Source organism: Eleutherodactylus coqui, chromosome 2 (assembly GCF_035609145.1).
Source record: "Eleutherodactylus coqui strain aEleCoq1 chromosome 2, aEleCoq1.hap1, whole genome shotgun sequence".
NCBI lineage: Eukaryota > Metazoa > Chordata > Amphibia > Anura > Eleutherodactylidae > Eleutherodactylus > Eleutherodactylus coqui.
This window is the reverse complement of record NC_089838.1, coordinates 199,001,902-199,073,990: the sequence shown is the minus strand read 5'-3', so window position 1 is coordinate 199,073,990 and position 72,089 is coordinate 199,001,902. Positions and strand designations below refer to the sequence as shown.

Here is a 72,089-nt window from a genome sequence, read left to right as displayed (position 1 = left end):
CCCTGTAAGTTTACCGCCCAATTGCACTTATCATCAAGCCATGTTTCCATTATTCCTACTATATCGTAATTTTGATCAGACATTCTTGCTTCAAGCTCATCCACTTTACTAATCAGACTTCTTGCATTCGTTGCGATACAGTTTATACAGTTGTTGTTATTTTTTATATTCGTTATGCTACTTATGGTCCTATTAGCTGTTCTGTCAGTTCTAACTGTACTAATCCTACCTCCCGCTTGACCCCCATTATGATTACTTGGTCACTGTCTACACTGTTTTGCCTCCTTTTGCTTTTCTTCTTCTCCCCCCTGGTTCCTACTTTAAACATGCCTCCAACCTTCTAGCCGTCTTCTCCCCCAGCACAACTGTACCCTCCCCATTAAGATTCAGCCCATCCCTACAGTAGAGCCTTTAGCTGACAGCAAAATCTGCACAGTTCTCCAGGAACCCGAACCTCTCCTACCTACAGCAACTCTGGAGCCACTTGCTTACCTCCATAATTTACTGCTGCCTTTTTGTTGTGGCTCATGGTAGAGGTAGTATTTCCAAGAAGACTTCCTTGGAGGTCCTTGTCCTAAGCTCAGATCCTAGGTCCCTGAAATCGTTTTTGAGGGTCTCCCGTTGACCTCTAACTTGGTCATTGGTGCCAATGTGCACCATAACCACTGGATCCTCACTAGTCCCTCCCAGTAATATGCCAGCCCGAACGTGAGCGCCAGGAAGTCAACACACTGTTCGACGATCCTGGTTTTTGTGACAGATTGTCCTATCTGTCCCCCTTATAATTGAATGCCCCATCACTTGGACCTGTCTAGTCTGCCCTGCACTCCCCTTCACCCTATTACAGGAGCAGTCATTTTCCTGGCGTTCAGAAGGCATGTCGTGCTGCAGCAGTACTAACCCTGTAATGGCATCTCCTCATCTGCCAACTTTGCAAACTCGTTGGGGTGTGCCAGTTCAGGACTAGCCTCCCTGGTTCTCTTCCCTTTACCCCTTCTAACTGTCATCTAGCTAGCTACCTGTTAATCCTGCTCTCCCGAACTACCATCCACCCTCGCATCTACCCCAGCGAGTGCCTGCTCAGTGAGCAGCAAACTCCTTTTCATATTGTCAATGTATCTGAGTGTTGCCAGTCGCTCATTTAGATCCAGGATCTCGACTTTGAAATGTGTGATGTGCATGTATCTTGCGCAACAGTATGCAATCTCGATTGCCTGATCAAGGACCGCATACGTTGCACACTGGAGAGCATTGTCAAGCATGGAGCACATTGTAGTGGGCATTTAAAAATTTACTTACAGTAACGAAAATCAACTAGATCACACTCCTCATTTCCCTGTGCCTGTTCGCAACCACTCACGTGCCTCTGCTCGTTCGCAACCACCCACGTGCCTCTGCCCCTTCGCAACCACTTATGTTTTTATTTTTTTAAATCGCTCACGTGCACACTGCCTGCTCACTCTCAGACACTAATTCACTTCACTTACACACTCACTTCCTCTCTTACACCCCCTCACTTACTCTTTTACACACACTCACTTATACCCACTTACACACTCAGAATATACTTAGTAGCCCTTGTCAGCAGCAGTCTTCCTCCTCACAGCAACTCTTCAGCCTAGTCGGGCAGCCGATGATGTCATCCCCACGCTCAGGGTCAGCGTCGGGACCTCTCGCTAACCGGCGGTCGCACTATCTGGCTTCCTGCCATGCTGGGACCTGCCACTCTTCTCCCCGCTGGACGGATTCTTGCAGCTGGCGGTTCCAGTGGAATCCCTTTTAAGGCCTCAGGAGGCAAGACCGTTCATCTAATCACATCACAACTCTAATCAATTGCATATCTGCAAAATGTCACTGCATGCCATGTTTTGCAGCAAAATGACAAGGGGTTTGATTTTTTTTTGACAATGAGTATATATTCTCTTTAACTTTAATAGAAATGGCTAGGGGCGCAGACCACAGCATCTATCCCATTACTGCCATATTTTTGTGCACCTTTATTATTTTTTAAACAAAGCAAAGTTTGTCAAAAACAACATATGTGTGTTTGAGAATTGTGTTTCCTGCTGCCACACATATAACTGCTTCCCGACTGCTATGAGCAGGAGCAGCTATTCTGCCCCCTGCTATTTTGCAGACTCCTTTTATTGCTTCTTGAAAGAGGCTTATCATGTTGTGCGGCTGCATCATTTTGTGCAGTTGAGCAATTTACAGTTTACAGTTTCAAGTCACGTTCATAAGTAAAAGCCAAAGCTGTTTTCTTTTCCTGACTCGACCATCTAATTAGACTTAATTAAGAGAAAACCAGTATGGACCTTTTCCTGTATACCTTGCATGACTCCTGAAGCAGCCCCAGTGGAAACGGAAGGATAAGGATGTTCTGCTGTGCATAGACTTATTGTACAAAACTGCAACATAAGAGCCTGGGTTGTAGGTCAGCAGTTCTAAGCCCTTTACAGCTATTCCAAGCCATAAAAGAGCTTATATGTGGTATAAGGGCTTCGTGTCAGGCTGCTGATGGAGCAATTAGCTGTAAGAATACTTCTTTTACTGTTGTGAATTGTGATGCAAACCAAAGCCCTGCCATAACTATATGTAACCTTGAGACCAATATACAGAAAGATCACAAAGGGGTCATTCAACTAACAAGATGATGGCTTAATGACATTCTTGTACATTTAAATGTGTGTTAGAAGCATATACTAAAGTTCATGGAGATGTGCAGTGTAAAAGAAATATGATCAGTAAAAATTGTTTCACACATGTTCCATTTTTTTTGCAACTAATCTGAACTCAAGGAGCTTTAACACAGGACGGAATTGGTCACACTATACAGCTCATATGTGGATTTTGTCAATTAGTGCAGATTTTGTTGTGTTTTTAACTGCTGAATGCGTTCTATGGAACGTCTTGTGGAATTTCTTGTGTTTTTCTCTGCAGACTTAAATTGCGGCATTATATTTTGTGTATGATAGAAATCCACCACAATAATTCCGCAAAATGTCCTTAATTCCACAGCAGAAAGCTAGTTTGCTTTAGTATTGTGTTTTTGCATCACATTCTATTACATGTTTACATAGTTACATATGTCACATGTCATAGTTACTTTTGAGCATTAGTTTTCCAACCCAGTGTACAATGACCTTAAGGGACCTTTCAAATAGGATGGAATATTCTGCAACAGTTCTGTGGAATAAGCCATCCCTGAATTCTGTACCGTACTGCTAACTGTGGATTTTGATGTTGAATTGTTGCAGAATTCTGGTATTTCAAATTGTTAGCAGTGCACATTTTGGGGATGAATATTATGCAAGAGGGCGCATTTCACAACGCTGTTAGGTAATATTCAATCCTGTGTGAAAAGTCCCTAAAGGTCATTCCAAGAATTTCTGCTGACCAAGGGATTTCCGAGCTGCAGTGTATTTTCTTGCAGATACACTATAGCTGCCCATGTCAATGGCAGAAAATATACGGCCAAAGATCGTGACTTGATTGTGGCTATTCTTCTTTCATGCAATTTTTCGCCATGTATGGCTGAGATTGAAAACGCATATACAGTCGTGTGAAAGAGGCCTTAACACCTATTTACATTGGATGAATGACGGGAAAATGATGCCCGACACTCGTTCCAGCATATACTCGCTCCCGTGCAGTTACACAGGAGCGAGTATTGCTGTCTCTCTGACAAAGCGAACCAGCAGGGGGCCGGGCGGCTGGAGAAGATTTCACTCCTCGCTCTCCCCCACCCCTCTCCATTTACTTTACACAGCAGCCGTTCAGCACTGAACGGCTGCTATTTACACTCATCGCTCATTGTTCAGGATTTTATGCAGCTTAAAATCCTGAACGATGATCGTTCAGTGTAAACAGCAGCCTTCAGTGTTGAAGGGCCGCTGCTAAAGTGAATGGAGAGGGGCGAGGGAGAGCAAGGAGTGAAATCTCCTCCCGCCGCCCTGGTCCCTTGCTGGCCGCTCTGTGCGAGCCAATGATACTCGCTCCTGTGTAACAGCACGGGAGCGAGTATATGCAGGGACGAGTGTCGGGCGTTGTTTTCCCGACATTTGTCCAGTGTAAATGGGCCTTTAGTCTATATACAGTGACTATCATGGCTCAATAGGGAGGAGGAGCAGCCCTTTCCTTGTGATTAGTTTCTTGCTTTTTGCATAAGCAGAAGTCTGGTGTCTTCTTTGTACAGGGTTATTATACAAATGAGACAATATTTTTTGTCATCTGGGGTGTTTAATAGAGCAGCAAACTATACTGACTGATCCATTTTTAACAGTTTCAGCTGCTAGACACACTTTGTATTTAACATGCATTAGAAAAAGAAAACAAAGGTGTCATAAACCTTCTGGTGGCATAACTTTGCATTTGTTAAGATGCAGAACCGCTACTTCTAACTGTTTTATTATGGAAGAGTATTACTTTACTAATGCTTTTAAAGAGTTTAAAAATATTATGCTATTATAACGCCTCTTCATACATAATATTGATATGCTTTGCTGGCACTGATTTCTCAGAATCAGCCCTAGCTCAATTCCACTTGTCTAATATCACTATTTAGTTCATTGATTCCCAACCAGTTTGTGCATACATTATGTTAAAAGTAAGATAAGATGCAATCCTAGTATCTTCAGAATTCAATGTCCTATTTACACGAGACGACAGTTGGCTAAAGGACTGCAGGAGCGCTGACGTCACCGCTAGGTTGTTAGCGCTTGTGCTCAGCGCTTCACCCCCACTGATCAAAACTTCTGACATATCACTATGACATGTCAAACGTTTTAAAGAAATTTAGCTATCCATTAGGCCTTGAGACGTTTACGTGGGCGACAAAGTCGCACAATTTTCTCACGTTGTGACAATGCTACGTATCGCATGTATGTGAAGCCCATGCTTTCCTATGGGTTCCTTCACATTTGGAACATTTTGTAGCATGTGACATTGGGAGTCCAAAACCTAGCGGATTTCACAATATGCACACAACTTGTGAGGTTTTTGCAGCCCATGTTTCCCTATGGAGCCTTCCTTTCTGTTGCATCACAGAGCCAATAGTCATTAAACCAATCATTCAGTGTATTCATTGAATCGCTGTGATTGGTTCAACGAGCACTGGCTCTGATTGGCTGAGCTGAGGCCCTCAGCCAATCACAGCCAACATTTCCTGGAGGTGGAGGTGGGGAGTTTCTACTCCCCGTCCAGAAGAGATGCTGAAGACCAGTACTGGGTACCAGAGAGAAGATGCAACGCAGTCCCGGACAGCTCTTCTAGGTGAAATATGTGTATTATTTTAATTTTTTCTGCAGCTAGGGCTTATTTTCAGGGTAGGGCTTATACTTCAAGCCCCCCTGAAAATCCGTGACTTTGTAGCACCATGTGTGACTTGTTAGCACCATGAACTTGCGGTATTGCCACAACAAAACACAGCGAGATCGCATAGACCACCAATGCGATATCGCTGCGATTTTCCTGCGGCAATGCCATTTCGCCTGTGTGAAGGAGGCCTTAAACCTATGTCCATCTTTAAATTATTCAAAGGAATCATCTGGCTGCATAATATAATCTCTATATTTTCTATGCTGAGTTTGAGGATGCAGGCATTGTAGTAGGGCATTTGATTGTACATGTCCTCTCCATATGATATCTTATATGAAATATGTATAATTTTGCTCTCCCATGACTTCTAGCATCAAAATTATAGCTGGGAGTTACTTATAATATTATAGTTACAGATCCACCTATACTCTTGGAATGTATTGATGATCCCATTTCCAAGTGTGCTTTAAATACCTTACGGTTTGTTTTGATAATTATTGCCAGGATACTTGTTATAACTAACTCGTTTATTACTTCACCTCCACGATTCTTTCCTGCATACTGTATTATCTCAGGACCATTTTCATTACATTTTACCCTCATTTTCTTTTCTTTTTTCGGCTGCTTACACCAGGCTATACTTTCCCATAATTAGACTTATTCACTTGCTTTCTGTGCGTCGGGTTTATGAATGCCTCATCTGTTTTTTGTCTTGTTACCTAGGTCCCTTATCATAGCACATCAGTAGTCTCATAATTACCTATAATCTTCACACATTTTCACAAAAAAAATAGAATATTGCAATGATTATTTGTATTATGCTTTTCCACATCCAAATCATATAAATTACTTTACCTCTTGGAAATGAGCAGTACCAAACTAACATGTACGAGCGGCAGTTTTTGCTGTTACCTTTGACCCTACTTGCAGGGCCCAACCTTGTGGATGTTTATTAAATGAGGTAGGCACCAGGGGCTGACCTAAGAACTCTTAACTCCATAGGAGGCACAAAGCATAGCAGTTACAGTCCCAGTGGGAACACTATAAGCTTGATGATTACAGAGTCTACGTAAGGCACAGAGCTTGACAGTTCCAATAATGGTACAGAGCTTAGTTATTGTCTCTCAGAGCTTGTTTACAGAAAAACCCTAGCTTGGTGACTGTAGGCTACACCACAAAAAGTCTCTTTGTCAGGCATTTAGTATAAGGTTATGATTAGAGATGAGCGAGCACGCTCAGTAAGGGCAGTTACTCAAGTGAGCCTTGCTCATCTCGAATAACTGCCTTCTCTTCCGAGTGTGCTCGGGGGGGGGGGGGGCGGTGGAGGTGAGCAGCAGTGGTTAGGGGAGAGATCTCTCTCACTCCCCTCCGCTCTCCCCCACTGCCCCCCGAGCATGCTTGGAGGAGAAGGCAGTAACTCGAGATGAGTGAGGCTCGCTCAAGTAACTGCCCTTACCGAGCGTGCTCGCTCATCTCTACTTATGATCTAGTCAGTCATGACTCGGTGCTTGCATCTTTAGCATTACCTAGTTTAATGCTTGTAAACTCTTTGAAGGGTACTTGCTGTAGCTTAATGGTTACAGCCGCTGCTACTTCACAGGGCACTCACCGGAATGAAACAGAGCAAAGAGCAGCAGGCTATGCCCAACAACTTTGGACCACTCAACAGCTCTCCCAGTCCTGACTAGTCCACAGTGCAGATTTCCAGGTAATGTCCAGAACTCCCCTAATAATCCAGAAACGCTTGCTGAAGGGAACTTTCCTCAGGCTGCAACTCTGCACAAGCCCACAGTAACGCAGCTCAAGAGGCTTGAGCAGTGATTCCAGGGTCTGTGGCTCAACTTTTGGCTTTCTGGACTCACAGAACAATATGTATGGCTCTTGTACTCCAGTCAATCTTAGAATAATTGATCCTGCTGCACAATTTCTGCAACTACATCACAACAACTACTACCATGAGGCATGAGAAACAGCCCCATATATAATCACAGTGCCCTCTAAATATAAGTGTGCCTCGCACTGTGCTGCCTGAAAATGATAAAGTCCTTGATGCAGCCCATTTGGTGCTACCCTCAGCATACTCACCTGTGACCAATCATATACAACATAATATACATTAACTGCAGCTAACTGTTTAAACTCCACAATACATGCAAAATAAAGTGGTTAGCATATGGCATCCATACAGATGTTGTCCATAGTCAGCCGTCCCTAGAACCCCAGTGCTACAAGGTAACAGTGTTAGTCACTGAGCCACCAAGCTTCTTCCTCCTCCTGCTTGTTCTATGAAGGAGGAGAAAAATGAGGAGATGAAGATGACCTTATTCTCCTACATCGCCTTCTTACCTTTACTTCCTCCTCATCTTTCTTCGCCTTCTTATACTTCTTCTGCTCATTCTCCTTCATTTTCTTCTTTTTCTTTCTATCATCAGGAAAAGGAGGAAGAAGAAAGAAGGAGGAAAAACAAGTATGGTGATGCTGGGGTCCCAGGTTCAAATCTGGCCAAGGATAACTTCAGCATGGGCTTCACACTTTGTGTTTCTCTGTCTCTTCATCCAGAAAATGAAGACCAAGCATGGTGACTCAGTCATTAGCACCGCTGTCTTGCAGCACTGGAGTTTTATGTTCAGAACTGACCAATGGGAACATCTGAATGGGATTTTTATGTTCTCTGTGTTAGTTTTTACTGTTGCTCTCTTCCTTCTCTAGAATAGTACAGTCACGTTTAGTGGCTCAGTTGTTAGCACTGCTACTCTGTGGTGCTGTATTTCTGTGTACAGACCTCATCCAAGACAACATCTGCATGGGATTTTTTTGTTCTCTTTTTGTTTATTCTTGCTGATGTTCTTCTCCTTCTCTGGAGCAGAACAGACAGATGTGGTGGTTTAGTTCTTAGCACTTCTGATTTGCAGTGCTGTAAATGTGCATTCAAATCTTGCCAAGGATAACATTTGGATGAGATTTTTCTGTTCTCTTTGAGTTTATTCTTACTATTGTTCTCCTCTGGTGGCCATATTGTTAGTGCTGCTGCTTTGTAGTGCTGGAGTTGTAGATTCATGTATGACTAAAGGCCCTTTTATACACAACGATTATCGCTAAAAAATTTGCTCAGAAGCCATCTTTTGAGCAATAATCGTTGTGTGTAAATGTGCTTCCGTGCACTTTTCGTCCATCGTTGGGTTCACGTCAGCATGAAATCCATTGTTGCTGATTAGACAGACTGCCCACTGAGTTCTTCCTGGGCAGCGCTGATAACCTTCTTTAACAACTGTTAATAGCTGCTGTCCCGCTGGAGAACAATAGCAAAGTATTTGAAGAACAGACCACCTGCTGTTCTCTAAATACATACACATGAAGTACTAAAGGGTTGATTAGCCTATTAATACCTATGCAAAATGATCGCTCAAAACTGTCAGCTTCTGACAAATTTTGAGCGGTTATCTGTGTGTGTAAATGGAAATGAAGTTCAACATCTGAAAGCAGTCTTTTTAAAGTCCATGATGTGATTTGAACCTACAACCCCATCACTGAAAGAAAACAGTGTGAACAACTGAGTCACATTAATATAAGTAAAAACACACACACAAAACTTTCTAATGTCAACATTTTGATGTTCTCTTTATGTTTATTGTTCCTTTCTGGAGTAAAACACAAAGTTGTGGTGGCTCAGTTGTTAGCACTGCTGTTTTTCACTGCTGGAGTTGTAGGTTCAAAGCTGACCAAGGGCAACATCTGAATGAGTTTTTTATGTTCGCTGTGTATTTTTTTCTTGTTCTACTTCTTGTGCAGAACAGAATGGACATGTGTGATGGCTCAGTTGTTAGCACTGCTGCTTTGCAGTGTTGGTGTTATAGGTTCAAATTTGACCTAGGGCAACATCTGGATGAAGTTTTACAAATTCCATGCAGATGTTATCCTTGATGGGATTTCAACCTAGGACCCTAGCAATGAAAGGCAAGAGTGCTAACAACTGAGCCACATTCATAGAGAAAAAAATTGCTTTTATTTGTAAAACGATTTTCAGTTGACTTTTACTATAAAATGGGTCAGGATGAGCTGATCGAATTTTGCAAAAATCGGCAGTATTTTATCACTCAGCGAAATTAGAATAAGCAGCACTACTCTCAACATCCTTATAACCATGGAACTCTTCCAAATCTCTTAACTATATCTCTTAGCACGTGTACTACCTTCCACAGGGTTCAACGATCAATACAACATATTACTGTTAAGTATTGACAAAGCTGAGTCAAAATATTAAGGAAAAATGTTGAGGAAAGCTCTCCAAAGGTGTCATCTTGTTGCATGACAATGCCCCGTCACACACTGCAGGTGCCAGTATTGCAAAAATGACCTACTTAGGCTTTCAATTGATGCCCCATCCAACCTGTTCATCCAACCTGGCTCCGTCTGACTGCCATCTGTTTCCCAATCTCAAAAAACACCTAAAGGGACAACAGTTTGGAAGTGTTTTGGAGACAACTAGAGATGAGCGAACGTACTCGTCCGAGCTTGATATTCGTGCGAATATTACGGTGTTCGGGATGCTCGTTACTCGTAACGAGTACCACGCGGTGTTCCGGTTACTTTCAGTTTCCTCTCTGAGACGTTAGCGCGCTTTTCTGGCCAATTGAAAGACAGGGAAGGCATTACAACTTCCCCCTGTGACGTTCAAGCCCTATACCACCCCCCTGCTGTGAGTGGCTGGGGTGATCAGATGTCACTCGAGTATAAAAGTCGGCCCCTCCCGCGGCTCGGCTCAGATGCCGTGTGAGTTAGTGAGGGAAAGTGCTGTTCTATTGGAGTTGCTGTAGGGAGAGTGTTTGTAGTGAGTGTAGGCTTCAAGAACCCCAACGGTCTTTCTTAGGGCCACATCTACGTGTGTGCAGGCTGCTGTTATCAGTGGAAATTTTTTTTTTTTTCCTCAAAATCGGCAGTGCAGAGCATTGCACCCGGTATTAGGGACAGAAGTGGTGCTTAGGCAGGGAGAGTGTTAGGAGTGAGTGTAGCCTTCAAGAACCTCAACGGTCCTTTCTAGGGCCAAATTTAACCGTGTGCAGTACTGTGCTGGCTGCTGTTAGCAGTGTTGCATTTTTTTTTTTCTAAAAATCGTCTGTGCAGAGCATTGCACCCTCCATTGATACTACAGGGACAGAATTGTGTAGGCAGGGCCACAACACAGTTATTGTTCATTGAATATACGCAGTGGGGCCTTCCCTTTGCAAAAAAGCGAAAAAATTATATTTGGCCTGCCTGTGTCAGTCCTAAGGTCTCCGTGTACGTGTGTGCTGCGTGGAGAACGTACAAAAATCAGACGCAACCAGCTACGGTTTACTGCAGGCTTGCGCCATTGTCTTTCCTGACCGGCAAATACCTGCTCTGCCAGAGTTAATAACTCTGCTACACTAAAGTTGTGTGACACTTTTTCAGGGCCACACCACAGTTATTAAACGTATTGTTCATTGAATATACGCAGTGGGGCCTTCCCTTTGCAAAAAAGCGAAAAAATTATATTTGGCCTGCCTGTGTCAGTCCTAAGGTCTCTGTGTACGTGTGTGCTGCGTGGAGAACGTACAAAAATCAGACGCAACCAGCTACGGTTTACTGCAGGCTTGCGCCATTGTCTTTCCTGACTGGCAAATACCTGCTCTGCCCGAGTTAATAACTCTGCTACACTAAAGTTGTGTAACACTTTTTCAGGGCCACACCACAGTTATTGAACGTATTGTTCATTGAATATACGCAGTGGGGCCTTCCCTTTGCAAAAAAGCGAAAAAATTATATTTGGCCTGCCTGTGTCAGTCCTAAGGTCTCCGTGTACGTGTGTGCTGCGTGGAGAACGTACAAAAATCAGACGCAACCAGCTACGGTTTACTGCAGGCTTGCGCCATTGTCTTTCCTGACCGGCAAATACCTGCTCTGCCAGAGTTAATAACTCTGCTACACTAAAGTTGTGTGACACTTTTTCAGGGCCACACCACAGTTATTAAACGTATTGTTCATTGAATATACGCAGTGGGGCCTTCCCTTTGCAAAAAAGCGAAAAAATTATATTTGGCCTGCCTGTGTCAGTCCTAAGGTCTCCGTGTACGTGTGTGCTGTGTGGAGAACGTACAAAAATCAGACGCAACCAGCTACGGTTTACTGCAGGCTTGCGCCATTGTCTTTCCAGACTGGCAAATACCTGCTCTGCCAGAGTTAATAACTCTGCTACACTAAAGTTGTGTGACACTTTTTCAGGGCCACACCACAGTTATTAAAAGTATTGTTCATTGAATATACGCAGTGGGGCCTTCCCTTTGCAAAAAAGCGAAAAAATTATATTTGGCCTGCCTGTGTCAGTCCTAAGGTCTCCGTGTACGTGTGTGCTGCGTGGAGAACGTACAAAAATCAGACGCAACCAGCTACGGTTTACTGCAGGCTTGCGCCATTGTCTTTCCTGACTGGCAAATACCTGCTCTGCCAGAGTTAATAACGCTGCTACACTAAAGTTGTGTGACACTTTTTCAGGGCCACACCACAGTTATTAAACGTATTGTTCATTGAATATACGCAGTGGGGCCTTCCCTTTGCAAAAAAGCGAAAAAATTATATTTGACCAGCAGGCTTGCGCCAATTTATTTCCTGCCTGGGAAATCAAATCACTGGTAATACAGCATGCTGAGGGGTAGGGGTAGGCCTAGAGGACGTGGACGCGGCCGAGGACGCGGAGGGCCAAGTGAGGGTGTGGGCACAGGCCGAGCTCCTGATCCAGGTGTGTCGCAGCCGACTGCTGCGCGATTAGGAGAGAGGCACGTTTCTGGCGTCCCCACATTCATCGCCCAATTAATGGGTCCACGCGGGAGACCTTTATTAGAAAATGAGCAGTGTGAGCAGGTCCTGTCCTGGATGGCAGAAAGTGCTTCGAGCAACCTATCGTCCAGCCACAGTTCTGCGCCGTCCACTGCTGCAAATCCGAATCCTCTGTCTGCTGCTCCTCCTTCCTCCCAGCCTCCTCACTCCACTACAATGACACATGCTCAGGAGCGGGAACACTCCCAGGAACTTTTCTCGGGCCCCTGCTCAGATTGGGCAGCAGTGGTTCCTCTACCACCAGAGGAGTTTATCGTCACTGATGCCCAACCATTGGAAAGTTCCCGGGGTCCGGGGGATGAGGCTGGGGACTTCCGGCAACTGTCTCAAGACCTTTCAGTGGGTGAGGAGGACGATGACGATGAGACACAGTTGTCTTGCAGTGAGGTAGTAGTAAGGGCAGTAAGTCCGAGGGAGCAGCGCACAGAGGATTCGGAGGAAGAGCAGCAGGACGATGAGGTGACTGACCCCACCTGGTGTGCAACGCCTACACAGGACAGGTCTTCAGAGGGGGAGGCACGGGCAGCAGCAGGGCAGGTTGCAAGAGGCAGTGCGGTGGCCAGGGGTAGAGGCAGGGCCAGACCGAATAATCCACCAAGTGTTTCCCATAGCGCCCCCTCGCGCCATGCCACCCTGCAGAGGCCGAGGTGCTCTAAGGTCTGGCAGTTTTTCACCGAGACGCCTGACGACCGACGAACAGTGGTGTGCAACCTTTGTCGCGCCAAGATCAGCCGGGGAGCCACCACCAACAGCCTCACCACCACCAGCATGCGCAGACATATGATGGCCAAACACCCCACAAGGTGGGACAAAGGCCGTTCACCGCCTCCGGTTTGCACCGCTGCCTCTCCCCCTTTGCCCCAACCTGCCACTGAGATCCAACCCCCCTCTCAAGACACAGGCACGACCGTCTCATGGCCTGCACCCACACCCTCACCTCCGCTGACCTAGGCCCCATATAGCAATGTCTCGCACCGCACAGTCCAGCCGTCGCTAGCGCAACTGTTGGAGCGCAAGCGCAAGTACGCCGCCACGCACCCGCACGCTCAATCGTTAACCGTCCACATAGCCAAATTTATCAGCCTTGAGATGCTGCCGTATAGGGTTGTGGAAACGGAGTCCTTCAAAGCTATGATGGCGGCGGCGGCCCCGCGCTACTCAGTTCCCAGTCGCCACTACTTTTCCCGATGTGCCGTCCCAGCCCTGCACGACCACGTCTCCCGCACCATTGTACGCGCCCTCACCAATGCGGTTAGTGGCAAGGTCCACTTAACTACGGACACGTGGACAAGCACAGGCGGGCAGGGCCACTACATCTCCCTGATGGCACATTGGGTGAATTTAGTGGAGGCTGGGACAGAGTCAGAGCCTGGGACCGCTCACGTCCTACCCACCCCCAGAATTGCGGGCCCCAGCTCGGTGGTGGTATGTTCGGCGGTGTATGCTTCTTCCACTAAAGCACCCTCCTCCTCCTCCTCCTCAACCTCTGTCTCGCAATCTAGATGTGTCAGCAGCAGCAGGACGTCGCCAGCAGTCGGTGTCGCGCGGCGTGGCAGCACAGCGGTGGGCAAGCGTCAGCAGGCCGTGCTGAAACTACTCAGCTTAGGAGATAGGAGGCACACGGCCCACAAACTGCTGCAGGGTCTGACAGAGCAGACCGACCGTTGGCTTGCGCCGCTGAGCCTCCAACCGGGCATGGTCGTTTGTGACAACGGCCGTAACCTGGTGGCGGCTCTGCAGCTCGGCAGCCTCACGCACGTGCCATGCCTGGCCCACGTCTTTAATTTGGTGGTTCAGCGCTTTCTGAAAAGCTACCCACGCTTGTCAGACCTGCTCGTAAAGGTGCGCCGGCTCTGCGCACATTTCCGCAAGTCCCACACGGACGCTGCCACCCTGCGCACCCTGCAACATCGCTTTAATCTGCCAGTGCACCGACTGCTGTGCGACGTGCCCACATGGTGGAACTCTACGCTCCACATGTTGGCTAGGCTCTATGAGCAGCGTAGAGCTATAGTGGAATACCAACTCCAACATGGGCGGCGCAGTAGGAGTCAGCCTCCTCAATTCTTTTCAGAAGAGTGGGCCTGGTTGGCAGACATCTGCCAGGTCCTTCGAAACTTTGAGCAGTCTACCCAGGTGGTGAGCGGCGATGCTGCAATCATTAGCGTCACCATTCCTCTGCTATGCATCTTGAGAACTTCCCTGCAAACCATAAAGGCAGCCGCTTTGCGCTTGACTTCAATGGGGTTCGTTACTCGAAACGAACCCTCGAGCATCGCGATAATTTCGTCCTGAGTAACGAGCACCCGAGCATTTTGGTGCTCGCTCATCTCTAGAGACAACTAATGCTGCAAATAGGTGGTTTGACCAGCAGTTAAAAGAATTCTATTTGCAGGGACATCAAAGCTGCACTAGAGACGTCACAAGTGCATTGAGATCCTGGGGGAATATGTAGAATAGTGTGGCAGTTTCAGCTTCCTAGCTCAATTTTTTCAGGGTAAATCTCAATACCCTTCGTTACAAGCTGTACCTTGATTGGTGCAGTGTACTATGGAGATATTGTAGGATGCCTATTCTATTTGTGTAATCTGGTAGTCATTGCATTACAGTGGGCTACACAAATAGTGTAAGGTGTCGAATGTTTGCTTGACGGTTGATTAATCTGTGAATAAATCAAGAGAAAAGTGTTACTATTTCCAGTACAAGCTTTATAATTCTTATAGTTGATTTTCACCCAAAAGGTAAGAATTAAAAAAAAGTATAGCAGTACATTAGGACAGCAGCCAAAATTCAGATATTCTCTCTTTTGTCTTAAAGCGATGTCATGTTCTTTTTATTTTGTTATACAGTAATAGACATCTTTGCAAAAGTAACAATGATAATTACAGTCATATTGTTTGCTACTTTTGAATTAGCTCCCTGGAATCTGTTGATAAACGTTCACTATGTTGTTGATGTGTTAGAGCTAGGGTGCTGGCGAAAGCTGCTGCGTAGGCCCTGGACGGCGAGAGTAACAAACAGAGAAGTTCTAAGTCGTATAAGGCCCGGTATATCACTGGAGGACAAGATGACCGGACTCAGACTCACGGATTTTGGCCATGTAATGTGAGCATAGTCGCTAGAAAAATCTATAATGCTTGGACAGATCAGTGGCAAAAGAAGATCGGGCCACCAAAGAGCACGATGGCTGATACTGTCAGAGCTGATACTGGCATGGATATCACACAACTGAAAGAAGCAATGCAAAACCAAAAACATGGAGGGAGCTCACCTTTAGGGACGCCGAGGGTCGTGAACGACTAAACAGCTAAAAACAGCTTGACAAAGACTACGGAATAGTAGTCAAAACGTTGCCTATCCTTACGAACGTGAGGGAATAAAGACACATCCTTGTGATGTTTTAACCTGTCGGCACCATATTTTGCTGTCCTGCATTTCTACTTTTAAACAGCTAACAACAACATGTTCTTGATTAGGCATGCTAAGACATCAAGGATAACATCTGCATGGACTTTAAAAAAACTCCATTCAGATGGTAATTTCTAAAAAGCTAACTTAAAAGTTAGCTGCACTTTGTGTTGTTGCTTTTGCAATAATGTCCTCCACAACAAAACGGGTATTTCTTTGGAAATAAAAAACCAAGAGTAGCAACGCACAATTACTACTCTTTGGTTATTCATCTAACTGCTGAGTTTCTAATATATGGACTATGGTTACATTTTGGTTAAAAATCCTGTTTAAGAACCTCAAAGATTGCAGAGTGTGGATGTTACACAGATCTAAGAGCACATGTAACATGATAATACAACATTTTTAGAATTGTATTGCAAATATTACAATGTATTTTGTAGTTGTGTTAATTATTTCAGCCAGAATGATCAAATCTTAAGCTGGTAGGCTATACAAATTAGGGCTTGTTCACATCCGCTGATTTCCATTATAAATCTTGTGAATTTTGGCAAAATACTGGACTGCTGGCTGGAAATTGAATGGATCCCGTTATAGTCAATGTGAGTCAGTTGGGCACCATTCGGTTCCATCATAAGAACTGGAAAACAGAATTGCTTAACACTGATGTGAATGAGTCCTTAGATGTATATCAGTCGAACCAGCTGATTTAAGTGGGTCCAGCCAACCATCTAATGTGTGTGGCAACCTCCCACTCTCCCTTAATGGTAGATGCCAGGGATATAAAGATTAGCCATTGGATTGGATGGGCTGGATTTCAACTTGCCTAATCCTTTTGTTTTTGTGGAAAGCTGAGTTCAGAGGTGTCTGGCAGAGGCTTACTCCCCTCTCTGCAGTCAGAGCTACATGCATGGTCAGCCAAGCTTAGAATGCATATCTATGGGAGGTTTGGGAGAGGGAGATTTCGACTGAATAGGAGTTCATCTGGCAGCTATGTAATGTGTATGGCCAGCTTTAGTTGTTCCATCTTTGCCCAAGAGCAGTTATCGAATGGCAATACAATTATAATATTTAAGATGCTAAATACAAACAAGAACTCCTTATTGTAAAAATCTCACAGTAGGACTTTAAATTCTTATTACAGCTAGTTTGTATTTTCTTTACATTTTCTGAGATCCGTTTGGTTATGCTAAGCAAAATCTCTTTAAGCTTTTCCAAAAATGTCTAATGTAGCTTGCTGAAATTAATAGAAACCTAGAAGATGTAAACAGGAGACGAAAAAGTGCTTATGAAGCAAATCTCAAAACTTGATGTTAATCTGTTTGGAAATGCCTTGAGTCTCACCTCAGGGGCTGGAAAGACTGCTGCATGAAATGCTCGTAGCTACAAAGTCAATGGCATTGCTGCCACACAGTGCAGAGCGGAAAAGCTTGAGGAGAGATGCTATGATCACAGATGTCACCTGAAGGTAAGATGGCAGTATTTTCTTCATAGGCTACTGGCAAAGTAGAAGCACCTCTTGTATCCTGGCTATGTGGCATTTATAGCCTTAAAGAAATGCCAATCCTGGATGGTGCAGGAAGTAGGACATTTTTCTTGATATTTTCTCTTTTTATGGAATAAAACTTACAATTACAATTACAATTTGCTATACATTCTTAACATATCAAATTCAGATATGAAATAAGAGTTGAATGTTTCACTGAAGTATTATCCCCAGGCGATGTTTCTGGCACTATCAAAGGAGTCTCTTCATATGTGTGTGTTTTCACATTCAGTCCTGTGACAGCAAGACTTTAATTAGTAGGACATACCTATAAATCCACTCTTGTTGGCTACACACATTTAGAAGTAAGGAAGCACAGGTAGCTAACAATTCACTGACCAATTTATAGACAGCTTTGTATTTCCAGTACCTACTGCCAGCGGGACCATTTCTAGAAGATTTAGCTTAAGGGGCAGACATTTAAAAAGTGGCCCCACTCTTTTTGTTCACATAAACAATTTTTTCACATTATCCCTTTATGCAGAGACTGAATAACACTGCCACAAAGTAACTAAATTATACTTCCATGTTGGGTATAATAGTAACCAGATGGCTGAATATACAAATGACCATGACCACTGTACCAACGACAGGCAGGTACTAAGTATTGAATATACCACTCACGACTGAGTAACCTAGGCAGAATTTACTCATGATAAACAGGGACAGGACCAGAGGTGTAACTTGAAGCTCCTGGGCCCCAATACAAAATCTGTAACAGGACCCCAACTATAATGCTTTATTCATAGTATTGGGCTTCCTATATGGAGAAGAGAGGCCTTCTGGGCCCCCTAAGGTTCCTGGGCCCGGGTACAACTGCATCCTTTGAATCCCTTATAGTTATGCCCCTAGACAGGACCACCAGGCAGTAGAAGCTGAACATATCACTGAGGGCTTAAACAAATGGGTGTGATTTTGTCCCGTTATGTGGCCGTGATAATCATGGCCGCATAACGGGACGAAACGAGACCATTGAATTCAATGGTTTCGTTTCCTCTATAAGGATTCTCATGCAGCTATAGTATGTGCAAGAAAAGATAGGACTTCTCCTATGTTTCTTGCACGTAGTCAATACTACTTGTGAGAAAGATAGGGCAGGACCTATCTTTGCGCTTTTTTTTCAAACGTGCAAACAAAAACATCCAGAAATTCCAAGAAAGTTGGTAAAAGATGTGTCTGTGGTTATTGTGAAGCGGGAGAAGCTTGCACAGATTATTATGATTATAATTATCGTCATTAAAGAGAACCTAACATGCTGTATGATCACCATAACCTGAAGTTATGAGCAGGGTCTGTGAAATCCATGGGGCGAAAAGGGTGTTTTTCATACTTACCCAGGAAGTCTCATCTCTGCTTTCAGTGCATGCACACCCATAGAGAACAGTGTCAGTCCTCTCAATGCACTGAGCAGCGACTTTTTGGGCTGACAGGGAATGAGAAGCTTGGTAATTATAAAAAATGCACCCTGAACTGCGCTGCCCCTGTTTTATGCGCCCACAAGCTTAGTTTATGGTGCTTGTAGGATGTGAGAGTTTAACTTTAACAGTTCACAGTAAATGCGGCTTACATTATCACATTAGTGTCAAAATTGGGGATATATATCACTTATGATCTTTATGGTTTTTATTGTGTCAGTAAGGGCTTAAACAGATGAGCGTGTTTTAGTTACATTATGTGGCCATTAAAATCACGGCCGCATAATAGGATAAAACCGAATAGTTGATTTCAATGGTTTCATTTTCCCTATCAGGATTCTGAAATGTTAATACAGGAAAAGATAGGACTTTTCCCATCTTCCCACTTTTTTATTCAAACTCGCACTCTATAGCACAGAGTTTGAATAGTCAACGAAGAAAACCCTGATTAATGCGCTGATATGCTTCATAGCGACGAGTGTATTAGCGTATCCAGCCATGTGTTTTTGCCCTGCGGACATTCCGCTGGAAATCAACCCTGTCTGGACCAAGTCTTACAGTAAAAAAAAAAAAAAAATGCATGGTATTTCTTTTTTTTCATAATGGGTTCCTATAAAGGATATATGCCAGTGTTCATATATATTCACATATACTGACATATTCTTTAAAGGGGTTGTCTCGCGAAAGCAAGTGGGGTTAAGCACTTCTGTATGGCCATATTAATGCACTTTGTAATATACATCGTGCATTATATATGAGCCATACAGAAGTTATTCACTTACCTTCCCTGCGCTGGCGTCCCCGTCTCCATGGCTCCATCTAACTTCAGCGTCTAATCGCCCGATTAGACGCGCTTGCGCAGAAGGGTCTTCTGCCCTCGGCTCGGTTCGGCAGCAGCGGCGTTCTGGCTCCGCCCCCTTCTAAGCGTCATCGCGTAGCTCCGCCCCATGACGTGTGCCGATTCCAGCCTCCTGATTGGCTGGAATCGGCACACGTGACAGGGCGGAGCTACGCGATGACGCATAGAAGGGGGTGGAGCCAGAACGCCGCTGCTGCCGAGCCGAGCCGAAGGCAGAAGACCCTTCTGCGCAAGCGCGTCTAATCGGGCGATTAGACGCTGAAGTTAGACGGAGCCATGGAGACGGGGACGCCAGCGCAGGGAAGGTAAGTGAATAACTTCTGTATGGCTCATATTTAATGCTCGATGTATATTACAAAGTGCATTAATATGGCCATACAGAAGTGCTGAACCCCACTTGCTTTCACGAGACAACCCCTTTAAATAAAAGGCCTTAATGTGATCTGAACAAAGAATTATTGACAAGTACTGAAGCTGTCTGCATTTGTGATCACTAGCGGTCATGTCCTGATTATCCACTACACATTCCTAGTGCTGATTCTTGTTAACTACCCTGTCGGGAGGGATGGGGTAGGGCTATATGACCCTATTAATGCAGCTACACAGTGCATTTTTAATATACATTTGAGTTAATAAAATATTTATTGATTTTGTAATGGCCAAAACATATCAATCAAGACTTACAACATTATGATCATGTATAAAGTCAAGATTGAATCTGTAAATCAAGAGTTACATTGCCAAATGTTATTTCGTGACAAAATAATAAAATAAAATGAAGTACCAAATTCCACTTCTTCAATAATTGTAATTCCTAATAAAATAAATTTGTATAAACATAAAAAGACCATACACAAAAGTAACTGAATGTGTAAAACAAAGTAGGTGGAACACGTAAGGAAATATTGGGAGGGAGGGAGAGAAGGAGGGAGGGATAATTTAATATGCATTCGATTATTATGTGAGATCTACAGTGTATATAATTACTATTACATGTGACGACTCTTTAATATGTGACAGATATGTTACCATGAGGCATATATTGTTGTGTAATGTTATAGTGTTTCCATTAAGTTCTACATAAAGAGGCGTAACTTAGAATTACAGAGGCCTTCCATTTTTTTTTACATTTTATTATGTTGTGGCCTTCAGCAAGTAAAAAAATAATAATTTAACTTCGTCCCCATCATTTTGCACTCAATATCCCATAATGACAAAGTGAAAACAGAATGTTAGAAATCTTTGTAAATTTAAAAACAAAATGAAAAACTAACATTTTGCATTGACATAAGTATTCAGACCCTGTAATTAGTACTTAGTTGAATCACTTTTAGCAGTAATTTCAGCCTTTGCTCTTCTTGAGTATTTGATGCCACAAGGTTTGCACACCAGGATTTGGAGATTTTCTGCCATCCTTTTCTGTCAAGTTGGGTTGGGACTGTTGGTTGACAACCTCAGGTCTTCCTCAAGATGTTCAATTGGCTTCAAGTCAGGGTTCTGGCTGGGCCACTCAATGACATTCACAGAGTTGTCCCTAAGCCATTCCTGGATCTTGGGAGCTCAGCCAGAGTAACCATTGGGTTCTTAGTCACCTCTCTTACCAAGGCCCTTCTTCCACAATTACTTAGTATGGTGACCTGGCCAACCTTAGGAAAATCTTGGTTGTTCCAAGCTTCTTCCATTCAAGAATTATGGAGGCCAGCATGCTCTTTGGAATTTTCAGTGAAGCTGGAATTTTTTTGTAGTCTTCAGATCTGTGCCTCCACACAATCCTGTATCTAAGCTCTACAGCAGTTATTTTCTCCTCATAGCTTGGTTTGGGCTCTGATATGCAGCTGATATGTAAGCTTTAAGACCTTAACTTATATAGACAGGAGTGTGTCTTTTAAAGTTATGTCCAATCAACTGAATTTATCACATATGGACTCCAATTAAATGCTAAAAAAATCTCAAAGACGATCAAGATATAAATTTTAAGTGTCATACCAAGGGTCTAAATACTTATGTCAATACAAAATGTTAGTTTCTTTCATTAAAAAAAACACTCTGTTTTCACTTTGTCATTGTCGGGTACCGAGTACAGAATGATGGGGAAAAACTAAATTTTAATTAATTTGCACAAGACCACAATATAACAAAATGTAAGAAAAAAGTGAAAGGGTCTGAAGACTTTCAAAAGCATTTTATAATACTGGTATCTTCTTGCATAGCAGATGACGCTTTGGACTCCATCAAGTACCTGGGTGTGTGACTGCTACCTCTGCATCACTTACAGCTACGCCAATTTAAAGAAATGTAAATAATAGAATTTTACCACGAATCATGTACAATTCTATCTTAGCAATGCCATTCATTGCTGAGCTACTCAAATCCTTGATTACTGCATTGCAAATGTGTGTTTATTATTTTAATTACTATGTAACTTAGTATTTGATGGTATAATTGGTTCATGTACTGTATGACCTTTTTAACTTTTACTGATTGTGGCTAGACATTTTTAAACCCTGTTCGCTCTATGTGAAACTATGCTATGATTAAAGATGCCTGAAACACGTAATTGATTGCTTCCCTTCCTTTTCATCGTTTTGGATTTTACCCTTGCATGAAATAAAGATTCAAGTTTCGATTTACAGTATATCATGTGCTAGACTCCCGCTGCCTATTATCCACATGTGACCCAACACAGATAATCTTTAATTCAGGTGAGCTTTACTTGCCATTTTCTTAATCCTATCTGTATAATAAAATCGTGCCATTTGAGAATAATGTAATTCATATTCAGTGTTATGCATTGCATTGTCTGTTTCCCTTTAAATAGAGCCTCAGAGTTAAAGCAAGTCACAGTAGCTAACAGCATTATATTTTGTATAACATCAATGTGTCTGCATGGCCAGATCAACATAAATTCTTGAAGACAGTGGAAGCAGCGAGATAATTTCATGTAAAGGTAGGACGATTAGCTAGTTTGAGGAAGTGATGCAGAAGCTCCAGGCAGCACACCTAATGGGTATAGGCAGCACAACGGGCGCTATTAATTTCTTATTTCAGAGGCTTTGCAATTATCTAGAATGTCAAGCGTATAATTCTAATGTGTGAGACTTCAGAATCCATTCTTTGGCCTCCAAACAAGCTTTTCTAACTTCTTCATGGACAAAAAGCATTAAATAGCACTTTCAAACCATAGACCAGAAAGGAAATCTACAGTTTAAATTAGTGCTAGATTTAACATTTAGTAAGAAGTAATGCTTTTTCATAACCCACACTTTCTTACTTGCAATAATGCTAAGGATTAATTAATATATATTGTATCTGAAATATATAATTTATTATTTGAATATGGATTTCAAACCCTATAAAGGAATATGTTCTTACCACTCAAAAGTGATAATGGTAACTGGGCAAAGAGACAGTGGGACTAGTTCTGTATGTGGCTCCGATCACTCTGTAGTTCTGTACATAGCTCTGATAGTGGTATGCTGTCATTTCTAATGGAGCCATGACAGCCATGTGGGATATTTTAAAATTAATCATATTGATTTGATGGGGTCCGCTGCTTCCTGTTGGGGTTTCAATATTTTAACTGTACTGTAAGAATAGCACTAAAGACTGCACTACTTCAGTTCTGTAGAAGCATATTCATCAAGGCACATCCCATCACTTTGTAGCCCTTATCTGCATCACAGTAAGAGCACTTTTTACAAGGGCTGACAGTCGCCTGACTAACCGCTCAAAAAGAGCAATTGGGTGACTGTTGGCCTCAGTAAACAAGAAGCCCAACAGGGCAAGTGAGTGAGAATCCTTCACTTGTCAAAGGGGACTGAACGCCTTTCTTGAGAGATATAATATTATATGTTATAATCTCTAATTACCTCAGAAGGATTGTTGATCCTGGGATTAATCCAATTACCAGATTAGAGTCGGGAAGGATTTGTTTCCTTAAATTGGGATAATTGGCTACTACCTCAATGTTTTTTTTGCCTTCCTCTGGAACAAAATTGGAGTTAATAGGCTGAACTGGATGGACATACGTATTTCTTTTTGGCCTTACATACTATGTTACTTGATTTTCAATCCACCTAAAAACCAAGCACTTGTTGGCCCATCTAAGCCAGCAGTCATTCATCTAGGAACGACTGCCCCTTTACTGTGAATGGAAGAGGGTGGCCTGAAGAGATCTCTGGACTGTTCCGCTTCCATTGAATGAGTAATTGTCGCTCCTGTGTAAAAACACAGGAGTGATAATTGTTAGGACAGTTTTTAGGCGTTTAAGTGCATTTTCTAAAAGTTCCCTAGTTTGAATGCAGTGGAGAGAGCAGGTGTTTATTTCTAAATGTTCGTAACAGAGGCCTAACATTAGGCACCTCAGCCCCAGTGCAGAATCTGTAAAAGTACCTCCACCACGTACTATGTGCCATTCATAATACTGGTATATTCTTACTTGGCACTTGGGTCTTTAGACCCCAGGTGTAACAGCTACTTCTGCACCTCCATAGCTGAATCCTTGGCTCTGTGATTTTAAGTGTATGCAGCTGAATTAATGGTTAATAGAAAGTAAGGGCTATTAACTATTTATAGCAGAAAAACCTAATCATTATAAGATGTTTCTTGACATGTTGTGCTGCTGTAAAGTAAGTTATGTAAATATAAAGTTTTCTTCTATCTTCCCTCTCCAGTGGATAAAAGGTGTCATTCTATAACACTTGACTGAGACTGAGACAAAATCATTCACGGCTACTGCATGGTGTATGGAGCTGTACTAGTTCCAGTGCAGAACTAAATCGGCAAACAACTAATTAGCAAGGGTGCCAGGTGTTGGACCCTCACTGATCTGATATTAATGACCTATCCTGATGGTATGTCATCAATGAAAGAGCCCTGCAATACCCATTTTGATACAATGGTGATAGCTCATTTGTGTTTTTGCTCTTTAATTTTTTTCTTTTCTACAGATGAGTTTGCCATATTCAACCTGTTTGAGTGAGAGTGATTTATTTGCTATTACATATCGCCTTAGCGAAAATGTTAGAAGCAAAGGTTATAAACTGAGGCAGTTGGGACTTCTTTCCACCAAAATTTCAGAATGACCTCCCTTTATTTCCATGTATGATGGTAAGTCACTTGATTCGAGTCATTGACTATATAGTCATGTTGTGACACGGGAAATCCTGCACTGAGCAGTGGGTTGGACCAGATGACCCTGGAGGTCTCTTCCAACCCTAGCATTCTATGAAATGCCATTTATTGACTTTTTAGGTTTCAGACTATACTGTTGGTCAACTTAAAATTATAGACGTGGTTAAATTGAAGCTATAGACTTTTTATACGCAGTCTAAGATTCCAAATCTAATTTTAAATATATGCCAATATAGAGCATAAGAAATCCTACTGTGTGCAGATATAGCAAAGTTTACCTTGACTTTTAACACTCTACGATAACTTTCTGTGCCACCAATTATTTTCAATGGTTTTTGTTGTATTAAGATTAGTAAACAATAACTTTTCAATAGCTCAAACTAAGACAATTTGTTGCATAAAGTTGCCACAGTCAAGTTAAATTTAGCAACATAGATAGGTAGTGGGCCTCTTTTTCACAATAACTTATTGGAATTATGTTGTATAACACATTATTCAAACATACCAGAACAATCCTACAGTGTAGGACATTGAAATATACGTGTACTGTACTATGAGACATTTAGTTTGTCTCTAACTTGGAACTGTGTCTGGAACTGAACAAGCAGTCGAGCAGCAGTCCTGTGTATTGGAATGGAAGAGGTTGTCAATTTAGCTACGTGGGAATGCGCTGTGTGTGTTCTAACAATGCCCGAGGTCTATTAGCTGAGTTAACTGAATTTTCTAAGGTTGCTGCTTCAGGCCAAGGTCCATTCGGCAACAGATACATTCTCTGTAGCTTCCTTTAATTCATCACTAAAGAACTGGGAAACACATGGTAATGTTGTGATCACTGGCATCCTCAGAAAAGACTGTTCAGCATATGCAGCTGAATGACAAATGACTAAATCCTTTACTTTTGTTACCAATTGTACATACAAAATATAGATATGAAATAGTATGCAGGTTCATATTATTTACATTACTACTGTACAATTTTTTAGAGGAATGCAGAAACACAGTCTGCCATTGTTCTTTTTTCTTAAAGGGGTTTTTCTACTAAAAACATTTTCCCCTATACATAGGATAGGAGATAAATATCTGATCGTTTGAGGTCTAATGGAGTAACAGTCAAGCATGCACACCAGCGTGACATTTACATGAGGCATAGTGGATTTGGAAATCAAAATAGCCCTGGTAAAAAAATTACAAAGTAGTCCCATGTTGTAGGTGGACCCAAACCAGCACCAATTGGGGCAAATGCAAGTAGGTAGGGATCAACAAATCGCCAGCAACATCCACAAAGGGGGTAGGAGGGGAGAAGCCTTTAATGCATGAATTTCTTGCGGCAGAAAATTTACTATGAAGCACGGGACATGTTAGAACGGGAGGTATATATTAGGATGCCGTCTATTTCTAACTGGTTAAGCCTCCATAACATAAATGATCATCATAGTCTGGATTGTCTTTAGCTTCTATGACAGACACTTGTGGCACATGTCCTGCACCCACATTATCCCTATGTTGACTGATACCTACGCCCTTGCTGTAATGGCAAAGATCAGAGACTTTTAATTCCCTAGATGCCATGGTTAATAGTGATCATGGTATGTAGGTGATTAGACAAATAGAGGAGCAATCGTGAGATGCCGATGAGTAACCATGGCAGGCAGCGGCCTAGAAAAGATCCCCAGGCAAGCCACAGTTGTATGCCTTTTAGGCTGATCCTTAAGGACAATCTAATAGATTGTATTGCAGATATAGACACACACAGAATAATTATTTGCTAATCTTTGATATACCAAGTATACTAAAGATCACATTGTGACGTCCTTAGTGATCTAATTAAATAACAGAATAAACATTAATATAGTTTATTTAAAAAAATGACAGTAAAAAAAAACAACTAAACGCTATACAAAGACCAATATTACCCCTCCACAAACACACACACACACACACAATGACCATTTAGCTGTATATACTAAATCTACACAGGCACTCCACAGACCGTATAAATTATTACAGTATCCTATGCCCAGTGATCACTGGTGACATCATCCCTGACTAGAGTTGTTCACTTTCCCTTTTTCTTCATCTGGCCCAGACCATCATGATGTTTTCTCAAGGTCATAACTTGTCTCTTCAGAATTTAACACAGACATATTTGACTCCTCAATTTTCCAGGGAACTAACTTAGTTTTACAAACTTCTACATAATCTCCCCATCCATAATGCCCCCGATAGTAGTAATTTCACTTGAGGTGATCCACGCAATAATCAAGTAGTATTCCCCTTTTTTGCTCTCTGAAGAACCTACATAGTAAGTGCCACTTTTCATGCTCCACACATAGCTAAAGTGCCCCAACTGAATAATAATGCTCAGCCTATGCCTCCGCTTAGTAATAATGCCCCATATAGGCCCCAATTCAGTAATAATGCTCATTATAGGCCCCCATTCAGTAATAATGCCCCATATAGGCCCGCACTCAGTAATATTGCCCTGCACTCAGTAATAATGCCCCTCACAGCCTCCACTCAGAAATAATGCCCTGAATAGGCCCTCACTTGATAATAATGTCCCATATAGGTTCCCACTCAGTAACAATCCCCTCACAGCTCAGATGCTGACTACCGGGTAGAGCGATTATGCGATCACTGAGGTCAGCTCCTAGCTGTGGCAATCGCATGTGTGTCACATGATTGCTCTTCCTGGAATTCAGCAGGTGAACTCTGCCAAAGTAGGGAGGCACAGGTGAGCATAATTTTTTTTTTTACATTTCAGCAAAAATTTACTCCCCTCCACCAGCACCAAGATCCAACTGGCCCACCAGGAATTTTCCTGGTTTGCTTGAATGCCTAGTTCACCCCTATGGATATTGGATAAATGTCTTTAGTAGAAAAAAAACATTTAATGACTTTCCAAACACTTTAATTTCGATGGTACATTTTACTATGCAACACATTCTAGTAAAATATTTCTGGATTTGTAAGATATATTGAATTTTGTAAAGTCAAACATAAGCATCTCCCAACCATTTTGCATCAAGCTAAAAGTGATGACTAAGAAGTGAATAAAACACCTCTACTGGTTCAGGTCAAAAGTTCTCCATTATTATTCAGTACGTATTGCCACTGATGCTTCTCCGCGTTTCACGGCTTTTTCTCTTGCAGAACAATCACTAACACCCATCACCTCTTCTGATTTTTCTGTATAGCTTACCTAATAGCAGAGCAAGAGGTACATATACGAAATATAGCAATACTCAACTTACACCTCTCAACTCGCTCCTTTGACACTCAGAAATACAATATTTTCATCTAGTCTATGCCTTTCAGTATGTTTTATCCTTTAACATTCCATGGGTTTTGATACATATTACATTACAAAATATTTTAGTCTTAAAGGGAATGTATCACGTATAATCCTTTTTACTAATTAAAACCAGATAGTGAAACATATTACATTTTCTAACCTGTTTATATTTCCTGATTGTAATTTTTTATATTTTATTATCTTTCCTTTCCTGCAGAGATATGCTTTACTGCAAAAATTATGGGACATCCATACATTGGCCAGGAGCTGACCCACTGACTTCTATGGGAGATTGTTCTAGGCATTCCATGTGACCTGTGCAGAGATCACTGTGCAGGGAGAGGGCGGAGGTGAGCTGTACCATCAGCTGAATAGTGGATCCTGTGTTATCTGTATATAGGTGTTGCATTTCACTGAAATCCTGCTTGTAATAATAATAAGATGACTGCTGAAAACATTTCTGTTCAGAATAGAAAGTGGCGAACTATTATTAAGCTTAGTGGTCATTGCAGTTCAACTTCAGTTGTAATCTCATACAACCTCTTTAAAAACTATTGGCCAACCATCAGATTAATTAATTGTTTTTGTTTTCTTTCTGCCTGTTTTCTCTTTTAAATTATTTCTTTCAATGTGAAAAAATTTTAAAATAAATATTAATTTCCTGTGTAAATCCTTTACCTACATACAAATATGCAGGTCAACAATGAAGATTGTTGTAAAGCTTCAAAATGCTAAAGGATGCTCAGCAACCATCAGACAATACTATAGACAGCAGGCTGGAGTATAATAGAAAAACAAGCTGGGTTAGGAGCATGTTACTTGGCTCAAAAGTCACCTCATTCTGTGATACTAAACTTGCATAGAGGAAACCTGTTTTACTGTCTTGATAAATTATACACTTCTAGATGTATGTATCCACTAATAGGGGAATTAACTGTGCATGGACATTTAAAGTTACTACTGAACTCAATGTGACCTGTATACATCTGTACGCACATCTGCTGATAGCCACTATAACAGTGTTGATGCAACCAGGTGGAAGCAGTTGCTTGCCTTATCTATAACATACAGACGTAGCAATCAGTAACATGACGGGCTCATTGTGATAACTTGTTTTTCATAAATTGTAGTTACGTTATCATACTGCATTACATCTCAAGTTAGTGTTTGCTACATGTATAGCTAACCCAGACGTGTAGGAGTCATCCATATATTCCGGTCCCAAGCCTGGATAAATGGGGAGGGTTAGGGAAAGACCTGGCAACCTACACTGTAAAAGCTTTGCCTTTGAAACCCTAAGAAAAAGCTCTCCAATGATTCAGATATGGTGTCCAATGGCAGACACCCCAGGCCAAAGGATTCTCTAAATGTTACTGGGAAAGAGCAAGTTCTGAGTACAAGTAGTCGGGGTTTTCCCCATGACACAACTGGGGAAAGCCCTCAGGAAGCCCAGCTGCTGATGCAACTTATGATGAAAGGAAAAGACCACGCTGTACCAATGCTCACATACTAGCAACATGGAATATGTGTGACATGAGTCTAGGGAAATTGGACATTGTGAAACGCGAAATGACAAGACTTAACATTGATATTCTTGGAATTATCCAATTGCACTGGAGAGGTAATGGATATTTTCAGTCCAATGACTTCACATTGCACTATGCCGTACATTAGGACATCAAGAGGAGAAGACCTCAAAGGCCGTAGAAAGTTTTAGAACAATCAGCGACCGTATCATTGCTATACGAATATGTAGTAAGCCAGTGAACATCTCAATCTTACAGGTCTATTCTCCAACAATGGATGCCGATGAGGAAACCATTGAAGATTTTTATGCTGACGTCCACAAAACTCTAAACGAACTGCCAAAAAAGGACATCATTTACATTATGGGCAACTTCAATTCCAAAGTCGGCATCCAGCCAGAAGCAACCAGCACAGGAAGATTTGGGCTTAGTGAAAGAATTGAAGCCGGTGATCGCCTGGTACAGTTCTGCCAAGAAAATCAGCTCAGGCTAGCAAACACATGGTTTATGCAACCCAAATGCCGACTATACACATGGACATATCTTAATGTCCTCCATTAAAATCAGATTGATTACATCCTGTCTAATCATCATTGGCGAAGTTCAGTCATTGCAATAAAAAACCTTTTCTGGCGCCAACTGCGGCACTGATCATGAACTCCTTGGAGCTAAGATGAAGATCAAATTTCTTAGCATTAAGAAAGATGCTCCATTGAGAAAATTCGACACCTCTAAAATCCACCAATCATACACTATTGAGGTAGCAAACAGATTTGAACTGCTTGACATATCAGAAAAGCATCCAGAGGAACTATGGCATGATATACAGTCCACAGTTATGGAAACAGCCAGTAAGCATTTCACCTATAAGAAGCAGGAAAAACGATTCTATTGGTTGTCCGAGCAAACCCTCAGAATAGCTGATAAAAGAAGAGCAGCAAAGGCGGACGGCAGCAAAGACAAAGTTTGGCCACTAAATACCGTTTTTCAGTGAGCGACAAGGAAAGGTAAGGAAATGGACTGCAATGAGCGTTGCAAACCACTCGAAGCAGAAGCCATGAAAGAGCATATGTGAGGCCTATTCTCACAGGTCAAAATGGCCCAAAAACCTTTCTTGGCACGCAACAGCCCAATCAAATGCAAAAATGGGAAGAAAATGAATGACCAACAGAGTATCAAGCATAGGTGGAGGGAATACTCAAAAAAGCTATATGCCTGCAACCACATACCTGGACCACTACATGAGGTGGTGCCTGTGGATTTGGAACCCTCCATTATGGAGTTAGAAGTGGTTATGGCAATAAAACAACTAGCCAAAAATAAAGCATCAGGCATAGATAACATACCGGCAGAGCTATTGCTGCCAGAACCAGTGAAAACCATCATAGCGCTGTGCCAGGCATTATGGGCATCCACATAATGGCCACAGGACTGGAAAAGATCTGTCTTCATCCCTCTACCAAAGAAAGGCGACTCCCAGAATTACTCCAACTACTGAACAATAGCCCTCATTCTGCATGCAAGCAAGACCCTTCTCAACATTATACAAGAAAAATTGAGATTAGTAGTTGATGCGGCACTCCCTGATGCGCACCCACGACCATATTGCAAACCTGTGATGGACCATGGAAAAAGCTTGAGAATACCAAAATAATATCTACATGTGCTTCATCAACTACATCAAGGCCTTTGACTTCATCAACCATGACAAGCTATGGCACTCCCTACAAGAGCTGGGAGTATTGGCACATCTAGTCAAGCTAATAAAATCACTTCATACCAATCAAGAAGCCACTGTGACAACACAGTATGGGGACACATATTAGTTTGGGAAGGGCAAAGGTGTTTGACAGAACTGCATCCTCTCACCCTTCTTGTTTAACCTATATGTGGAAGTGATCATGCAGAAAATGGACCTAGATGAATTTAAGAAATTGGGGTAAAATAGGTGGAAGAAACATCAACAATCTCTGTTAAGCAGATGACACAGCTTCAGAACTTCAGAAACAGAAGTAGTTCTGAAGCAGCTGATATGTAAGATGAAAACTAAAAGTGAAAAAATGGGCCTCTACCTGGATTAAAGAAGACTTAGGGCTTCCACACACTTGCGTTTTTGTAGCGCTGCGTTTTTTGTTAACGCAATTGTCAATGGGACTTTCTAATATTAAAAACGCAAAGCAACTTGCGTTTTTAGTGAGTTGCGTTTTTAACATTAGAAAGTCCCATTGACAATTGCGTTGACAAAAAAAGCAGCGTTACAAAAACGCAAGTGTGTGGGAGCCCTAAAAGTATGACATCTGCAAAAAACAGCCAAATTCCAATCAAAATCGACAATGAGGTCATAGAATGTGTGCGAGACTTCATCTTTCTTGGCTCAAAAATTCACCAGGCTGGAGAATCTATGCCAGAGATAAAACATAGGATAGCATTGAGGCGAAGCATGATACTAAACATGGACAAAATCTGGAGAAGTAGGGATATCGGCATAGCAACTAAGCATAGGATAGTGCAAATCATTGTTCTTCCCATAGCCATGTTTGGATGTGACAGCTGGACTGCGAAAGAAGCTGATAGGAGGATTGATGCGTTTGAGCTGTGGTGCTGGCGAAAGCTGCTGTGTATGCCCTGGACAGCAAGAGTAACATACGGAGAAGTCCTGAATCGTGTAAGACCCAGTATATCACTAGAGGACAAGATGACCAGACTGAGGCTCATGTATTTTGGCCATGTAATGCGAGCAGAGTTGCTAGAAAAATATATAATGCTTGGACAGATCAGTGGCAATAGAAGACCTGGCCACCAAATAACACAATGGCTGATACTGGCATAGATAACAACAAACTGAAAGAAGCAGTGCAAAACTGAAAAACATAGAGGGAGCTCACCTTTCGGGTCGCCGAGGGTCGTGAACGACTAAACGGCTAACTACAACAACATCTATAGATACACCAGTTACTTTGGACATTAAAGGTGTTTTCCAGGCAATAACTATTGATAACCTATTGTCAGGATAGGACATCAATAGTCAATCACTGGGAACCCACCACAGATATATGAATCTCTATTGTAACACACAGAAAACCTTGTGTAGTTTGATTCTGCAGTTACTCCCTTTCTTTTTGTTTCTTATTTCTTGCTAGGATAAAGTTTGTAGAAAAAAGTTGGGGACAGATGGAAGGAAGTGTTGATTAAGGGTTTGTAATTTGTTACCATAGAGATGTATAGCGAGAGCTGTAGAAATAAAATGATAGACAAACCTAAATTAAAAGCTGCAAAGTTGCATAATTTTTCATTTTAAGCGTAGTAAAAAAAATGGTTACGAAGGTTGACTTTACCCTTTAGCAACTACTCACTTCCATGTGATTTTAATCAGTATCTAGCCATGGTTTAGGCTTCCTTCAGGCAGTTTTTGGGGTGTTTTTATGGCTTTAAATAATAAAAAAAAAATATGAATTTTATGCTTTTTTTTACAAGCTTTTTTTTGTTGGTTCTTTTTCATAAACATATTCTAACTATATAGAAGTTGATGCAAAAACACCTGGAAATAGCATCAAATTTAGTGCAAAGCATAAAAAATGTAATACACTCAAGAACATGGTACGGAAAATGTCAACAATAAATTTGCAGCATGCTAGAAAAATGCTGCAGATTCTAAATCCGCAGAATGTCAATTTATGCTGTGAATTTACCGGCGTATAAGAGGACGGGGCATATAAGACGACCCCCCCAACTGTCGCCTTATACGCCTGGAATACGGTGTAAAAAAAAAAAAAGCAGTACTCACCTCCCCCGGCATTCTGTAGTGCTGCTGCAGGCTGTCACTCCCTCCTCATCCAAGACAGAGCATTGCTTTCCGGATGCTGGGCTTGAAATCCCCGCCTCCAGAAAGCTAATGCTGTGATTGGCTAACTCACGCGCCGTCAGCCAATCACAGTCATTCAATGACATCACTGAATGGCTGTGATTGGCTAACTCACGGGGCGCCAGCCAATCACAGCCTTTTAACATTGAGTGGCTGTGATTGGTTGACCCCACGTGCCCAAAGCAGCACCTGGTTGTCTTTACCCAGTCCTCTCCATACCCATAGTGGGGGAGGTTGTCTTGTTGTCTATCAGGGAGATCCATCTGGCTATATGGATCACTTTATAATATAACTGGAGGTTCGGTAAGCCAGTGCCTTCTTGGGGGCACTTTTGAACTAGATAAGAGAACGCAAGGCGTGGTTTGCGTCTATCCCAGGTGAATCTTCTAAACAAGCTGTGTATATGAGAGAAAAAGAAGCTGGGAATTTCTATTGGGACCGAGTGGAGTATGTAAATGATGGACGGCAGGATATATGTGGATATATGATTCTTCCTACCTAGCCATGAAATTAATGGTATGTTAAATTGTTTGAGTTGATTTCTCACTTTTTTGATCAGTGGGATGTAGTTGGTGTCAAAGAGGTGGTGTGGGTTAGAAGTTAGTGTTATGCCCAGGTATTTAATGGTCAAAGGTGGCCATCTAAAAGCAAATTGCTCTTTTAGATATGCGATGGTATGGGGTGGGGCGGAGATATTTAGGGCATCCAATTTGTCATAATTAATTTTAAAGTTAGATAGCCTGCCGAAGAGGTCGAAAGTCTCCATGAGCGCCGGAAAAGCCCTTTTTGGGTTTGTAATGAGGACCAAAAGGTCATCAGCAAAAGCCGCGGTAGTGTTTGTAATGGCCCCTATCTTAAGGCCCTCGATATCTGGATTCTGTCTAATTCGTTGAAGTAGTGTCTGATAATGTGCCATTGACCTAAATTCTGGCTGAGGGATCTGAATATAATGAGAGGATGGCTCTAATGAAGGGAGACGGGAAGCCAAATTTCATTAGGGTATGTTCCATGAAATTCCAGCTAACCCTGTCAAAGGCCTTCTCAGCGTCAGTGGATTTCATTACCAATGGTAGCTTATTTAATTTAGCGTAGTGTATAGTGTGGATTGCTCGTGTTCTATTAAATTTCCCCTCCCTACCTGGGACGAAACCCACCTAGTCCGAATTTATTAATTTAGGGAGAAAAGGGGCTATTCTTTGGGCAAGTAACTTCACCCAAAGTTTGATGTACGCGTTTAGTAGTGAGATGGGGTGATAGTTACTGCATAGTTCCGGGTCTTTACCTTCCTTGGGAATTAAAGTTATATAAGCCTCCAGGGATTGCCAGGGGAGGACTGAACCAGAAAGGAGGGAGTTGCAGAGTTTAGTAAGATATGGGATGAGTATTTTTGCAAACTTTTTGTAGTAGAGAATTGGGAGTCCATCTGGGCCTGGGCTTTTCCAGTTGGGGATGGAGGCCAGAACCTCTGTCACTTCATCTTCTGCTACCGGTTATAGAATTGAGGAGACGTCCTCCCCGGTCAGACCCGGGAGTCCTAGAGTATTTATAAAAGCAAGGGAGGCGTCAGAGATTTTCTCCGAGTCCTTACGAAGGTTATATAGTGCGGTATAGTATTTTTCAAACTTCCTGGACACATCTCGGGTGGACGTCACCACATCTCTCATGGGGGTCTTAATCTGTGAGATAAAGGTTTTCTCTTTTTGCTTTTTGATGAGCCTTGTCATTGTTTTTGAGCCTCTATCTCCGTGTATATAGATTTTGTATTTGGAGGTGAACAGGGTCTTTGCTGATTTTATGTTCAGGGCATTTTTAAGTTTTCCTCTCAGACACTTTAATTCCTTAAGGATGTCGATGCTAGGGTTATTTTTGTGGAGGCCTTCCGTAGTAGTGATTTGGGCAAGGAGTGAGTTGATCTCCTCATTTCTTTGCCGATTAACTCTGGCACCTAAGGAAATCAGTTCTTCTCTGATGAAAGTTTTGTGAGCCTCCCACATAATTGGGACGGGCACTTCAGGGAAGTCATTGATCTTGAAGTATTCTTCTAATTTCTCTGACAGGAGTGAACAGTTGTCCCTTCCATTAATTAACATACAGTTAAGGCGCCAATTCCACTCCCTCCTCGGCAGGCTATCAACTACCAGTGTGATGAAAATAGGGGCATGGTCCGAGATAGTAATTGGGCTGATGTTGGTGGAGGTGCCAGAGTGCATATATTTGCCTGATATCAAGAAGTAATCTATTCTATGATAGGAAGAATGGATATGGGAGTAATACGAATATTCTCTAGTCCCTGGGTTCAGGATCCTCCAAACGTCCTGTAGGTTTAACTCTGATAAAAGGCTCCTCAGCTTATGAATCTGCTTTCGGGCGGACGGCACGGAACCCGAGGTGGTGTCCACTGAATGATCTAATGCTAGATTAAAGTCGCCCCCAACTACGCGCAGGCCCTCCGCAAACTCTCCAAACTTGGTCAGAACCCGTGTTAACTACAGGATTTGGGGGGTTTTGGAGCATAAAGGTTGGTGAAGGAGATCATACTGTGTGTCACCGTGCCTTTCAAAAAAAAATATCTACCCCTGGGGTCCAGCTCCGTCCGCACGGAAACAAACGGGACATTTTTGCTAATTGCAATTAAGACCACTCTAGAGGCCGAGGAGTGTGTGCTGTGGTACCATTGCTTGTAATTAAATGTGAGGTTAGGGATATGGTCATGGCGAAAATGAGTTTCTTGGAGAAACACCACCTCCGTTTTGTGCTTTTTCAAGAGAGAGAAGGTCTGGGATCTTTTCTGTGGGCTATTCCAGCCTCTTCCTGCACAAGACAGCCGCAATGCAGGATGGACATCTTTCCACAGAGCTGGAGGAAAGAACACAAGTCCGGCAATGGAGCCGGTCATGTGCTCTTTTCTGCCAGCGTTGCGGAGAGTCGTCCGTCCTGCAGTGTGACCGTTTTGGTATCGCTGCATCCGTAAAAGTCTGATCTATCAAAGTAATGTATGATTTACCCTGCACGGTGAATGTGGTCAAAAAAAATAAAGAAACTACGCCCGAAATGCACTTTTTCGGTCACCCTATTTCCGAGAAAAAATGTAATAAAAGGCGATCAAAAAGTCAACTGAATGCGAAAATGGTACCAACAGAAACGTCAGGACATACCGCACAAAATAAGCCCTCACACAACTATGTCGCCAAAGAAATAAAAAAGTTATTGCACGCAGAAAATGGACACAGAAAATAATTTAAAAAAATTAAATATCTTAAAAAAAAGAATACAAGTACTACAGCAAAAAAAATACTATATAAGTTTGGTAACGTAGTAATCATACTGACCCATAGAATAAAAATATCAGGTCGTTTTTGTTGCACTTTGCGCGCTGCAGAAACAGGACGCACCGAAAGATGGTAGAAAGTCTTTTTTTTTCTCTCCGATTACAATTTTTTAAAGGTTTTTCAGTAAACTATATGGTACAATAAATAGTGCCATTGCAAAATACAACTCGTCCCGCTAAAAAACAAGCCCTTATACAGCGACGTAGATGGATAAATAAAGGAACTACGATTTTTTTAAGGAGTAGGGGGAAAAAAAGGAAAAAAGCAAAAAAGCTCCGTCACTAAGGGGTTAAAAGTGGGGATGGAAAAAAGCACAATAAAAACAAAAGTAAAACTGCTTGGCCACTAAGGGGTTAAAATGAAAAAAAAAGGACATTTGACGCAATAGCGAATAATACTCACGCATGTTCTTCTTTTCTGCTTCTATTGCGTTCGTCCAGGCATCCCCATAAACCTGAGTGGAGAGTTGAAGCCAGGATTGTTCCTTTCGATTCTTGTTTAAGTACTCTGGGGAGTTACTGTCCCATATGCTAGGGAAGTCCTGCATCATTGCGACAAGTTTGCCCATGTCGATCATTATTCGTTACGCCTGGTGGCTGCAGGCTGGTGGCTTGTGGCTGCAGGCTGGTGGCTTGTGGCTGCAGGCTGGTGGCTGGTGGCAGGCTGGTGGCTTGTGACTGCAGGCTGGTGGCTGGTGGCTGCAGGCTGGTGGCTGATGGCTGGTGGCTGCAGGCTGGTGGCTTGTGGCTGCAGGCTGGTGGCTGGTGGCTGCTGTCTGGTGAATGAGGTGACTGGAAGGGCAGTGCTGCTGCTGAAATTTGCCTGTGAAGCTCTGTGCTGTGTGTTGGGACGCCTCCTACCACGCCTACTTCCTGTAGTCATAGCAACCAGTGACTCCATCCGCAGCTGCACTGTGGATGTACTGCGTGAAAAAACGCACCCATTCACTTGTATTGGAGGCTTCACGCGCAGAATCCGACCCAAATTAGAACAGGTCGCAGATTTTTTCAAGCGCGTGAAAAAACGCGATACAAATCCGTCCGTCTGGGGACAACTGCGGATCCTCATAGGAGTATATTGGCTGCGGTCTGGGGCGGATAATGTGCCTAAAATAACGCGCTAGAAATTCAGTTCGTGTGCAGGCACCCTTAGTGTTCTTGGGGCTCTGCTTAGTGACCAGCTCTCAGGCTTCTGCAGTGGAGGCATCTGACATTTGGTCTGGAATGGCAGCCACGATGGGATGTCGAGCGGAGGTATCTATAGCGTCTCCCATGCTTTGTCAAGAACATCCGGTTATGTAATAGTTATCGGCTGGCCGTCTTTAAAGGTGGAGAGGCCAAACGGAAAAAGCCATCTCATAGGCATCTTTTTTTTCGTAGGGCCTCCGTCAGGGGCTTCAGTATGCAGCTTTTGGCCAGTGTACTGGGGGCAATGTCCTGGAATATGAGAACTTTACTGTCCTCATGAATGATCTCGTGTGCCTCTCTGGCTTTTTGTAAAATAGCTGAGGTGTCCACGTAGCTCAACAGTCCACAGATGACATCCCTAGGCGGTTCTGTTGGCGAGGGTTTGGGTCGCAGAGCTCTGTGAATACGTTCTATTACTATCTTATCGGCTCTGTCCTTCTCTAGCAGGGTCTGGAATGTTTGTGAAGCGGCCAGTTTTAATGCCTCAGGTGTCGTGGACTCTGGAAGGCCTCTGAAGCGGATATTCCTTCTTCGACTTCTGTTCTCCTGCACCTCTATTAAAAGCATAGCTTGGTTTAGTTGGTCTTGCTGTGCCATAAGATTGGACTGGAGGGCTGATATTATGTTGTAAAATTTCCTGAGGTGCACTCTCCAAGTCCTTGACTCTGTGGCCAATTTGCTTAACCCCTGCCTTAAAGGGGTTGTCCCTCGCCGAAACTGTTTTTTTTTTTTTCAACCTCCCTCCCCCCCCCCCCCCCCGTTCGGCGCGAGACAACCCTGATGCAGGGACCTAAAGAAAAATCCGCACAGCGCTTACCTAAATCCCCGCGCTCCGGTGACTTCTTACTTACCGGCTGAAGATGGCCGCCGGCATCTTCTCCCTCCGTGGACCGCAGCTCTTCTGTGCGGTCCATTGCCGATTCCAGCCTCCTGATTGGCTGGAATCGGCACGTGACGGGGCGGAGCTACACGGAGCTACACGGAGCCCCATTGAGAAGATAAGAAGACCCGGACTGCGCAAGCGCGTCTAATTTGGCCATTAGACGGCGAAAATTAGACGGCAACCATGGAGACGAGAATGCCAGCAACGGAACAGGTTAGTGAAAAACTTTTGATAACTTCTGTATGGCTCATAATTAATGCACAATGTACATTACAAAGTGCATTAATATGGCCATACAGAAGTGTATAGACCCACTTGCTGCTGCGGGACAACCCCTTTAATGTCTGCCAGCTCTTTCATGACTGGAGAGATAGATTGTGCCTGGATTTTTTTGAGGAAAGAGTGTGATATCGGGTCTCTGTCTGTGTCTTCATTGTGTTCTGAAGCAATTGAGGCACTCTCTATGTCTGAGTCCTCCATGTTTTGTTCGGTAAGTTTTTTTGAGAGGTTTTCTTTCTTTGCGCCGCTGGCGAACTATGTTTTTTTTAAGGTATTTGTCCATCTCAGCTTGACTTTTGTTGGTCTTAGGGGTGTCTGTATGTTCCTTGTTTTTGTCTTTTCCAATTTTCACCATTTTATATTAATAAGCTATATCGCCCCGCTGGAAGCTATTTTCTCAGGATTAAGTGACTCTTGTACTAGTCCATCTGGTCTGTGGCTAAGAAAGCATAGGTCTCGGGGTCTCTTGTTTGCATTAGTTAGTTAAATGAACTCCCATCTCGGGCCATCCGCGCCCCGGTGGCTTGAATTAGTGGGTATGCGAAAATTCCTGCGCCAGTAGGGCCTGCAAGAACAGCCCTGCATGTGGGCCATCTGTGTCTCAGTGGCGGCTCTTGCTCTCTAGGTCCCCAGGCAATTCCGATGGAGGGAAGTAGGCCACAAGATAATAGAAGGCGCAGGGCAGGAGCGGTGCGGTCAGCCCGACGGGCTGCAGTAAATAAGTAGCCCTGACTGTTTATTTTCTTGGGCTGCAAGGCCTGGTATTGTTTACTTTTTTGTTGTGGAAGTTGTGCCTCTTCAGGGCCTTATCCAGGACCTTATCCCAGGCCTTATCCAGAGCCTTAACCAGGGCCTTTTCCAGGACCTTATCCCCTGGCCTGTACTGCTAGGTCTGCGAAGGGTAACAAGACGCGTGGCTCAGGGCTAATGTCCGCTGTGTCAGGCACCCACCTTCTATGTTTGCCTCCTGTCAGGGGCCTTTGTGCCGTTTCCCACCTCCTCTCCCGCTCACGCAGGGCCGGGCGCGGCGTCCTGTACTCAGGTGCCCCCCACCTCCAGTGCCGCAGCAGAGGTCTCCAATGCCTGGCTCCACCAGAGCCGCCGACCGCCGCTCCACTCACCGGGGATCAAGCGACAAGCCCCGCTCTGCTCCTCTCGCAAGTCCGGGCTGTGACTTCAGCATGCAGGCGCTCCGGTTCACACAGCCCACCAGCACCTCTCCACTGTCGCCGGACGCAGTACACGGTGAGTCGTCTCTCCGCTGCTGTATGTTCTCTCCTGGGGTCCGAGGAGAGTTACTGGGTGGCAAAGGCAGTTTCTCTACTGGCGGAAATCTCTCTGAATCCGCGGTTTAATGGTGGAGCTCAGCCGTGTGCGTCATCCTGCCTCGGCAGCCAGGCCCCGCCCCCTCATCTATCAATGTTTAAAGGGGTATTCCAGGAATTAAATTTAAAATGTTTAATTCTTAATGACTGACAGATCATCAATAAATGTTTGGCCAGGATCAACTACTCAGATCTCTGCTGATCAGCTGATTCCTGGGGCTACTGTCACTGTTGTTACTGCAGGAAGCAGAAAGCACTGACCATAGCGCAGTGACCTAGGTTGGTACTGCTGTACATCTTTCATTGAATTCAGTCGGAATTGCATCTGCAGTACCAACCAGGGCTGCTGCACTTTGGTCAGTGCTGTTTGCCTCCTAAGCTGACTGCAGTGAGAGCAGCCTTGAAAATGAGCTGATTGGTGGGGATTTGAGCAGTGGGTCCTCACTGATCATCTATTGATGTCCTGTCAGTCAATAATATGAAAAAATTAAAAAGTCCTAGAATACCCCTTTAAGTCCCAGCGGCAAACCCATTTAAGACAGGATACTAAGTGCATATGCACCTCTAAGCATTCTCCTAAACTGTACATCATGGGTATAAAGCAAAAAATTCATGGATTAGCCCAAAAGACTGAAATCCAACAAGAAAAATGAGTTGTCTTATAGTTAGTGCATGTTTTATTGTTTTTTTTGTGGTGTGTTATGTCTAAACCTAAAGTTTTATGTTATACAAGTAGTCAGCCAAGAAAATTAAAAAGGAGAGTTGTATTTTTACTGAGTATAGGAGGCTCTTTGATGTATTTTATGTAGAGGAATATATTGTTATATAGAAAGAAGGTCTAAAGGGATCAGAGCACTTTATTTTATTCCAATGTACCTGTATGTAGGTCATTGACTTCCCTCTGAAAACTGATTATGCATGGCTATATTTACAATTTATTGTGTCCCAGAAATTGTGATTGAATAGACCTTAAATTAGGAACTGTGGACTTCATATGCTCACAGACCTTGAACCAACATTTCCTTCTCAGTTATTATTGAGAGACATGAAGTTGATCATGAGCTTGAAGCAAGAACAGAAAATACAAGGATATGAATAAAATTACATCCAATATGATGATCAAAAGGACAAGAGTTGAGAAATAAAATCTTTGCACAAAATACAAAATAATGCTGTTTGTTTCAAAAAATGCTAAGACATTAAAGGAAAAAATAATGATGATAATAATAATATCAGCAGCAAAATAATCACAATAATAACAGCAAAATCATCAAGAGCACAAGGACCGCCACAACATGTAGTGTATTTCTGTGTCCTGTATTATGTTAGTGCACTTTTTTTCACTGTAAGTGAATTGGTTTCTTTGTAAAATAAAATGAAGCTCCACTTTGGTGCCGAGTTACACATTATATCAAGAAATTGCTTTATCAGCAATTTCCAAATATAATGCTGTCATCGGCCCTGCTATATATAATGCAGATAATGACACTATTTTAGAGGACTGTTGATAATATGATTCCCTAACATAACGCTCCAAGGGGCTTTACCCTTTAAAGGGAATGCATCATTTACAGTGGTGGAAACGCATGTGCACCAATGCTCCATTTGCATGGGGAATTCAGAGTACACTAATTTAAAGATCCCTGGGATTGCCAGTGGTCGAACCCCAGAGGTCACACATTTATCCCCTATTCTGTCTACATGCAGACAGGGGATGACTGTTATTGGTGAGGAATGCGTTTCTCTGGAGAGCACACATCATCAGGGGCCCAGATAAACCTCAGAGATGATCTTGATTAAATTGATATAGATGGTAAGTCAGTATGCCAGACAGCAAGAATAAAACCCCTAAACGACATCAATTCAAAATATATGATTCCCACAGGAAATTGGAGAACTCAGTGGGAGCAAAAACTCCCACTATTGCTAACTACAAACGTGTTCTCAATAAAATATTGGGGTCCTCACCAAAAAAAAAAAGGGGGTGGGGGTAAATACAAGGCTGCAGAGATGGTAGAGTGTTTGACCTCAGTACAACTAGCACCTTAATGTCAGCTATCACCTATACAACCTTCTAACCTCCTATTCCCTGCAGATCCTAAATATCTCAAAGACTGTATATAAAAGAGGCTGACAACAATGGTGACTACCCTACCCTGAATAGCTAAACAATAGCAGCAGGAGGCTAAAGATTCTTAAATAAGAGGCCATCTCAGTATTCAAAATTAATAAAATAGAAAATAAATAATGAAAAAACCAGCCACCCTGATGGTGGACTGCTGGTGCAAGGATCAAAAAGACTGTGATCCATGTAATTTAACTCCCTAAATGCCACGATCAATAGCGAGCATAGTATCCAGGTGATTAGACAGAGGGAGGGAAGCTCCCTCTGTACCCAGTGGCCCCGCACAAATATAAAAGTGGGATGTCAATGGCATGGTAACCATGGCAGCAGGAGGCCTAGGAAAGACGCCCTAGTAATATCGTAGCTGTATGTCTATAAGACTGAGGCTTCAACACAACTTAATAGACTGCTTTGAAATTTTAGAAGCATATGGAATAATTCTTTGCTATACTGAGTCTATATAAGTTCACATTGTGATGTCTCTTGTGGGTCTAAATAAGTAACAGAACATGTTGTTGAAGAAAAATAAGCCACACGCACAGTATCACTGTAATCATCATGGCCCATATACTTACCTCCATGCTTTCACTGAAAAAAAAACATCATACCAACATAACAATACTAATAATAACAATATATAAGGGGCAAATAATTCCACCACACCAGAATTACATAATACCGCCACATAGTGATTAATACCAACATGCTGTTCCTAAATAAAAACAACTACAAAGATCAATACTAAAAATAATAACGCAATATAAGTGCCAAATAATATCCCCAGACCATGACCGCATAATACCACCATAGTGTTGCTGAAATAAACACTACAGAAAGACCTATATTACCACCACACACACACACAGGCGCGCACACACAGTGACCATATAGCTAGAATTCATGTGTTCATATCTGTTGATGTGTTCATATGAACATGAAAGGTAGATCCATTTCCTTAAAAACACTGATCGCTTTATTACATGTATTTAAATTGATATGCCTTGTTTGCACAAGCCATTTTCTCTGACATATATGCACTTTTGATGTATTTTTTTTATTAATTATGTAACTGCAGTTGCTTATGACACTAGAGAATTAATTGAGCAGTGGACTCCAACCAATCAACTATTAATGACCTACACTGAGGATAGGACATCATTGGTATTTGCCCAGGAAACCCCTTTAACCCCTGTCTTTTCAGTGCGGAATCAGTGGAAGTAATATGTATGCTCATTATCCCCATGAATGATTTTCTTGCATGCCGTGGAGAAAATTCTGGCATTATTTCACCACCCTTTTAAAAACACATTTACACTTACCAATTATCCTCATGATTCTCTAGTTTCTGAGGAATTGTAATGATAATTGGTCAGAGTTAACAAAGGGGATGATCAATGCTGCTCAGTGACATTTACAGTGCAACATTAATGCACAGCCAGATCCTGGTATTCAGTGATGTGAACTGTGTGTCCGCAAGAGTCATGTATCCAAATGAGGAATAGAGGGCACACAAAAACCCCTTTTGTATGCATTTGAATGTAGAATGCTATGACTAAGGGAGCTGGATGGCGCCATAGATGTGTCAGTAGGTTTAGAGCATTTTTTTCATACTCTATGGTAATTTGTGGTCTACACAACCATAATTTTTTTTTAAAAGCATGTCAAATTAAACTTTAATTAGTATTTTTATAAATTTCTCCAGTTGGATGAGCTGGACCTTTTCTTTTTTGGCATCAATGTTCACCTACAGTCTAATGGTAATTTTGGTATTCCCATAGTGTTTTTTATTCTGCAACAGTATAGAGGTCTTTTTGAGTCACTGTTTATTGATGTTAGTTATAGCCCATTTAGATGGGACAAATGTCGGGCAAACGATGCCCGACATTCCTCTTCGCAAGTACCCGCTCTTGTGCTTTTGCACAGGAGCAAGTATCATTGCTTCACAGCGGGTTGGCTACAGGAGATGTCTTTCCTTGCTCTCCCCCGCCCCTCTCTATTTACATAACATAGCAGGCGTTCAGTACTGCATACATTCCTGAACGATGAGCGATGTGTGTAAGTAGCAGCCATTGAGTACTGAACGGCTGCTATGTTAAGTCAATGGCAAGGGGTGGGGTAGCGCAAGGAGAGAAATCTCCTGCAGCCACCCCGCTGTAAAACAACAATACCCGCTCCGGTGCAAAAGCGTGTGAGTGGGTACTTGCAGGGACAAGTGTCGGGCATCGCTTGCCCGATATTCATCCCATCTAAATGGGCCTTTACTCATGGTATGGTTGTGTTATCCAGTGATGGTATGGTGTTGTCATTCACTCATTATGTATACAGATTCCAGATCCTGGTACAGCACAGTGTGCCCTGTATTTCTTATTTGGGCATATGACTCTTGAGGACTACAGTCCACACCACTGAATACCAGGACCTCGCTGTGTGTAAATGATGCAGTGTAAAGGCCCTATTAAATGCAATGATTATCACCCAAAATTCGTTCAGACGTCCGAAAGTGAGTGATAATCGTTAAATGTAAACACAGTCAGTCCTGCACTATTCATTCAATTGTCGTTTAGTGCTGTTTTTTAGCTGCCATAAAAACCATTCTTTAATCGCTCAAAATGTGTTCAATTTGAATAGAATTTTGAGTGGCTGCATCATGGGGATTGTTTGCCTTGCATACATAATGAGTACACTATTTACTCATTATGTATTCTGCCTGGAGAAGACAATGGAATCCTGCTGGCCAGATAACCATCGCATAAACACACGCCCAGCTGAGCAAACAACTCGTGGAGGAAATGGAGGTGATTAAAAGCCATTATCTGTAAGTGTAGTTTTATTCAAAAGTTTTGGCAGCTCGTTCAGTTGCGTGGTTGTTTAAGCAATAATCTTTGTGTGTAAAAGGACCTTAAATGTCACTAAGTGGTATTGATCATCTCTTTTGTTAACACAGACGAATTATCATAATGACTGTTCAGAAACTAGTGAAGGAAGATGATTGATGAGTGTAAATGTGCCAGGCAGTAATACAATGCAAGATAATTCAAATATTCTTACTTTGCATATATCTTAGGGCCTGCAGGTTGTTGCAGAATCTTTGGAGGCATGTCAAGTTTTCAGGTTTTATTGGGAGTCACCCAAGTTTTATGACCCCTCTCCCAGCCACCTGGCCCTCTCAGAGTTTCACCCAAATTTGCACCTGCTTTTTTAAAAATTGTTTTAGGGCTCCTGCACACTTGCGTTTTTCTTGTGCGCTTTTTTCACGTGACATCGCTGCGTTTTTTTTACGCGATTGTCAATGGGACTTTCTAATGTTAAAAACACATTGGATAAAAATTGCAAAGCACCAACTTGCAATGCATTTTTAACATTAGAAAGTCCTATTGGCAATCGCGTGAAAAAACGCAGCGATATCGCGTGAAAAAAACGTGCAAGAAAAACGCAAGTGGGTATTTACCCTCAGGCTGCTTTCACACAGCAAGATGCACAAATCTTGCATGAATATGAACATGTCCCATGTTTGGGTGTTCCCTTGGAATGATCTGATCCTTTGTTTTCAATGGGGCCGGCAAAAACATTGCACCGCGTGCGAAGTGCACGCACGTACGATGCAAGGTTTTGCCTTAAAAGCCAGGCCGGAGGATCACTACTGCTCTGAAGTGACATGAGGTGTGTTTCAAAGCGCGATATCGGACCAAGTTTCATAGCCCAATACCTCGCTCACCCATGTGAAATTAGATTTAGGAGATGCTGACTAGCTTTGCTTTTAGCTATCATTTCTTAAAAGCTATGGAAACCTTTGTGCATGGAAAATGAAGACACATATTTTCCTTAGTCCATCCAGAGAAATATGCTGCACTCATATGTTTCTTCCTTTTCATGCATCTAGAAAGCCTCACACCTGTTCGCAGGCTCTCCTACATTCAAGTTTCTGGCTTAATGATGTTCCCAGCTGTGATCAGTTGGTCTCTCTCATAAACATACACAAGCTCAGCAACTTCTCCTCTTTCAGAGGCTGTGCAGTTATAAACCACGCCCACTTAATACTACACAGCTATTTTTCCTCCTCTCTTTGAGTAGCTGCTGGTCATTCTTCCTTATTACTGATCAGAGCAGAAAATTCACCTGGAGTGAATTACAGCTTTCTGTAGTAGCTTTCTCTGCCCTGTTCTCCTCTGCCATACCCTGATGCTATCATAGAGCCCTCTGTAATAGCTCAGTGGAAAGGCAGTGAATGTTCACCCACAACAAAGGATCAGGCTGAGGAGAAGCTGTCAGCTTACTCTGCATGACAGTGTTTGCTAACATTTAAGTCCTCCAGTATACATTGCCTTGGAAAACAATACAAGCATAGCAATTAGAGATGAGCGAGCGTACTCACTGAGGTAAACTACTCGAGCAAGTAGTGCCTTATGCGAGTACCTACCCGCTCGTCTCAAAAGATTCGTGTGCCGGCAGGGGGCAAGGATCGGCGGGGGAGAGCAGGGATGAACGGGGGGGAAATCTCTCTCTCACTCTCCCCCCCCCCCTGCTCCCCCCTGCTTACTCCCGCAGCTCACCGACAAGCGGACAGGTACTCGCATAAGGCACTACTCGCTCGACTAGTTTGCCTTTGCCTTAGCGAGTACGCTCGCTCATCTCTAATAGCAATCAATCAGAGATTTATAATGAAAACCAATTACAAAAAGTCTTTATTTCCAAAAACACATTGATTAAAAAAAAGAGTGCAAAAATGCACAGCGCCTTTAAATTGCTCTAAACTTGTGATTTGTTGTAATGGGCAACAAGGTTAATTTTTCTGTCAGACAGTCATGATAAATGAGGCCCAAGTCTTTACATTTTACTCTCATTACTGTTGTTTTGGTGCTATTTTTAGATTTTATGGCAAAAGCAGTAATAATAGATATTTTTGTCCATATCATCTTCATTGCAGGACTTGTTTCTCTGCTCTATTATTCTAGCATTTCAAGTCTTTATTTTGTACTATCATTCATTATTCACCATGGTCATTACCTGTACACAGATCCTCTACTTTCCGCTAAACAACAATATATTCATTATGTGGAAAGGTGAAATTTTATGTTTTCTAGCTGCAGTCAATGTGATAAGACAAATATTTGTGGCCTGTTACCGAGGCAGTAAGAAAAATAGGCCTGTCTCCTACCTGTACACAGATTGTTGGGTTGGAGTGATTGCAGCAAAATCTGTACTTCCGTAGTATTTATACTCAGCAACATGGGCGCACATACTTGTTCTTTATACGGTATTCTAGAGGAGTAGAGAAGGAATAAAGGAAGCTCTTCACCCAGAAATATACCATTCTCCGTTTGCAATAAGATGCAGAACAATTATGAGGCCTTGCAGCATTTGTGCAAAAGCCGAAGACGTCCGCATACAAACCTGCTCATGACAGCATCCTTGTCAGTGTCCTGAAAACATCTACATACAGTAGTTTTACTGAATGCTCAAATATGGATTGTGCAGATCAGTCAGAATGGTGCTGTTATAATAATGATCACACAGTAGGGGAGTGAAGACCCAAGAGAGCATTAAATTATATTTACTCCACTCTTATCTCGGCTTTTTAGGAGGTAGCATCAGCAGTTGCTGACACAGTTTAAAAGACTAATGAATACCTTTTTGGCAAGCTTATATGCTGAAACTCTGATACAGCATTAACCATAGTGAGCCCAGGTTAGTGTAGTGCCCTTACACAACAGCACCATGAAATGTAAGCATGACACAAAGCTAGAAAATTCAATGATGCAAGAATGCAAGGGCTACATTTTAAGCAATTTCACATCTTGCACTAAAGGTCAAAAAATGAAAAATAAATTTTCACCGTAATGACTTTCTTATGGGAGAATGAAATTTTTCAACAGTGGTTTTTGAGATTTGTCTATTTGTTATTCTACAGAAGCAGATTTTCTGCTACCATATCATATCAAATAGACTGCAAGATGAACGGGTTGTGCATAAAAAATGAAATATCCAAGCAAAAGTCTGCTGGTTTTTAGGAAGAAAATGTACCTACAGTATGTATATAGTTGGAAAACAATATTGCCAAGTGTGCTGTCTAAAGGAGATTATTATTATGATACAAAGAAAAACCAGTTCATTTATAAATCTTCATCCAATCTGCAGGATAACAGATCAATTGTTAATAAAATGGCACAGCCCCCTTTAAATTTGGGTTTCCCTTCATGGCCTTGTTAGAATCAAAGACAAGAACACTGACCTAGCAGCAGAGGCGTAACTTGAAGCTCCTGAGCCCCAACAAGGGCCCCCAAATATAATGCTTTACTCATAGTACTGGGCTCCCTATATGGAGTAGAGAGGCCTTTTGAGCCCCCTAAGGCTCCTGGGGCAGGGTGCAATCGCATCCCCTAGCAGTGTACCATTCTTGAATTCCTTACCAAAATCTGCACTGCTAACTGCAGATTTTGATGCGGAATTGCTGGCAGGATTCTGCTATCTTAAATTCCGCACCAAAATCCAAATGTTATCAGTGTAGATTTTGGGGCTGAATGTGGGCATATTCTACAACGCTGTTCTGGAACATTCTATCCTGTGTGAAAGGTCCCTAGGTCTTCTAGTCTAGACTAGAGTTGAGCGAACATACTCTGCCGAGCTTGATGCTCGTTCGAGTATTAGCGTACTCGATGGTGCTCGTTACTCGAACGAGCATCCAGCCGTGTTCAACCCCGCCCCAGTTTTTGTCTCCTCCCCGCTGTGACATGCCTGTTTTGGCCTCTCCCCGCCATGACTCAGCGCGCGTCATTGGCAAATTTTTTGTCTGGCAGGAAAGAGAGCGGGAGAGAGAGAGAGAGAGAGAGAGAGAGAGAGAGAGAAATGAACCTAGGGGGAAAAAAAAAAAGCTCGGCACCCGTCATCCCACATACAAAAATGCTCGAGTCTCCCATTGTAGTCAATGGGGTTCATTACTCGAGTAGAGCTCTCGAATTTTACAAAAAGCTCGACTCGAATAACGCAGACTCTAGCATTTGGGTGCTTGCTCATCTCTAGTCTAGACCATAGTACAATGAGAGGAGATGGAAGCTTTCACACATGTTCATTCCCATATTTTGCATACTTTACGACCCACTTCAACTATTTAACAGTTCAAAAGTGATACTATTGATGTTGCAAGTTTCCTAATTTCCAGGAATCTGTGACTGTGAGAGCATGCTGGGAATTGTCGCATTGCAACAGCTAGAGAGCCAAAGTTTGGAGATGACCTCATCAGAGAGTTTTCACACTCGGCAGCATATTTTGTAGGTACACCTTTCTATTAGATAGCACCCCTACCTTTTTATAAAAACAAAATTATTTGTGACAGTGATTCAACCAGGTTCCCAAAAATTTATCAAATATCCAGAAAGGAGAGATGAAGAAGCGGCACTCCTTGGTATTCAAAATTACAAGCAACACTTTATTTCACATCAAAAAATAGCAGGTCACATGACGCTTTATCAAGCCTTCGCAAATCCTAGAGAACTGAGGCTGTATTTAAACGCAACGTCCTATTTGTTGCCTAGTAACCAGTAAATAATCAAAACAAACAGTTAAAATCATTAGAAAATTCCTTTTATGTCATTGACAGCCAATCCTCCCAAAGCGTTTGTTCTACTGATCCATTTTGCTTTCCGCTGGAAAAATAACTGTTTTCTATTTCCTCCATTTTATAGACAGTCGACTCGTTCCAGCAAACCCCAAAACTTTCTCATTACCTCCATTAAATAACAGAAATGAATTGCACGTTTTTTAAATGATTTTAGCTGCTTGTTTTAACTGGGCATAAGGGGGGCACGAATTTTGGGGGATTTTCATCTCCATTTTTCAAAAGCCAAAACTTTTTTATTTTTCCATTAAAATGGTTGTATGAGGGCTTGTTTTTAGCGTGGGAACTGTAGTTTTTATTGGTGTCATTTTTGGGTACATAGACTATATTGTAAAACTTTTATTAACTTTTTTATGATTGCAGGGAGAGAAAACATCAATTCTGCCATTGTTTTTTGAACTTTTTTAAAGCATTAATCATGCAGCATAAATGACACAACACATTTTTTTTTGCGGGTCGGTACGATTGCAACGATACCACCATTTTTACATTTTTTTTAGGTTCTTCCACTTTGCCGCAATAAAAAACCTTTTTTTTGGAAAAAAATTTTTCTAAATCGCTGCATTCAAATTCCTAACACGTTTTTTTTATTTCTCCACGGACGGAGCTCTGTGAGGGTTTTTTTTTTGCTTGTTGAGCTGTTGTTTTTGTGGGTACCATTTTGGCTACATATGGCTTTATTGATCACTTTTATTGCGTTTTTTGAGAGACAAATTGAAAAAAATAAGCATTGTGCCTCAGTTTTCAAGTTTTTTTTACGCTTTTTGCCGTGCAGAATAAACCTGTGTTCAATTTGTTGTTTGTGTCTTTACGGATACGATGATACCAAATATGTGAGATTTTATTTTTTCTAATAGGGGCAAAAGCGCAAAAAGGGGTTTTTTTACATTTTTTCACACTACTTTTATCTTTTTTTTTATACTATTTACAGTGGGGGGAAATATTTAGTCAGATACCAATTGTACAAGTTCTCGCACTTAAAAAGATGAGAGGCCTGTAATTGACATCATAAGTAGACCTCAACTATGAGAGACAACATGAGAAAACACATCCAGAAAATCACATTGTCTGATTTTTTACAAATTTATTTGCAAATTATGGTGGAAAATAAGTATTTGGTCACCTACAAACAAGCAAAATTTCTGGGTCTCACAGACCTGTAACTTATTCTTTAAGAGGCTTCTCTGTCCTCCACTCATTACCTGTAGTAATGGCACCTGTTTGAACTTGTTATCAATATAAAAGACACCTGTCCACAACCTCAAGCAGTCACACTCCAAACTCCACTATGGTGAAGACCAAAGATCTGTCGAAGGACACCAGAAACAAAATTGTAGCCCTGCGCCAGACTGGGAAGACTGGGAAGACTGAATCTGCAATAGGCAAGCAGCTTGGTGTGAAGAAATCAACTTTGGGAGCAATAATTAGAAAATGGAAGTGATACAAGACCACTGATAATCTCCCTCGATCTGGGGCTCCACGCAAGATCTCACCCCGTGGGGTCAAAAGGATCACAAGAACGGTGAGCAAAAATCCCAGAACCACACGGGGGAACCTAGTGAAGGACCTGCAGAGAGCTGGGACCAATGTAACAAAGGCTACCATCAGTAACACACTACACCGCCAGGGACTCCGATTCTGCAGTGCCTGACATGTCCCCCTGCTTAAGCCATTACATGTCCGGGGCCGATTGAAGTTTGCTAGAGAGCATTTGGATGATCCAGAAGAGTATTGGGAGAATGTCATATGGTCAGATGAAACCAAAGTAGAACTATTTGGCAGAAACACAACTCCTCGTGTTTGGAGGAGAAAGAATGCTGAATTGCATCCAAAGAACACCATATCTACTGTGAAGTATGGGGGTGGCAACATCATGCTTTGGGGCTGTTTCTCTGCAAAGGGACCAGGACGACTGATCCATATACATGAAAGAATGAATAGGGCCATGTATTGTGAGATTTTGAGTGCAAACCTCCTTCCATCAGCTAGGGCACTGAAGATGAAACGTGGCTGGGTCTTTCAGCATGATAATGATCCCAAGAACATTGCCAGGGCAACGAAGGAGTGGCTTTGTAAGAAGCATTTCAAGGTCCTAGAGTGGCCTAGCCAGTCTCCAGATCTCAACCCTATAGAAAACATTTGGAGGGAGTTGAAAGTCTGTGTTGCCCAGCTACAGCCCCAAAACATCACTGCTCTTGAGGAAATCTGCATGGAGGAACAGGCCAACATATTAACAACAGTGTGTGCCAACCTTGTGAGGACTTACAGAAAATGTTTGACCTCTGTCATTGCCAATAAAGTATTGAGATGAACTTTTGTCATTGACCAAATACTTATTTTCCACCATACTTTGCAAATAAATTCGTTAAAAACTAGACAATGTGATTTTCTGGATGTGTTTTCTCATGTTGTCTCTCATAGTTGAGGTCTACCTATGATGTCAATTACAGGCCTCTCATCTTTTTAAGTGGGAGAACTTATACAATTGGTATCTGACTGAATACTTTTTTTCCCCACTGTATGTCCCTGTAGCGGACTTGTACTATAACACCTATGATCGCTATAATAAAGCATTGCAAGACTTCTGTCCTGCAATGCCCTATCGCTTGTAATAGTGATCATAGGCAATGGCAAAGCAGGGTGCCTGTATCTGGTGTCCTGTTGCCATGGCAACCCGTCGCCCCTCCACGATTACATTGTGGGAGTCCGATCCACCCCCACTGTTTCAGCAGGATGCCGGCTATCGGTGACAGCTGGCTCCCGCTGCTGGATGGCGCGGGATCTTTTCTAATCTCGCGCTATCCGTATAGTGTAAGTGTACGTCCTGTTGCGTTAAATACCCCTCAGCCAGGATGCAGCTATTTTGGACCTTGGATGACCTTTGGATGTTTTCTGATCACTGCATTCCAAAAGCTATAACCTTTTATGAGGGGTGCTTTGGTAGACCTTGTTGTATTATTGTAATGGCTATATTTTAGTGTATATACAATATATTGAAAAGATTGGGGGTAGGGATTAGAGTTAAAAAGAGCAATTCTGCATTTGTTTTTCTGCTTTTCATTTTACAGTGTTCACCACCTGTATAAAGTACTGTACATGTTAGCTTTATTCTGTGGATCATTATGATTAGAGCAATACCAAATCCATGTGTTTTTTTATATTCTAATGCTTTTGCTGAACAAAAACCCTTTTAAAAATGTTTTTTTCTATTGCTGAATTCTCGGAGCAATAATGTTTTGATTTCTCTATGTACAGAGCTGTATAAGGGCTTAATTTGCCATTTCATTGTAGTTTTCATTTGTACCATATTGGGGTACGTAGGACTTATCGATTAGCTAGTATTTTTTTTTTTCCGCAGAGGAGATGATTAAATAATTGCTATTCTGACATTTAGATTTCATTCCTTCTTTTTGTGGCTTCCACTGTGCAGGATAATTAATGCTTCAGTTTTATAGTATGAATCGCCACACTTGTGATAATACCAATTATGTTTATATACAGAGAAGGCAGGCCTGGGGTCCTTCATTAGGTTCCCAGCTGCCATGCAAACCCATCGGCACCATGCAAATATGTTCCTGGGGAACTGATGGAGTAAAGGAGGGAGCCACGGTCACTGAACCTGCACCTTCCTTATGCTACACATTTACAGTGCTTGCTGCGAGCTAAAAAAGCGCCGATGCTGTAAATGTATGCCGGATGGGGCCAAAGGATAAAATACTCTGGTCAAAATTAGCATGATTAGAGCTCACAGTTGTTGCAGAATTGTTAGTTAAGACTACTTTCACACAGGTGAGCTGAGAAACTCAGCCCGGTATTGCGTTTGACAATGAGCATTTTACCTGTGGATGTGACCCGTTTTTCATGCAAGAACGCCTTGCATAATTTCTCTGGAATTCCGATCCTCCGGTGCTTGTTTCACGTGCACTAGAAGATCAATGAAAAAAATCACATTGCGCTCACGAGCACATTGTACGACATGCAATGTGTTTGACTGCCCCATTGAAAACAATGGGTGATGCATTTTGAGGGATGCGAAAAAATAAGACACGCATCACTTTGAGGTAAAAAAAATTGGTCATGTCTATGACTCCATTCAAAAGAATGGAGTTCATATTCGCGCAAGTTTTGTGCATCTCGCAATGCACAAAACTCACGCAAAATTCATGCTTGTGTGAATGTAGCTTAAGAATATAAATATTTCTTTCACTACATAAGGGCTTGGTCAGATGAGCGTGGCTTATACACTGATACGTGTAAACCACACTTCTTTCTATAGCAACCAATAGGATCTACACTTCTAAAAAAGAAAGGACAGCGTGTGCCAACTCGCCTGTCAGCTCCGTGGTGCGCGCTATCCAGGGTGCTTACCATAGGCTCCTATGAGAGCCTTTGAAGCAGGCTGCCCACAACCACGGAGATGTGAACGGGCTGCTCGTTCACATGCATAATACCTGCATGACAGCAGCGTGGTTTACATGTTGCTTAGCAGCGTGTAAACCACGTTCATCTGACTGAGCCCTAAATGTGTGTTATCGTGTAGCTATTTCACCTTTTCAAACAAGTGTAAGCGCAATTCAGGTGTCATTGTATGGAACAAGCTTATTAGTGCCTCTATATTGGCCATGGATTTACAGACAGTGCTTAATAAAATAACTGCAAATGTTTGATATACTGCAATATTGATGATCACCAGTTTAACTCCCCTATGGGGACAAGAGACAGAAAAAATATAACAAATGTATGTGATCATATCCATTATCTTGGAGCTACACTGGCTGTTGCACCATGATGCCATATTATTCTCCATTTGTTTCTACACACCAGTATAGAGTGGGTATGATTTTAGAAATTGTCCAAGCCCCCTTCAGGGGGGCGTACTAGCGTGGGCTATTTAAACCTGAACACACAGACCTGGCTCAGATGCTATACTAACTCTGTTCGTCCACCATCAGGGCTGACAGCTATATTGTTTGTTATTTTTCTTCTCTTTGTCAGTCTTCCATCGGGGCTGACAACTGCTCCATACACTAATCTACCAGGGGTATTATCCCCACTGCTTTATTAGTTTATCTGCTATCATTAGTTTTGACTTTTTGTTAGTAGTTTAGGGAAGGGTTAGCCAGTCCTCTAGGATTAGCCCTGTGATTCCATCTTATTGGGGCTTTTACCTGGACTTATATATACACTTGTTAGTAGATATATCCTCTAGCCTAGTCGTGTACATTCTTGTACTGGCTCTGGCTTTCCACAGCGGGTGCAATTTATTTGGGTTGGATTATTTCCATACATACTTATTGAGTTCCTGATGAATCGGGGTCGTCCCGAAGAAATGGCTTGAACTAATTAAACTCTGAACTTACAATCGAACCTTGAATACGAATGTTGAGTTTTAGACATCTAGCGTTGTACTCCTCCTAATGAACTATCATGGTGTTTAGTTCTTTACGACATATTTTTTGTATGGATATGGATGCTTCTTTTGGATGCTCTGCTCTCCCTATATAGGCATCACACTTTGGTATGAGTGTGTCTATCTTAGAAAACTGGCTGATTTGACTTGACATCCCATCCAATACAGATAGTCCCCGACTTGCGAACATTCGAGTTACGAATTTTGCTAGATACGAACTATCTGTTTTGCACAGTATGATGTAATGCTATGGCATTACATCATACTGTGCAGGGACCGGACAGGCTTCTATCAAGCCTGATAGAAGCCTGTCCGGTCAGATCGCGGCTGCTAGGCAGCCAGGGACCTCCTGAAAGGCCCTAGGGCTGTCTATGCAGAGCGCCTATCAAGCCGTGCGCTTGATGGGCACTCTGCATAGGCAGCCCTGGGGCCTTTCAGGAGGTCCCTGGCTGCCTAGCAACCGCACAGCATCCCGCAATCTCATCGTGGGACGCTGTACGGTCCCTCTGAACGTCGGGTGCAGGCTGTTCTTACAGCGGGCACCCGGCGGCAGCAGTTCCGACGAGCCACGCCGCTCGTCAGAACTGTTAACACTTTAAATACAGCTGTCAGAGCTGTATTTAAAGTGTTAACAGTTCAGACGAGCGGAGCGGCTCGTTGGAACTGTTGCCGCCGGGTGCCCGCTGTAAGAACAGCCTGCACCCGACGTTGTATGGAGTGGGATCCACCCGCAATTCCGCTCCATACAAGCATTTGTTCGACTTGCGAACAAAATGGACTTGCGAACAGGCTCCTGGAACGGAACCTGTTTGCAAGTCGGGGACCATCTGTATATCCAGATTTTGTTTGCTCTCTAATAGATGGTTCTGCTTTTTACTATCTTAACCTTATGACTGTTAAAACAGTCCAGGTTTTTGAGCAAGTGTATTCTCTTTTTATGAGAAAAAACTATAGGGGCTCCTGCGTTGTTCGTGCACGTTTTTTTCACGTGATTGTCACTGGGACTTTCTAATGTTAAAAACGCATCACAAGTTGGTGCTTTGCAATTTTTGTGTGATGCGTTTTTAACATTAGAAAGTCCCATTGACAATCGTGTGAAAAAAACGCAGCGATATCAAGTGAAAAAAGTGCAAGAAAAACACAAGTGTGCAGGAGCCCTAATAAACCCAATTCTTGGGGAAGTACTCATTCTGTCTCGAGCTAAATATCGTAGTCGGGGACTGAATTTGTCTCCTATTGTTAACGTAACTGGGTATTACGGTTTACACTCTAGATCATATATGTGTTGTTAGTTACGTAGCCCTAATTTTAATTAATTTATTAATAAAAATAATTTTTAAGACGTCGTTACTTTTTGTGATAGTAGAAATGAAACCATTGAAATCAATGTTTTCATTTTGTCGCGTTATTTGGCCATGATTTTTATGGCCACCTGACAGGACTAAAACATGCCTATGATTAAGTCCTGAGTATTTAACCCTCCAGAGGTTTAGAAGGAGCTTTGTTCATTCAGAGGGAAAAGGACTAGAGATGAGCGAGCACGCTCGGATACAGCAGTTACTCGAGTGAGCATCGCTCTTCTCGAGTAACTGCTTACTGGTCCGAGCAGGCTCGAGGGGGCAGCAGGGGGTAGCGGGGGGGGGGGGGAGAGTGAGAGAGATCTCTCTCCCCCTTACTACCTCCCGCCGCCACCAGCTCACCCCTGCGGCCCCCTCGAGCCTGCTCAGATCAGTAAGCAGTTACTCAAGAAGAGCGATGCTCGCTCGAGTAACTGCTGTATCCGAACATGCTTGCTCATCTCTAAAAAGGACTTTACAATATCGGACAAACAGAACTTGTTCTATTTTAAATGTCTGTAGCTCCAGTTCTGTAGGGGCTGCTGACATACATTTGTTGTCATTTTAAAGTTAAACGTCTTGTATTTAAAATGACATCAAAAGCATGTCTATTGCACTTATAGAACTGGAGCTACATCCATTTGAAGTATAGTTGGGAATACTGAATTTTCAGCTTTTTAGTTTGTAAGTCAGTCTGGATTTCCCTCAGAATAGGAAGGAATTGATGAGGCCTTGCTAATCCAATCACTCCTCTGTATCATTAAAGGAGATGTCCCGCGCCGAAACGGGTTTTTTTTTTTTTTAAACCCACCCCCCGTTCGGCGCGAGACAACCCCGATGCAGGGGTTAAAAAAACCACCCGCACAGCGCTTACCTGAATCCCGGCGGTCCGGTGACTTCAATACTTACCGCTGAAGATGGCCGCCGGGATCCTCTATCTTCGTGGACCGCAGCTCTTCTGTGCGGTCCACTGCCGATTCCAGCCTCCTGATTGGCTGGAATCGGCACGTGACGGGGCGGAGCTACACGGAGCTACACGGAGCCCCATAGAGAACAGCAGAAGACCCGGACTGCGCAAGCGCGGCTAATTTGGCCATCGGAGGCCAAAAATTAGTCGGCACCATGGAGACCAGGACGCCAGCAACGGAGCAGGTAAGTATAAAACTTTTTATAACTTCTGTATGGCTCATAATTAATGCACAATGTACATTACAAAGTGCATTATTATGGCCATACAGAAGTGTATAGACCCACTTGCTGCCGCGGGACATCTCCTTTAAGGCCGCCTGCACATGGCAGAGCTGGATTCCACAATGGAATCCAACTCTGACAGCAACCAGCGTCTGCTTGTACCTGTATTTTTGCTTCTTCATCAGTGCTAGCCGATGACATAAAATCCGCGACCTGTCAGCAATGTTTATTGCGGATTGGGGCGCAATTCGGATAGCTTCCATTGACTTTAATGGAAGCCGTCTACTCAGAATCCACGCAAAAATGGAGCATGTTGAGATTTTTCCTAGGGTCGCGGAAACCGCAACTGGTTTCTGCAAGTGTGCAGGAAAAAGTGTTTTTCCATAGCATGCTATGGACAGTATTTGCTGATTTGCTGCGGATCCGTTGTACGGATGCTCGTCACAAAAATCCATTCTTGTGCAGGTGCCCTTAACTCTGCAGATGCTGCAAGCATTGGTGACCATAGGATCTAAATGTTTTTACAGAAAAAAATGCAAACTACACATAATTGGTATCACTACATTCATAACAACAACCTGTACCATAAAATATTACATTACTTATCCAGCACGGTAAATTCCATGAAAAAAAAATGTAAATGCCTTGCTAGCAATTTTCTGAACATCTCACTTCCCCAGAATTGGACTAAAAAATACTTGAAAAAAATCGAATATACCTCAACATGGTACCAATAAGGAAATTCAAGTTGTCCAACAAAAAACAAGACCTCGTGCAGCTCTTTTGACTGAAAAATAAAAAATACTCTAGTCCTGGAATGTAGAACCACATATAGAGTGTTTTTGCAAAAAAAAAATATTTATATTGTGCAAAAGGGGTAAAACATAATAAAACCTTTATAAAAACAATTTAACCAACGTATCTATAATGGCAAACTACTGATAGTGCCTTCATTGTAATGTGCCAAATCACACTCTGTAGGGCATTATACAAATTTCCCACTAATAGCTTCAGGGAATCAGACCTTCTCTGTTATACTGACAGAGAGGACAGTCTAAACTTTTAGAAACTGTCCCCTTGCAATTGGCTAATTGCTGTCAAGGATAACTACTGTGTCAGGAATTTTTTTAAATGTGACACAAGTACCGGTAGTGGGTCCTCTGTGCTACTATTACATTTGCCTTAGGCTATGTTCACATCTGCATTGGGAACTTTCGTTCAGAGGTTCCGTCGTAGATATGGCACAAAATGCCGGAAAAAAAGGCCTGTATTAACTTTTTTTATCTGGTAAAATACCAGACTGCTGAATTGGAATCAAGCAGACAACATTGTAGTCAATGAGATCTGTTTGGCGCTGTTCTGTTACGTCATAAGACAGATTTGTACGGCCAGGTGATTCTCCTTTTCATGCTACGGCAGACTAGCTAGAGGTTGTGGTGCAACAGAGGGAAAATTCCATAGATTTAGTAGTCATAAGCCATATGAAGAAGCCTGTAGTCACAGACAGAGAGACTAAAAGAAGCAAGTAGCCCATAATAACTTAAAGGTTCATTTACACGCAACGATTATTGCTCAAAATTCGTTCAAGCGAACAAATTGGCGCGAAAACCTTTATGTACAAATGCAAAGCCATCGTGCACTATTTGTTCACTTGTTACTTATTGCTGAGTTTTACCCTTAATAAAAATGGTCATTAGTTCGTTTGGTTTTCAGTTTGTTTAAATCACATTTAAGTCATTTGAAAGACTAAAAGACTTGAGGGAAGAGATGATTGTTTGCCCAGCTAAACACAATGACTACTTGTTTACTTATGTCAGCAGAAGACAATGGCTTTTCTTCACACTAATTAAAAAACCTGCTGTCCAGAGATTCCTTGTATAAACAGATGCTCACCTGAGCAGACAACACATACAGCGTTTACTTTAGCTAATGAGGGAAATGGAGAGGATTTCAAATGATTATCTGTATGTTTAAATGCTCAGCATTTGTAAGCAAAAAAGTTGTTACTTCGTTCAAATGGCAATCTGTGTGTAAATGGAGCTTAAAGAGGTTTTCTTATCTTAGACATTTATAGCTTATCTATGATTCTGAAATGTCATAAATCTGTGATGGATGAAGATTAGAGATGAGCGAACGTACTCGGATAGGCACTACTCGTCCGAGTAATGTGCCTTATCCGAGTACCGCTGTACTCGTGCTGAAAGATTCGGGGCGCTCCGCTGCTGACAGGTGAGTCGCAGCGGGGAGCGGGCGGGAAAGATCTCCCCTCCGTTCCTCCCCGCTCTCCCCTGCAGCTCCCCGCTCCGCAGCGCGTGCCGAATCTTTCAGCACGAGTACAGCGGTACTCGGATAAGGCACATTACTCGGACGAGTAGTGCCTATCCGAGTACGTTCGCTCATCTCTAATGAAGATCCAATCATTGTGAAAGAAGAAGGAAATGGGTATCTTCTGAAGTTTTCTAAAAGTTTTTTAGCATTGAGGCATGGCTCACACTAACCTATCTTTCCTGAGAACAGATTTGTCGGTAACCAGGTATTGTGTCTTCATTTAGTGGGCAAAGCAACTGTGAAACCCACTCTCATCTATTTAATTGAAACAGCTTTTGCCAATTTGTTCTTGGAGAAGTCATTAACATAGGGGTTCACTTACCTTTTAAACTGTAGCAGCTTAGTCAATGTACTTGCTAATAATACACTGTGAGTTTATTATTAGTTCGGTTGAATTGTGTTTCTGTATAATTGTGACTTAGATAGCAATTCTACTACATTTTATTAGTTATCAATGCAGAAATCTGGGTAATTCCTATGGGTTCACTTACTTTTTCTTGTAACTGTAAATCAGGAGTAGTAGAATCTAAATACAATGTATTTACATGTACATTAATTATATATGTAAACTGTAAAAAGGAGTTCCGAGGTGAACATAGATTTTAGAAAAATCTCTCATAACATCTTCAAAGAAACGATTTATAGTTTCCCAAAGCACATTTCTGCCTTTGATATAACTTGGAAAATACTAAACAGTATGCGGCTATTTCAATAAAATACTGCATCTCATAGTTGACATACAGCAGACATTTCTACATCAATACAATGTATCAAGGTTTATTCAAGGGTTTGGAAAGCTCGTAAAAGAAAGAGTGACACAGGACAGCTCACACGGTAATCAAGGGATTCTCGCAGAATTACAAAACCAATACCATGACATACAAAATGGCAAAACCGTTACTCTTAAACTTCCTAACCTTTAGCAGATTACAAGTATAGTTTTGAGTTAAGCTGACCATGTTTCCAAGAATCTGAATAAATCCTGGAATAGCGAGTCGACTGAAGACATGAACCAGTCCGCCTCCAAGATTGATTTTCTCACAAAGGACACATAGAAAATTTTTTATACCTGTCAACATAGTTCAGCATTTCCAGCATCAGACAGAAAAGTGACAGCCAATAATTCAGCATCTGGGAACTTTATGCTGTGCTGCAACAAAACTTTTGGCTTAGAAGCCCTTTTTCCTGAACAGGCAGTGTTGTGTCACAGTCCTTAAAACAATCAATGGTCAAAGAGTTTAGATATTATAAATCCCATAACTACCAATATAGTACAATGGTGCCTTGGCTTGTGAGTTTAATCCGTTCCGTGGTGGAGCTCTTAAGCCAAAACACTCATGTCAAATCACTTTTCCTCATTGAAATGAACTGAAATGCCATTAATCCATTCCAGTTCATTTTAATGGGGTAAATTTTACACTACATGTAAAAAAAAATGAATATCAATGCTCACCTACCGCCGGCATTCTCGTCCTTGCGATGGTCTGCGGTGCTGCTGCAGGCTGTCACATCCTCCTCCATGCCGACAGAGCATTTCTTCCTGTAAGCGGGGCTTTAATACCCCGCCTCCAGCAAGCTAATGCTCTGATTGGTTAATCCAGCGCTGCATCAGCCAATGAAAGCTGGCGCTTGGTTAAACAATCACAGTTATTCAATGACATCAGATGACGTCATTAAATATCTGTGATTGGTTACTCCAGTGTCAGCTTTCATTGGCTAACGTGGCACTGGATTAACCAATCAGAGCATTAGCTTGCTGGAGGCAGGGTATTCAAGCCCCGCTTCCAGGAAGAAATGCTCTGTCGGCATGGAGGAGGACACGACAGCCTGCAACAGTGCGCAGACCATCGCGATGACCAGAACGCCAGTGGTAGGTGAGTAGTAGACCTCCCTTGCAAAATGTTTGACTTGCAAGCAGGCTCATAGCCCGATTTTTTTGCTCTTAAATCAGAGCAAAAATTCAGGAGAGAGCCTGCTTGAAAGTCAAGAAGCTCACAAGCTGAGGCACTCGTAAACCAAGGTAGCATTGTAAATGTTAATGCTTAAGCAATATGCATGACAGGGCTGGACTATTTGACCGATGGACAATTGGGCAGTTGCACTGGTATCTTCAGCATGTAGGGCTCTGAGGGGGCACCCCTTCCATTTTGAATATTATCAGTCTAAACTGTTCATTTATGTCCAATGTAACATTTTCAAAATATTATGCATTCAATTTGTCAAAATTACTAACTAGCCACTGTTTGTCTCTGTTATTGATGAGGTGTGATCCACATCAACTTCACCCACATCAGTATCATCTTCAATATCATGCATCGTTGAATATGTCATGAGAAATACAATGTAAAAAATCGTCAATGTTATGATGCCCGGATTGAAGATGCAGGTGGCATGTGGTGTGATGGCATAGAGGTAACAGGCAGCGGCAGTTTGTTGCAGAAAATTACACTTTTACAAAAATAATAGTTTCATTTCAGCACTCCACAGAAGGGTCAAATACGTAATTGTTGCATAAGAAATAAAGTTTGACTTCACTCTATTGAAAGTCACAGCAGTTAACATTCAGTTTTACTACTTTTTCTGTGACACCCAGCAACTGGCAATTGTATCAATTGTCCTTTTTACCAATAAATCCTATTTAATGTATGTATACGTAGTTGAGTACAGATACATACAATGAGGTGAACAGTCTCAGTATAGGAATAGTATATATGTATATATAGTTTAGTATAGGTACAGTGGAGTGAACAGTCTTAGTATAAGTATAGTATATATCAGGGGCATACAGTAGCTAAAAGCTCAGGGGCCTGGTGCAAAAGTTCAGCTTGCCCCCCCCCCCCCCTTCCCCACCTCCCACGTACCTATATCTAAACCGTGCTGCATACAGCTGCAAAACACATTTCCATACATGATCTAGCCCCTTGGCGTAATCTTTCCAAACATGACTCATTTCCTGAACTACATGAAAAATTGTTTGTAGCCCCTTGAGCCATTCTCACACACATCGCTTTTTACCATTATTAGCATGGCATCCCGAGCTCTGTGCTAACCGCGGTACAATGTTTCCATTGATTTTAATGGGATTACTCAGACCTGAGCTCGAACAAGGTGGTTCTAGCTCTGCGATTTTCGACAGCTGTCTGTTCTATATTTGCGTTTTCACGTTTTTGAATGCACCTCCTCACCCATCACAATGATAGGGTGCATTAAAAAGCACTGTATCATGCGTTCAGAAATGTTTTTGAACCACAATTAAGAAAAACATTAAAAAACTGCATGCGGTATTCAAAGACCATATATGTTTTTAAGAAACTGTATACACTATTAAAAACCGCATGTGTCTTTGATGCTTTTTTTTATTTTGTGTGTAAAGTGTGCAATTATATTCAGTATATACAGGGAGATGTATAACATATAGCAGCCGTAGATAGATAGATAGATAGATAGATAGATAGATAGATAGATAGATAGATAGATAGATAGATAGGTTCCGATATAAGAAAATATAAAAAATCCTCTGCGCTCTTTAGGGAAAAGATGTCTAGGTAGCTTTCATAGGGTGTGGATAAAATGACCTTTAATAAAATGCAACGCGTTTCATCGCTCCACGGCATCTTTCTCAAGCATAAACAATTACAGCTTCTTCACAAACATTTATTAAAGTACAATTACTCACATATGTCACTGCGGCAGAAGGATCAGAGAAAAGATCCGAAAATAATTTTACTGGGTTGATCCTTTTAAAATATAACCTTTATTGATAACTAATTAAAATAAATGAGGCCTCCAAACAATAAGTGAGACAAACAACAAACCACAACACACAACGCACAAAACGTGGGACCAAAAAGGATCAGAAAAAGATGCTGGGATGATGTGATATCAAACAACCACCAATCTCAAAGTAATTCACAACTACTTCTGGACGGAATTTGATGATTCAACGTTTCAAAGTCTTGTTGAAGTGTTGTGATAAAGAGCAATATCCTCCACCTAATAGCGTGGAGCAAATGACCAATACGTTTTAAAGTACGCTTGGCCTAAATTGAGAGGACGAGACCTCCAGTGTACTTTCTATTACTTCATATGTACACTGCTGGTTACACAAACATGGTGGCTGAAAAAACAGTACCCAGCATTACCACTACTGCACTCTAATGATAAGCAGAAAGTAGTGGTAAATAACTAAATATTCTAGAAAAAGGAGTAATTCGCAGGTATTGATGATGAAATACAAATATCTGAGATGATAATCGGTCCGACGCGTTTCCGTTAGATAAATAACTCATCAGGGACCCATATACAAAATAAAGGCCTGGCTAAAGTATCCAGGAGGATAATGAGTTACATAAACCACGTAAGGAGTGCTTTTTGTAAAAATATAAGGAGACAACCAAAGCGATGTATACGGTTGTGCTTCCTTAACAAAGCGTCCACAAGACTGTGGGGGATGGATACCCTGGAGTATTGGTAACGCCTATAGGACAAAAGGCATTAAACCAATAAAAGAGAACATGAACAGGGATCCAAAATACCCTGATATATACAGAGGTTCTTTGGAAAGGTTATCCCACTGTCCCAGCCTCTGATGAATGGGCTGAAGCAACAAGTGGAATGATAACCCTTTCAATGTACTTAGAGAGATTGAGTCAATGCTCAAAAGTAAACTACTGCTTATCAATAACTAGTAGGAAAAAAAAAATTGTAGGAAGCACCAATAATCAACCATCTATCTAATTGAAGAGTAAATGGTTCCCTATGCTCCTAACAGAGGAATAGAGACAATGTTCAATGGTAAAATGACCTGCAGTTGCTAACTAACTCGTAGTTCAGTTAAAGACCCAAAGCAGCTAACTCTCTAAGAACTGAGTGGACGCAGCAAAGTCTCCAGCCCTGAAGGTGGACTGGAGAGAAATAAAAAGGGAACGTCCGAATGCCTTTTATATAGGGCCTAAACAGATACACCCACTAGGGGTGTGAGATATTGTTCACCAATCCGGTGCTTAAATCACTTATTGACCCCCCAATTGGGTGTGTACTAAGCTGGTTCTAGATAACATATAGGATCAAAGGATGCCTATAAGGCTAATATGTGAGCCGATCGTCATAAATGGATGTTTGGTCACTGTTTCTTAACACAAAAGATAAAGGTATTAGGTACCTGTAATGCAGACGCGCCACAGACTCCTGGCTTGGATGTAGAGCCGGCGGAGTAGCGGCGTGAGGTGTATGACGCGGCGGCGTCAGAGCGCGATGACGCGACGGCGTCTCGAGGTGTATGACTGGTAGTTATGGCAACGGCCAAACTACAGGGACAGATACAGCGCGCCGGACATACAACAGGTTGAACAAAAAGTGTGAGTACATAAAAGTTCTACAATTCATATTAAGTGAAGATAAAGACCTTCAGTCCTGAAAGAATAGAAAACAATAAGTCAAAGAATAAAGTAACTGTAATGTTTTAAAAGAAAGGAAACTCAACGCTTAAAGAAATAAAAGAAATAGGAGAGAGCTAATTAGGAGAGCAGAGCATAAGGAATAGGAAAGATTCCCATGCTTTTTCACTATAGGAGTAGCCTGTTTGTTGTCCAGTTAACAAGTCTGCGCTGCATGCCTGTATCCTCTCAGATAGCTCTGCTACTACCTCTAAGGAAACTGAATTGCATTTTAAAGAAACATAATCTGGAATTGTGCTGAGAATGTACTTTTCAAATTGCATTAGATGAAGCAGAAGATTCTTGCTGTCTTGAAATAATAATATGGTTATTGTTTTCACTGTTAACTCTGCGTCCTGGAGTCTCTTCCCACCATTCACCATCAGCACTGAGGTACGGCACTACACATATCAGGAGACAGAAGTGTTTTATTTTATTTTTCTCCTTTTTATATTCTTGTTTTGTCTGACACAGACCTTGATCTGTGTTTGGACTGGCATCACAAACTTGACAATTGGCAGAAGAATAAATGTTGTTAATAGCCTTTCAGTCTGAGAAGAAGTCACTGATGTTATCACATTTTTATCTTTCTCCTATTTTTCACTTTCTGTGTTCTTCTCATATACTCTCCAATGGCAATACATCCTGTAGCTCTCCTTTTCGTTCTTTCCCCTTGGGGTACTCCTCACCTCAAAACATCTCCCTCCTGTCAGAGCTGTCTCAGATGTCACTCCATTACCCCCTCCACTCCTGACTATGGACAGAGACTCTGGCAGCAACAGTCCTATGACTGTCAGCCTGTATGAAGAGCAGGCAGATAGAGAGGAAACATATTCACTCAGCTTGTCTGTCAGATAGAGACCCCGGAGTTTAGCAATATCAATAGGACACATCTGTACATCAGAGAGCAGGACCTCCATCACACTGCAGTAGTGCTCTCACTCTCCCTCCAAGAGCTGGCTCACATCTCAGTCTATCAGCAAGACTATCTGGCTGTGCTGGGAGAAGGCTTCTCTCCCTTCACAGCACTATTCATCAATTCTCCAACCGTAATAGCTGCCCTGCATGCCTTCTTTCCACTATCAGGTAACTTAAAATATATGTAGAAAAAATTCTTGTTATCTGTATAGCATCAACTTATTCTGCAGTGCTTTCAGGTAATTTATTACCGCCCACCAAGCCGGGTACTCATTTTACCGACCTTGGAAGGATGGAAGGCTGAGTCAACCTCAAGCTTGCGGGGATTGAACTTGTAACCTTCAGGTCATGAGCGAGAGCTTAGGACTGCATTTCTGCTGCCCTAATACTCTTATGTATTAATCATGGGGGTTATAAATGTAACCACCCCTTACATGTATTCTTCAATATCAACCTGAGCTCTTGTGACCTGTCTTTCTTGACCACTCTTTCGATTTACCACAGTATTACTGTGACTAATCTCCACTAACTGACACTGGCTTGATTGATTAGGTTGCTGTCTGCTTCATGGTACCAAATCACGATTTTGCCCTGACTTTCGTTATTGATAATAGCCCTTCCTTCTGTATCACTAGCTCTTTGTAATTATCTTAACTAATTGCCTTTGCAACCATATCTCTAATTTCTTTCTATGTATTCTGCTTCTAGGCTAGACATTATCCAGGGAATCAGAAACTGGACCAGCTTTGGGCACTGTAGTCCTGTGGTCGGCTGAGTACCTGGACCGAAACCGCAGTTTTGGAAAAGGGGGTTCTGTAAGTGAATTGCATTTCTTTTCTTGGTTAGCACAGGAGCCCCACCATTACAATGTAATAATAATAATACTGAAATTTTAAAAACACTAATATAGGCACTCTGTAGTATAAAGCTTATTTTATTTTGCACCATATCTACCTCTTTGAATGCAGCCAGCCTTCTTAACAATGGGTGCTTTCATTCTGAAACCAGATCGCTACTATAATTTTGTTTTAAGAAAATAACAAAATAAATCTTCACGCTTCCTGAACATCATGCAGGTAACATAGTTTATTTATATGTTAGCATACTGGCAGACTAGAGGAGGACGTATATTTATAGGTAGAGAGATATATATTTAGACGTAGTAATGGCAACCAAATGACAACATACATTGTTTGCTGGATACACAATAGAAACAAGACTTTGTGTGGTTATTATTCTGCTTATTTTATAACTAAGCTTTATTTATAAAGAGGTTTAGATGAAGGTAGCAGCAAATTCGAAAGGTATTTTTTTGTTATTAGAAAAGTGGATTTGCAAGCGGAGTTGGGCTTTAAAGTCTGATGTCTTTCTATAACTGATTCACTGTCAAACTGATATATAAAAAACACCTAAACTATAAAACACCAGAACTAACTTTACCAATTATAATAGAATAAAAGTGCCCTACATTTCTGTCAGTGCAGAATGCTTTATTGATACATTCATGTTACTCAATTATGACCTACCTGTTCTTGTTTATAAATAAAGATGTTAAGCTGTGATATAAAAAAGAAAGCCAACAACCTTTTGTACAATACATATAATATAACCCTTATTTCTATTGTGCGCTTAGTTCTCTGAGTGCACATAGCATAAATCAAATGCACCCCATGCATTTTTAGTAATATAATATTTGTATGTATTCAATAAAGTGGTGTAAAAACACTCACCTGGTGCCAGGTGGAGAGACCCTGTGACAGGGAAACTCACCCGATCATAGGTAATTGTATTGCTTGAAAAAGGCGTCTGCTGTGGTATGCCGAAACACGTTGCATTGAAGTATGGTATATGTATATACTTGTCCTCGATCTTCCCGAACCTGGTGAGTGCGGAGTCTATTTTTTCTTCTTTAAGTGCACATAGCAATAAAAACAATGCATGTCTACATTCTTGTTGTCATGGCTATGTACAGGAAAATGTACATTCTACAAATTGCTGATGTACTTTGACTTATAGTGCTCATAGTTCTAAACTGTGTTCCACTTGTCAAGGTCAATTGCAAGTATTAACCCCTTAAGGACACAGCCATTCATCTCATTTTCGATCTTTCCTCCCCACAAAAAAAAAAAAATCATAACTCTTTTATTTGCCCATCAACGTAGCTGTCTGAGGGCTTGTTTTTTGGGGGGACGAGTTGTATTTTTCATTTGTTTTATTTAATGTACCATATAATGTGCTAAGAAAACCTTTTGAAAATTTTTATGTGGAGTGAAATAGATAAAAAAACCAATTCTGCGATCTTCGTGTGGGCCTTGTTTTTACAGTGTACAGACTGCAGCAAAAATGACATGATAACTTTATTCTATGGGTCAGTGCGATTACGATAATGCCAAAGTAATAATTTTTTTTGCTCTACTACTTTTAAAATAACAGATCTTTTTTAGGGAAAAATAAAAAAATTTTTGCTGCCATCTTCTGTCTGCCACAACTTTTTTATTTTTCAGTCGCCATAGTTGTGCGAAGACTCATGTGTCTATTGGTACTATTACGGAGTACATATGAGTTTGTGATCAATTTTTTTATACATTTTATCTTGGTGAGGGGCTACCAAAAAAGCGCAATTCTGTCATTGTGTATTTTTTTCTGCCGACATACAGGAACAAATAATACTTTACTTTAATAGATCAGACTTTACATATGCAGAAATACCAAATTTGTTTTTGTTTTTTTATTACAAATATGGGAAAAGGTTTTTATGAAACTTTTGCTTCCTTTTATTTTTTCTAATAATTAATAAAAGTTTTTTAAAATAATTTTTTATGTTTTTTTTTAGTTCGCAATGGGGACTTAAACTTGTGATTGTTTGATTGCTGTATACAGCTCCACCTCCATGCAAACCCTCAAACACACAGGACGTAATTGTACATCCTGTGTCATTAAGAGGATTTCTGCAATTTTGATGTTGTTGGCTGATATTTAGAATAAGCCATCAATATCAGACACGTGGGGGTCTTTGGTGGGTGCTACATCCCCTTCCAGCCTTCCAACCTTCCAAGGTTGGTAAATTGAGTACCCAGCTTGCTGGGGAGGTAATAAATAAAATTACCTGAAAGCGCTGCAAAATAAGTTGGCGCTATAAAAATAACAAGATTTATTTATTGTTACTAGAAGGGCTATTTTTGTTGAGTTAAAAAAAAAGAGTAACATTTTAAGGACTTCAAGGTCACTATCTTGTAATAGTTTCTGTGTTTCAGTAATCAGGAAGAAATCAAATAAATTAATTGGTATGTAGATTACTAAGCAGTCAATTATTCAAATCCTAAAGCTCTGCTAGGATTATAGCTTCTGAGCTCAGGATTGGACAGGCTTATTTGGGTATACTTAGTCAGAAGTGGAGATTAAAGTAAATGCATTAAAAGGTGGACTTGATTATCTTTCTTACATATACACTCATTGTAAAAAAAAAAAAAATCAAGCACCTGGAAGGAGTTGTCAGAATTGAATGAAACTTTCTCTGTGTGATTGTAACATTGATATAAGTAAGTGATTACAATATCAGAGCAAAAGGATCATTTATTGCGAAAAACTGAACTGAAGGGAGGCTGTAGTACCCTGTTGTACTGCCTCTAGCTTGGATACAAAGATGTGATACGGGTGGGCATGGAGGCTCTAGTACCCTGTTGTACCGCCTCTAGCTTGGATACAAGATGTGATATCGGCGGGCATGCATAGAGGTTTGGTATGGCATCCTGCAACATATGAATCCACACTTGCTGTAACTGACCCCCAAACTCCTAGGCTGTTGAAGTTGGCTTCCCAGATGGTCCCATACGTGTTCTATTGGTAATAAATCTGGTGACTGGGCAGCCACAGAATTGTGACAATGTTGTGGAGGCATTCCTGTGACACCCTTGCTGTGTGGTTGAGCATTATCCTGTTGGAAAATGCTTCTTAGAAGCCGCCATGAGAGGAACGCTTGTGGCAGCAGGATTTCCTGAACATATCGCTGAGTTGTAATTGTCCCCCATTCCACTACTAGGAGTGACAGACTGTCATATGCAATGGCCCCCCAGACCATCCCACTAGCAATGGGGGCAGTATGCTGATTCACAACAAAGGCAGGATTGAGGCACCTAACCCTAGGTCTCCAGACACAAACATGGCTGTTATCAGCACCCAAGCTAAACCTGGATTGGTTGCTAAAGACAAATTGGTTCTACTCACTAAAAGTCTAGTTTTGTCGTTCACGACACCACTGTAAACAGAATTGAGAGTGGCTGTCAAAGGCAGTACATGTAATGAGCGCTGTGAGACCAAATATTCTTTAGCCAAGTGCCTGGAAATGGTTCCCACAAACACAGGTGCCTGTAACGATGGTGCCACCTGTCTCTGAATGGAAAACAGTGAAACAGTTACAGCTGTTTGTGCTGGTTGAACAATCAGACAATCCTCTCTATTGGTGTTCTGCCAAGGGCATCCTGAACCTGGTGTCTTTGTGTACATGCTCTGATGCATCCACTGGTCCCAACACATCCTAACAGTCTGGTCAGAATGGCCCAGGTGGCAGGCAATTCGTCAATAAGACTATCCAGCTTCTCGCATTGCAGTAATGTGCAATTGTGTCATAGAGGCATGCTTAGTAGTCAACAAGCTCTAAACAAGTGGAAAAAGAGGTCCACTACACACAAATAGCTTCTGAAAGGCTTTGTATAGTCCAGGGGAGAACCACTTTTTAGTCAAGACCATTCATTCAAACACACCACAAATTTAAGCATTTGCATATCTGCCTGAGATGTAACTGCATGCCAAATTTTGCAGCAAAATGACAACTCCTTCCAGGTGTTTGATTTTTTTGGACAAAGGGTGTATTTTCTGAAAAGAATGAGCCAGCAAAGACCCTGTGGCAAATCAATGAATCCACAAAGTTAAATGACAGGTACAGTAAACTGACCAATAGACCCAATATAGATTTCAGAAAAAGATGATCACCAATAAACATATTTTGGGCAGCCTAATGAGCAAGTTATTTTTGCAGAGGGAGCAAAGTAATGGCTGTAAGACGCCCCTCACTGCTTATTTCATAGAAAACTAGAGGATTGGTTGGGTAAATGCTGACAAAAACTGTTGGAAGACAGCAAGGAGGTCCCCACAGAGAACAGTTGGTTTGGCAGATCCCTCAAACAAAAAATGATGCCTACAGCCAGTATAAAGGCACAACCATAGAAGAGATGGGGCCCTATAGTGAAAACGTAAATGGGTTCCCTATTAGGGTGTTTGATTTTGCCACTCATAACAGAAGGACCTGGTGTTTGTTTCCATTTATTTATCCTATAATATCACCCTTGGGCCAATTCTTTACCCTATTTGCTAAAAGTGCTAAAGTTCCTCTTTGGATGAAGAACCTTCATATGCTCTTGCTACCCAGTAGAAAAAGGGATGGTGCAATTAAAGCTGGGGCCCCCTGTCTCCAAGGATCCCATAGCAGTCGCATGGTCTGCTTCTATTGTATGTATGCCCT

The 72,089-nt window shown here is 41.9% G+C and overlaps 1 long non-coding RNA gene across 1 annotated transcript; it reads right to left on the bottom strand.

Annotated features, from left to right (window-relative positions):
* Nucleotides 1-14,464: 14,464 nt before the first annotated feature.
* On the bottom strand, nt 14,465-68,394 carry LOC136610719 (uncharacterized). Its single transcript, XR_010790151.1, has 3 exons — nt 68,302-68,394; nt 47,496-47,599; nt 14,465-14,830 (listed from the first exon to the last, which is right to left on the bottom strand). It is a non-coding gene; the product is annotated as an uncharacterized lncRNA (long non-coding RNA).
* Between the last annotated feature and the right edge of the window lie 3,695 nt (nt 68,395-72,089).